The sequence below is a fragment of the Humulus lupulus genome, chromosome 8, assembly GCF_963169125.1.
Source record: "Humulus lupulus chromosome 8, drHumLupu1.1, whole genome shotgun sequence".
In the NCBI taxonomy this organism is placed as follows: domain Eukaryota; kingdom Viridiplantae; phylum Streptophyta; class Magnoliopsida; order Rosales; family Cannabaceae; genus Humulus; species Humulus lupulus.
The window spans coordinates 9937146-10007669 of NC_084800.1; the positions used below are offsets into that span (position 1 = coordinate 9937146).

A 70524-nucleotide genomic window follows, 5' to 3' on the forward strand; every position below is an offset into this window, starting at 1 on the left:
ATTAAACTGACAACCACATGATCTCTCTCTTTTTTTTTTTTTTAAAACTATACAAGGTATTTAGTTAACATTTATTAAAAGTATATTTATTAGATGGAATAATATTTGATATCGTTTGGAGGAGAATCTTTATAGAAATAGTATTTTACGAGACAAAAATCTAAATGTGCTAATAATTAAAGGAGAAAATGTAATTTACGCTAAATTTTTTTAGCGGCAATTGGGCAGCTGGCAAAAGGCGGTGACGTTTGGTTTCACTAAAGTATAAACACAAAAACGGAAGACAGCAATTCGTTAAAACTTAAAACCCTAAACCCTACACAAGAAAGTTGTAACAGCAGAACCCGCTCTAAACCAATGCTCAGACGAGAGCACTCAAAATTCAGAAGAAGAACCCCGAAAACCCTAGTTTCACAGCACTTTTCGCCCAAACTCGTCTCTTTATACTCTTTCCGATTTTGATCATCGGTAATATTTGGCGAGGACACCCACACTTGTGTGTGTGTTATCTCTGCATTCAGTTTATATTCAAAATTCTGGGCTTCACGAAGTGTTGCCTAATCCGTTTCCGTTGTATTATTTCTAGGTTGAAGCAGTCCGGTTAATGCAAATTGGCCCTGGATTGTAAAATTTTGTTTTTGTTTTTTATTTTATTTCGATCAAGATTATATTTATATACATTTGTTCTTATATTGGTACAGTTATTTAACAATATATTTTGAGTTATAGAATGGCTATGGATAAGAGTTTCAGTCTAGAGTCTGCATTGGGAAGGTTTCTTGCCCGCTGCCCAAAGCTTTTATCTGTTCAACGGTTTGCAAAGTATGCTAAAGAGGTACGCAGTTCCTTTTTTTTTTATTTTTTATTTATGTATGTCTAGTTTTGTTTAGCACAAAGGAAACTGACATTGAAGTTTAAATTTTTGGTTGAGAGGGCACAGTTGTTATGTAAATAACTTAAGTGGTTGGAAGAACTGCAAGAGCCCGTCCATTTATAATAGTTTATTTTTGCAGGGTTATACGGTGACAGAAGATGAGGTGGTGAGACTGTTGGCAGAGGTGTTCCTGCTGCCAACTTACACAATTCCGCTGATGGGTTGTTTCCGCCCAATAGTGAGAATAATTGTGGACAAAGCAGTATGGTTGATTCGGCTCGTCCCCAATTTAAGGTCTAATTCTAATGACGAGGTTGCAAATTTTGACAAAGACAGAATTTTAGAAGAGCATTCCGTTATTGAGTTCTATAATAGAATTGGGAAGGGTCTGGATCTCCACGAGCTTGCTTGTCTGGCCTTTTGTCGTGCTCTTGATTTGGATCCTTCTTTATCAGGGTAAGATATATAACACACATCCATACATTACATGTATGTGAAGTATGCATATAGATGCGTTCCGCATATGTATCTATACACATGTGGTCGTGTATTTTTCTTTGAATGTACGAGAAAGTAGATGCATGTCAGAGTGAAGAGAGGGAGAGAATTCTCTTGTAAGAATAGGTTTAAAACAAGTTTGCATTCTTTTTTGTAGGTCCGTATTAAGTTATTTTGAATTTGCTCCTCCCCCATTTCAACGCATTTTGGTGGGACAACCAATTTCTGAGCTCTGTGTTAAGGTATGTTATATACCTGAAAAATATTATATTGGTATACTTTCAGTTCAAATTGCATTGCAAGTTCATGTTCTCAAATGATATATGTGTTGTTTTATTTTCCTTAATAAGAGATGAAAATTTACGCTAGAGAAAAAAAGGATTAGACACCATTGAAACAAGACAGAAAAATAAAATTAATCTAAACATAGGAAATGCCATCTTAAACTAAAAGTTCATATTAACATATCTTAAACATGGAAACATCAAACTACCTTTTTAACTCTAAAAGCATCAATAGGCTTGCCCACAGAATTTTTTGCTGATGAGGCCTATGGAGAGGCTCAGAAGTCTTCTTTCAAGTGCATCAAGCACTGGTCTTATGCTCTTACAGAAAATCTGTCTGCCAGATCAGTAACTTTTATTCAAATTAGTTCTTTAGGAATCTTTAATTTGTATCCCTTATAATGTAAGATTGAAGATTTGACAGCTTATGTAGATGCCATCTTACAATTCATCTCTCAAAAGCTTAAAGCTGATTGGACGATATACTTAGCGATTGTCAGTATTACTACAACTGATGAGTCTTTTTATGGTGAAAACTTCACTAGTATGCACACCTATGCAATTATTTATTTTAAAGGAGACCATCGTTGTTTCTTTTGATTTGATTAAAAATGGCCAAATATTTTAAAAAATTATGCACCCATCTTAGGATTCGAACCTTTCCCCTCCCACACACATGTACATGCTCATGGAAAATTCTGTACTTGTTACTTTCCTTATAAATTTATAGTTAGTGAGTGCTTAAGTAGTTAAGTGATTAACGTGTTAGCTTGCATCTGTGTACGATACTTTCAAAATATACAATTTTGACTAAGATATATAGTTAGCTTCAATTCAATTCAGATAAGTGGTTGATTTTATTGACCCCTACTGGAGAAAAATGTAAGAAACTAAATCTATTTTTAAAAAAAAAATTAAGCTGATGCTGGGCATTGATTAATTGGCTCTTGATATTTTGTGTGTTATTTATAGTAAATTTTTAAATTTTGGTTTAATTTTGTATTCTGCTCTTTAATAGGCTGGATGTCATGTACTACTGGGTGTCAGGGCATCTTATCGACTCCTCTTAATGAAGTTCGATGATTTTAATAAACTATGGGATTGGTCCTGTTTTTTGGACCTTGTTAAACAATTAGCAAATCTTGAAATGAGTAGCTGTGCTGAAAGTGTAGAGATTATCACTGATCTGTGCAGCTGTACTGAAAATGTGGAAGTGGTCTGCGATCTTTGCAGTTGTACTGAACGAGTGGAGGTTGTAACAGATATAAAATGGTGTGCGATAAAGATACTGTCATTTGTTCTCAAATTAAGTGATAGAGCAATTGAAAAGCTAGGAATTGAAAAAGATGAATCATTTTTATGTTACTTGAGGTTTGTTTTCAATATCCAATATTAGAATTGTACTTTTTAAACTGCGACCAATTATTTGCTTCAGTTCTGTGATGTTATATCTTGTTTATGCCATAATTAGATGGGAGAAATTCTGCCAGGATGTCTCATTAGAGAAGGCTGGCTGGTACATTAGTGGATCATCTAGACCAAATACGTTGGAAAGCTCCGATTTTTGTCAGAAAAGATGTTTGAAGTTTTTTGGATTGGATTCTGAACCTATTTGTTCCTCACAAGTTTATTTTAAAGAGCCACCACTTAGGATTCAACGACTAGCTTGGTAGGTTGTACTATAGTAAAAGAAAACTTTTTCTCTCTATCTATGATCTATCTAGACACACTTTCCATACATCTGCAGCTTGAATGTGTATTTTGGTGTCTACTTAATTGGAAATGAGAGTGAGGGCAGCTCTTGACTGTACCCCCTCCATTTATTAACGTGTCTATGTGCTTGACAATGGTTTTGTCATTCAACTCACCATTTCAACATCTAATTTCTTCTCTTTGTATTTCTGTATTTTAAGGGATCATGCATCATCATCTGGAAACCCATTTGTTTTGACATCAGCGGTGCAGAAAACTTTTGAAACAGTATCATTGGCAGTAAGTCAAAAGTGGCCAGTGCTCTTATATGGTCCTAGTGGCAGTGGAAAAACCTCTCTTATTAGCAAGTTGGCCCAGCTGAATAGTGAGAGACAAGGTAGTTTTTGTTTGCTTAACTGTATATTTGACTACATCTTCGACTTCTTTTTTTTCTCCCTGTTAACTTATAGTAAACATGTCTCCTCAGAAATTTATGCTGACTTTTAGGAGCTTCTGAGTCACTTGTTTATTTTGCATTTTTCTTTAATTTACTTATTTTTAGAATGTTTTGGTGAAGGTAGGCCAAAATCTATACATCGTTTCCCCCCACCCCCACCCCCACCCCCTCCCTCTCCCTTAATCATTTGTATTCTAAATGTGGCAGCTAGCAATCTTCCTAGTTTGCTTTTGTAGATGTAGTTTTTTTGTTGCTAGAAGCCCCTGTGTGTGTTTATAGTGAATGTTTTGCTGAAATGAAAAAGTCGTGATTTTTTACCATGGAAAATGTGATATCTTTTATCTTTTTTTTTTGAACATGTCCATGTGTGTCCTCCACCCAAATTTATTAGGGGCCCTCACTTTCCTGTATCGAAAATAATTGAGGGTTTTATATCTTAGTTTGTACCTTTTCTATTTTTTGTTGTTGTTTTTATGTTTAAAGTTCCCTGTGATATCTCTTATCAGTATAATGCAGCACGCACACACACGTTTCATTACACAAGAAACACATTAATATATATTTACTGGTATGAGAAAACAATAAAAAAAGGACAAATCAAGTTTCATGCAGAACTTATAAGTATCAGAGGCAGTTCCCACTTTCCATGCTTTTAATTGTCATGCATATCTATTTTTCTTTACAACCTTCTTCCTCTGCTTTTCGCATCATGGTTAGATTTTCGACTGTGAGTAGTATTTATTTATTTATTTGTGCAGTTGTATCTATACCTATGGATGATCAGATTGATGGAAAAACATTACTTGGAAGTTATGTTTGCACGGAACGACCTGGCGAATTTAGATGGCAGCCCGGGACACTTAGCCAGGTTAGTTTTCTTTTGCCATTATATGCTGATGTATTCCAAGTATATGTCTTATTTATTTATTTTTCTTTTCACAGGCCGTTGTAAATGGATACTGGGTTGTTTTTGAGGATATTGATAAAGCACCCTCCGATGTACATGCTATCTTATTACCTCTATTGGAGGGCACAAACTCATATATAACTGGACATGGAGAGGTAATTCAAGAACTTTTTTATTCATCTTAAATATTATTTTGGCACTTGGGTCTGAATTTATCAGGACTTTTTATGTTTTTTTTTATTTTTCACAAGTTTTTACACTTAGTTTTATTCTTAAAGATTGTCTCCATTTGCTTACTGGTTTAGTACTAAATTGTTGAGAATATTTGCAGGAGATACGGGTTGCAGAAAATTTTCGATTATTTTCTACCATTTCAACATCAAAACTTGAAGTATCTAGTATTATTAAAGGTACAATCACTATCCACCCACCAACTTTTTTATTGGGTTCTAACTTCTATTCTTGGGGTGTTGTTGGTCTTTTCCTATCATATTCCAGAGTCCATAATTTATTACTGCTACTTAATACATCCAATGTTTTATGATATTTTAATGCTGTTGGTGATGGTTCGTGACCAAGAGTTACATTTCTTTTTTGTTGAATTAAATTAATTTGTAACTGCATTTTTAATTTTTTTTGGCTCTATTATTAATTTTCTAAAATTTTGTGTCCACTTGGATTGAGAAAACATAGTACAAGTAGTTTCTTTTAAGTTTGCATAGAATGACAAACATTTCTCTATACATCTCTTACTTAAATGTATATACATTGTCATTAAACGTGTGAAAGCATTTGGGGTAGGGGGGAATTCGGTTTCTGTTTTTTGGAGGACAGCGATGCTTGGACCACCAAAAGTTGAGGACCTGAAAAAAATAGTAAAGGAGAGTTACCCAAGTCTGGAACCTATTGCCGAGAAGCTTGTAGGTCAGTTACACTGTATCTTACAAACCTTTTCAGATTGATTCATTTGACCAACGCCTAACAGTATCATTGCTGCCAGAAACATTTGATAGGGTAAAATCTTCTCCGTATGATCAAGTAAATGGAGTTCAGTACGAGAATTTGGATTCTGCTGGTTACCTAAGCAGGTTCTCGTTAAGGTAAGTGGACATTTCACTGTTTATGATTTGCAATAGAGTTTTTATGCATTTTTTTATATTCAAATATCTGGATCTTGATGACAGGGATCTACTTAAATGGTGCAAGCGCATAGCAGGGCTGGGCTTTAGATTTGATATGAATTGTGTGTCACTGTCAGCTTATGAGTGTCACTGCATCTATCAAGAGGTCTGACTTAGTTTGCAGGCTTTTTTCTTTTGTTGTCCATTGTGTAAGGTGAATGATTTCTCTTTGCTGTCATAGTTTTTTATCCATTGTTTGTTGGTTTCAGGCTGTTGAAATATTTGCTGCCTCTTCAACTTCTGTTGAACATCGCTTGACTATAAGGAAGGATATTGCCCAGATGTGGCAAGTGCCACCAAGTACTGTTGGAGATACCTTGTATCCTGCTGATAAACCTATAATTCAGGTCTCTATAATTAAAATATATTGCCATTGCAATTTTCTTTTCCTTTTTTTTTATTTGGGTGGCACCATCAGTTTCTAATAGTTAAAAAAATGTTGCAGGATTCACTTACTGATATAAAAATTGGTCGAGTTTCTCTCCAACGCACTCAAACTTCGGTTAGTGGAGTTTTTTTCATTGCAGTGTCCTGCTATCTGTTACCTCTAATATTTTTTTTTTACATTTTGACACTTGCAAATACTTTTACAGTTACATGCAAAAAGAAAATCTTTTGTAGAGATCCGAAGTTCTCTTACTTTGCTTGAGAGACTAGCCGCTTCAGTTAAGTTTAACGAGCCTGTCCTCATGGTTGGTGAAACTGGCACTGGAAAGACTACACTAGTACAGGATCTTGCCCTGAGGCTTGGTCAGAAACTAACAGTTCTGGTAATGTTTCTTATGGATTCCATTCTATCGCTCTCTTGTTTTCACTTAATATTATTAATGATTGGATTTATATTTACAAAGCTTCCTAAACTTTAACTAATTTATTTGTTTGGTTCAGAATTTGAGTCAGCAGAGTGATGTTGCTGATTTATTAGGTGGATTTAAACCTATGGATGCTCAGTTTATATGTTTTCCCCTGTATAAGGAGTTTTTAGACCTTTTCGTGGAGAAAAAATCTATCAAGGTATTCTGTGTTCAACGTCAGTCTTGCATATATATATATATTTGTTTTACTGTTATGCTGATAATTTGTACCATTTCAGGCAAATCATGCATTTTTTGCCCTTTTGCAAAAGAATCTCACTAAGAAGAAATGGATATCGGTAATAAAAGGGCTTCGACATGGTGTTAAATTTCTCCAAGATGGAGACAGATCAACTAAAAGTGGAAGAAAGCGACAGAAGACAGAAGAGGATGAACTTCGGTTAGAGAATTTATCTGGAAAGCTTGAAATGGTCGAGGATCAATTAGATGGTTCATCTGGAATTATATTTTCATTTGTAGAGGGAGCTTTTGTGAATGCACTGAAAAGTGGTGAATGGATTTTGCTTGATGAGGTGAATTTGGCTCCTCCTGAGACTCTGCAGAGAGTTATTGGTGTTCTTGATGGTGACAGTGGTTCGCTCTGTTTAACTGAAAGAGGGGATATTAGCTGTGTACGTCGACATCCTAATTTTCGTTTGTTTGCTTGTATGAATCCTGCAACTGATGCTGGGAAGAGGGATCTTCCGTTCTCTTTACGAAGCAGATTTACAGAATATTTTGTTGATGACGTCTCAGATGATGAAGATCTAACTCTCTTTGTCAATAAATTTTTGGGTGATGGTATATCAAATCCAGAATTGGTGAAAAATATTGTGTCTTTTTATAAAGAAGCAAAGTTAGATGCTGAAGAAAGACTGCAGGATGGAGCTAATCAAAAGCCACAATATAGTTTAAGGTCACTATACCGGGCTCTAGAATATACAAGGAAGGCCAAAAAAACTTTTGGATTTCAGAAAGCTTTGTATGATGGATTTTGTATGTTTTTCCAGACTTTGTTGGATAGACCTAGTGCCATGTTGATGGATAAGAAGATATTGTCTAAATTGATGGCAGGAAAAAAAATTCCACATGTACCTTTTGATGATTATTTGACATCTAAAGTTGATAAAGCTGAAAGCTTTATAGAGAATTATATCTTAACTAAAAGTGTTAGGGAAAATTTAAGTATTGTGGCTCGTGCTATTTTGGTTAAAAGATATCCTGTACTCCTGCAGGGACCCACATCTAGTGGGAAGACTAGCCTTGTTCGGTATCTTGCTGCTATAACTGGTCATGAGTTTGTTCGAATTAATAATCATGAACACACTGATTTGCAGGAGTATCTGGGAACTTATATAACTGATGCTGGGGGAAAACTTGTATTTCATGAAGGTGTATTGGTTAGGGCTGTAAGAAATGGTTGTTGGATTGTTCTGGATGAACTAAACTTGGCTCCATCTGATGTGCTTGAGGCATTGAACCGATTGTTAGATGACAACAGAGAACTTTTTGTGCCTGAATTGCAAGAAACTGTTAGAGCACATCCAGATTTTATGCTTTTTGCCACTCAGAATCCACCTACTGTCTATGGTGGCCGAAAAATGCTTTCCCGAGCATTCAGGAATCGTTTTGTAGAGATCCATGTGGATGAAATTCCAGAAAATGAGTTGAGCACAATAATAACGGGAAGGTGTAAGATTCCAGAAAGTTATGCTAAGAAAATGGTTGATGTCATGAAGGAGTTGCAATTGAATAGGCAGAGAAGCAAGGTGTTTGCGGGAAAACATGGTTACATAACTCCACGTGACTTGTTTCGCTGGGCTGATCGTTTTAGAATAGGTCAGGGTTGCTCTTATGATGATCTGGCTAGGGATGGTTATTATCTTCTGGCAGAGAGGCTACGCGAAGAAGGAGAGAAGTCTGTTATCCGTGAAGTTTTGGAGAAACATCTACGTGTTAAACTATTTGAAACCGACTTGTACAAGGTATTCTTTTGGTATTTATTATCTCTCTTGGTCTGCAATACAGCTATCATTGCCCTACCCCCACCGCCAAAAGGAAAAGAAGAAAATTGCTTAAAGATGCCTTGTCTTTGTCATTTCTTTTGCTGAATAATAATAAGTTTTGTATTATAGTATAATCTTTAGTTTGCCCTCTCCATGACTGATCTGTGAATTGTTTTTGACATTTCATTTAATAGCTTGAGTTACATTGACTGTGACTGTAGAATGTTGTTATTTTTTTCATACCATGTGACTTTTTGTTGAGTTTATATTGAGAAGTGTGAATATCTGTTTTCTTATTCTTAAATGAAGTTTGTTATGGAGTTACTAAGAAAATAAAACTCCCAAGTTTTGGTGTATTTTTACTAAATACTATGATAATAAATGCACATGAAATAATATGTTGGATCACAAATATTTTGTTGAATTGATAATATTCTGAATTCAGGTTCCTGGTGTTTCTAATGGAGTTGGAGTCATGAACAATGTTCAAAGGTATAGGTTTAAACATTATTGCTTCAGAAATAATCTTTAACGCTGAATGATATTTGTTTTTCTAATTTGTTCCTCACTATTATGATACTATTCAAACCAGTGTTAGTTGGAGTAAAAGTATGGAGAGACTGTACTTTCTTGTGGAGCGGTGCTACAAAATGAAGGAGCCTGTACTTCTCATTGGTGAAACTGGGGGAGGGAAGACAACTGTCTGTCAATTGCTGAGTAATCGTTTGGGGTTAAAATTGCATATATTGAACTGCCATCAGTATACAGAAACCTCTGATTTTCTTGGGGTTGGTTTTGTTGTATTTTTCACTTTTTTTCTTTCTATTATTATCTGGTATTTGGATTTTTAATTTTACTCTTTTTCAGGGGTTTTACCCTATTCGAGAGAGATCAAAATTGATGTCTAAATATAAGAAGATAGTTGAAGAATTGGTCATTCCTGATGCTTTTAGCTGTTGCGACCAAGTTCCTGTATGCTTTTTGTTTCTTCTTCCCATTCTTTTGAACATTTTCTGTCCTAATTATATATTACTCAGATAATTAATTATTTCCTCTCTTTTGCAATAGATTATTTCTTCAGACATAGGGGAGGCCTCTGCAACTTTATCCCAGTTGCAAGATATGATAGAAAAGTACAAACAAGGTTCAATTTTATGTCCTGGTGTCACTGATCAACATGTTATGGAGACTCTGGAAGTAATGTTGATGGAACTCTCTGAGCTGCATCAGAAGTGGCAAACGATTTTCATGTGGCAAGATGGGCCTCTTGTTCATGCAATGAAAGGGGGTGATCTATTTCTAGTGGATGAGATTTGTTTGGCTGATGATAGTGTACTTGAAAGATTGAATAGTGTCTTGGAGCCAGAAAGAACATTGGTGAGTTTCTTTTTTTGATTCTGTGTCCGGTATATGTTACATATCTGGAATTTATTTATTCAAATAATTAGAAGGACTTGTCAAATTGCCTCCTCTTTTCATCTATATTGTAAAGAGTTTAATATTGCCTCTTCTTTTCATCTATATTGTAAAGAGTTTAGTATTAATTTTATGACATGTTTAGCATAGCTGTATACACTTGTTATCTAAGCACACACTCGGTTATTCCCTTATGCATTTTTTTTTACTTTTGTCGTGTTGCTCTGGAACCATATGAATATTTCATTTTTGAAAAACAATTATACAATGTGTTCGATTATTGATGTGTAGTTGGAGAAACTACTCTACTACCTGCGTAAAGTGGCTATGTCCTTGGTGTAATGTAATAATTTCATATGTTTGTCAACTGTTAGCATTCTCTCTGATGTTTTATCATTTTATTGCTATTTGCAGTCTTTGGCAGAAAAAGGGGGATCAGATCTGGAGAAGATAGTTGCTGATGAGAAATTCTTACTACTTGCAACTATGAATCCTGGTGGTGATTTTGGCAAGAAGGAACTGTCTCCAGCTCTTCGTAATCGTTTTACTGAGATATGGGTTCCACCTGTTTATGATATGAATGAGCTTAGATCTATTGCTCTGCAAAGGTATGTAATATTAGGTATTTTTTTTTGAGGTGTGAGATTGCTTGTCACTTTTTTTATTTATATATATATATATATATATTAGTTTTTATTTTTAATATTGGTTTGATCTTGCAGGGTGCTACCAAATTTCTCATGCATTGTGGATCCCATGTTGATCTTTTGGGAAGTATGTCTTGTTCTGAATCGTCATTTATGCTTCTTTGTTTCTAGAGTTCAAAGAATTTTTTTGAATAGCTTATTAGATTTTGCTGAGCAATGTGTACATTAGTTTTGCTTATTCTTATTATTGTTGTTGTACTAGGTATTCTCATGAACATGTAGTATGAAGCAATCATTACTCTTACTTGCACTATGCATTTGTACACAAGTTTTAATTGTTAAAATCTTAATTTTTTTCTTGTTAAATTGATTTGTGATTTTTAGCACTGATATACATATTTGTTTGGTAAGTAATTTTTGTCAAAAAAGCTTATGCAAGCATAATGTGTTTAATATAATATATATATTTTGCTTTCAACTGTTTAGAGAAATAATTTTCTGATAACATCTGTTTCTCTAAGGTGCCATGATTTTACTAGTATTTTCTGTTTATGCTCATATTGGTCTCACCGTCTCACTTGTATTAATGAATTTTGTGAAAAGTCAAAGATCATCTTTGAGAGAGTATTAAATTTTGGGTGGCTGTTTTGATCTTCAGAAATAAGTATTTCATTGTGTTCTCGTTTTCTGATTTACATAGAAATTAGATCTTGTGGATGTAATCTTCGATGATTATTTATTATTTTCCTTGTGCATTTGATATCTTATTATCTGTTGTAAATTTATTGATTTTTTTTCATTCTAACATATTCTCAATTTGTTAATAAAAAAAGAAAAAGAAAAGTGAATTGAAGATAATATTTATTATATTCATTTTGACAACTGTAAAAACTGATCAAGATTTCTTTTCCCTGTTCAATTTAATTGTGTGTTCATACTTTATGTTCTTCAGTTCTTCCAATGTAAGCTTGTCTTTGCCAGTTACTGTGTTTTTTGACCTTCAATGTTTTAATTGTAGTATTGTCTGCCACTCTAGGTCTACTGATTTTGCTGAGCTGTGGTTTGTTATTTTTTTTTTTGCTTTGCAGTGGTTCGGCCATTTACAGATAGGGAGAATGCTCACTATCAGAGATCTGCTTTCCTGGGTTGAATTTGTTAATGTGACAGGAAGCAGATTAGGAGCTGAGTATGCATGCATTCATGGAGTGTTCCTTGTTTTGCTTGACGGATTAAGCTTAGGTGCCTTCTTTGTTTACATTCACTCAATTCCATATTTATTGCAGTATTTCAGTACCTGGCTGTCATATGATTGTTCTTAGTTTGGGGTGTGCTCCACCCTTGTACTATATTCTAATTTTAAAGCTAATTCAATAAAAAAAAGGCTTGTATTTAAGTTTGAATTTTGCGACTGGGTAATAATTGCAGTTGATACCTTTTTTTTTATTTTAACATCACTTTTGTTGTTTATAATGTATTTATTTATTTTGGTCAGGGAGTGGAATATCCAAAACAGATGCTGGAGAGTTGAGGAAGCAATGCTTGTCTTTTCTTTTGGAACAAATGAAGGTTTTTCTAGATAATTAGTATTTGAATGTGCTATCTTTTCCTCGACTGTAGCATATGTTGTATGTACAATTATGACAATTTATACTTCTATCACATTGTCCTTTTTTCTTTTGTTTTAAAAATTATTATTTGTTTTCTGGTTCTTTTTTGTTTTTTAAAATCTTTGGGATGCTACTGGAAGGAAATTTGAAATCCTAGTTATTATACAAGAGAAAAATATGGGCATGCATAATGCTCTATACACTCAGCCTGCAATTACGAACTCTTGATTCATTAATGCGATTAACCTTATTGCTTTTGATGTCGCTAATAGGTGAACCATGCTAATTCAATGTACTCAAAACTTTCAAGAATGCAAAATTATGGCTGGGGAGAACTTAATACAACTGGTGATGTTTCTCTATGTGACGATATGTTTGGAGCTGATTCTTTCTATATTCAAGAAGGTAATTTGTTGCTCTGCATGATATTGTCTTGTTTTTTAGAGTAATCCTTTTCTTTCCAGCGAGTGTTCATTTGAATGCTATATAGTAGATGGAATAGACCTCACATTTTCTTATGATTAATCTTAAACTATTTTTGCGAGTCTTATGCATAGTCAACTAGCTGTAGTATCCTCTGACAGAAATGCTATGGCTATAGGTTCTGAATGCTGTCAAGATAATGAATTTAAGTTTTCGGCACCAACCACTTGCAGAAATGCATTGCGTGTGATGCGTGCTATGCAGCTCTCAAAACCTGGTATTCCTTCATTTTCAGTGCTTACCTTGTATGGTTGCCTTTGTCTGAATTATTATTTTGTCTTGGTGCATTAATAAATAGCAATATTGCTTGACATATGCATTCCAGTTCTCCTGGAAGGTAGTCCAGGTGTTGGGAAGACTAGTTTAATTGTTGCCTTGGGGAAATTTCATGGGCACAAAGTTGTACGTATAAACTTTTCTGAACAGGTCTGTAATCTCGAATCATCCTGTGGTCTTTTTCAATTATTTATAATTCTATGTTGATGCTTTTTTATATATGTTTTTTGTAATCCTCATCTGTGTAATTAAACAGTTTACTATGCTTATGTGTAGACTGATTTAATGGACTTGTTGGGGTCAGACTTACCTGTTGAGAGTGATGATGGAATGAAATTTGCCTGGTCAGACGGAATTTTGTTACAAGTAAAATGGCCTTATCTCTTGAAAGATCAATTGTTTTAATTTACTCTGGGCATGATATAATAGTCTTCTTTCTTACTTGCTAATCTTGCAGGCTTTAAAGGAAGGTTGCTGGGTATTGCTTGATGAGCTTAATCTTGCTCCGCAATCTGTATTAGAGGTACTACTGAAAACCTTTTGAGTTTTTTCTCTAATGTTTTTTTTTTCTTTTATGAGAAACACATTGCCCCAGATTTTTTTTTGGATTTACTAATCATATATTTATTAGGGTCTGAATGCTATTTTGGATCATCGAGCGGAGGTGTTTATCCCAGAGCTTGGTCTTACATTCAAGTGTCCATCATCCTTCAGAATCTTTGCTTGTCAAAATCCTTCTTATCAAGGGTGTGGCAGAAAAAGCCTTCCTAAATCTTTTCTCAACCGTTTTACTAAGGTACCTTTTATTAGCTTAGCCCTGAGTTCAAGTTGTCAACAAGCTTATGCTTGGTAATTCACTTGGTTATAAATGTTCTTTGGCTCTTGTTTCAGGTTTATGTGGATGAGTTGGTTGAGGAAGACTATGATTCAATCTGTAGTTTACGTTTTCCAAAAATACCAAGTTCACTACTTAAAAAATTGATTTTATTTAATAAACGGTTGTATGAGGACACCATGTTGCATCATAAATTTGCTCAGGAAGGTTCCCCTTGGGAGTTCAATTTACGAGATGTGTTTCGATCGTGTGAAATTATATATGGTTTGAAAGCGCTTCTCCCTTATTTTTTATTTTTTTTGGGGATAAGTTATTTAGTTCTAGATGATAATCTTGGTTCTAAGATGTGTTTTTTTTTTTTTTGAATTAGGTGCACCGGACAAGTCAAAAGAGTATTGCTTCCTTAACACAGTTTATCTTCAAAGAATGCGTACAGAAGATGACCGCAGACAAGTGCTACATCTGTATGAGGAGATTTTCAAAGTGAAGCCATATATAAATCCTTCGCCACGGGTCCAACTCAATTCACAATACTTGATAGTTGGTAATACTTCCATTAAAAGGGAGGGTGTTCAGTCATCTAAGGTTTCTAGTGATTCACTAAAAGTTTTGCCAGCAGTTCGTCAAAGTTTGGAAGCTGTGGCGCAATGTATGAAGCATCAATGGCTGTGTATTTTAGTTGGTCCAACATCATCTGGTAAGACTTCCTTGATTAGGTTACTAGCAGAGCTCACTGGAAATGTACTAAATGAATTACATCTATCATCTGGTACGGATATCTCTGAAATACTTGGATGTTTTGAGCAATATAATGCCATCCGGAATTTTCGCTTCGTGGTTGCTCTAGTAGAGTGCTATATTAATGAATATTGCGGTTCAAGCTTGGAGTCTTTGCAGAATACTTTAATAAGTGAAGGAGGGTTCATCTCCAAATGGTTTTTTTTCTTATCCACAATAAATCATGATGTTTTGTCATGCTTTTCCTCTAGTAGTGAGGAAGATAGGAAGAGACTTGCCAATTCTCTTACTCTGCTGGATGAGATTATACAACAACTCAAGTTGGTTATGGAAGAAAATTCTCTATCACTATCTTGGTCTAGTAGAGAACTTGACAGAGCCACAAGGATAGTTTCCAAGTTAAGAGAGTGTCTTCAGAAAAGGTCGTTTTCAGCAAAATTTGAATGGGTTTCTGGGCAACTGGTGAAGGCAATAGACCGTGGAGAGTGGATTGTACTCGAGAATGCAAATTGTTGTAATCCCACGGTACTTGTTTTTTCTTACATTCATCTTGTAATTTACATTGCATTTTATGAACTGCTTTTCTATATAAAACTTTAATAATATACTTACTAGGTCATCTAACTCTTTCCATGAAATATCCTGTATAGGTTCTTGATAGGATAAACTCTTTGGTTGAGCCACTGGGATCTATTACAATCAATGAGTGGGGTATTGTGGATGGAAAACCAGTTATTCTCCATCCCCACCCTAACTTTCGTATGTTCCTCACGGTTAATCCAAGTTATGGTGAAGTATCTCGAGCTATGCGAAACAGAGGAATTGAAATATTTTTGATGCAACCATGTTGGCTACATGATGAATCCATTGGTTTTAGTTGTGATGAATTTGAACTAAAAGATGTAAATAGATTCCTTTCCCTGTCTGGTATTCCTACTGATAGTTTGGTGCAAGCAATGGCCAAATCACACCTTTATGCTAGAAAGGAAGGCTTACGCTTCAATATTTCAATTACATATCTCGAGCTTTCCCGTTGGGTTCAGTTGTTTCAGCAACTTTTGATGGATGGTAATCAGCCTATCTGGAGCCTTCAATTGAGTTGGGAGTATGTTTATATATCATCACTTGGTGAGGCTAATGGAGGAAGTACTGTTCGTCATGCAAAAGATACTCACTTATCTATTGCTGCATTTTCTGACTCTTCCTTGTTGGATTCACCTCTGTGTTTGCCTGGAGGGTGGCCAATGCCTCTGAAGTTGAGAGATTTTGTTTTGTACTCAAGAGAAAGTACCGTAAAGCAAAACTGCATGTATCTTTCCCTCTTGGCAGCTCAGTATTTCTCGTGCAAAGTAAGAGAGAAAGGGTGTGCTATGTACCAGGATTCAACTGCTAGCAACTATGGAGAACCTTCCTTGGTGGATGTGAAGAAGCTACATCAAATTATGTTACCTTGTGATCCAAATTTGACAACTTCAAACTCTAGCAGTCTTGATGTTGAATTGGCCAAAAAGAAGTTGCTGTTTGCTGCCGAATGGGCAATAGAACAGGCCTCTGAGGGTGATCTAAGGTTGTATCTTCTATGGTTTAGAACGTTTAGTTCTAGGTGCCAGATTTTATCCGAGTTCTCTAATTTAGTTGAAAGGGTTATGAAGCATCCTATTTGGAAATATATGATCAACTGCTACCTTAAGCTTACTCCAAATCTAATAGATGATGTTGAAAAGTTTCCAACCCCGGTACTATCAATTGAGTTGGTTGATGAGGTCATGCCGAGTAGTGAAAAAACAAAGTTCCTGTGTAATGCTATTAACTGTGTGGGTCCTTTGAAGCTTACTTATAGACAGTCGGATGATGAGTGCAAAGTTTATGACAACAGGGTAATTCGTTATTTCAAGCCATTATTGGAATTTCTGCGGAGTTTTGAGGAGGACTTCCTCGAGAAGCTTGTTGATCCATCTTTCATGCTTGTTGAGTCTCCATCATTTGATATTCTTATTCAAATGTATGTAAATGTTCTGGAGGACCACATATGCTTTTGGAATAATATTGAAAAATATTCGAGTAACGGAGAAAGGTCAAAGAACACTGAAGAAGACATGGGGAAGTTGCTAATTTCTTGGCGCTTGTTGCTGAAGAATGCTGCAAAGCTGAAAGGAATTTGTTCAGAAGCGTTTAATCGGTTGCTGGTAAGTTGTGTTTCTCTTCTCTTTCCCTTCCTGTAATGGAATGTGAGCTTGATCAGTTTATTTTCTTTTCCATAGGAGGAGAGTAAGAAGCTGGAGAAGGTTTATTCTTGGAATTTTCATTCAGAGAAGTCCTTGTTGTGGGTTTATGGTGGTCATCCAATTTTGCCATCATCTGCTCTTTTATTTGCAAAGCAGCTGGAGCTTTTGAAATTTTGTGAGTCGTGCTGGCCAACAGAGACAAGGTCGTTGAAGGAAAGATCATTAAAACCGGGTAGGCTCTACTTTAAATTATGTTTATTTTTCTTACTGAAAAAAATAATAAACTGAATATGTTTTAACATTTTTTCGGTTGACAATTTATTTGACAGTTGAGAATCATTGGATTGAAACTGTTGCATCATCGAATTCCACTCTTCGTTTCCTTGTAATGGAAGGTAGTTTTGGTTTTTTTTTTTTTTTTGGGGGGGGGGGGGGGTGGGGGCGGGGGCGTTAGTTTGATTTTTTCCCTTTTTTTTAGACTTTATAGATGACTATTTCTTATTTTTGACAGAACATCATAATAATTATCATTATATTTTATTTGTAACATTTAATTTCTAGGTGTTTCCATGTTGTATTGTTATGAGGAGGAGCTCCATGTTGTCATGCATCTGGATGAAATGTCTGAGGTGAGTTCCCTTCATTTCTTAGTGATCAAAGCTGTGTAGCTTCTTTTGCTTTATGTTTTTGCTACAGGTTTCTCATTTTTTTCAAAAAAAGTTTTTTTCTTCTTTTAACTTACACATAGGTTCAATGTATACTTAGTTTATGCAGAAGCTTGAAAAATGGGTTCAACAAGCAAAATCAAACTTAGAGAAGAACTTGCAGCATAACAAGCTTGATGTTTCTGGAGCAAATTCATCTACTTTTTGTTCATTCTCCAATGAGATATTGTGCCAAAAGTCTGGTTTTGATAGTTGGCAGTGTACTCTTCCTTTTGTTGACACTACAAGCTTTTACTTAGATATGGAGTTGCTTCAGGAGCTATCATCCGCTCACTTGGCTGATTCAAGAGAGTTACAGCTGGTAAAGGTCATCTAAATGTTTATATTTTATTTTCTGTTACCTTGTTTATAATTTGGGTAGTAAGTTTCTCATATCAATGATACAAGTACTGTTGTTTTGATTTAGAAAAAAAAGATTACAATAGTTAAACTGAGGCAGAGTAGTGGATTCATGTGACCTTTAATCATTTGAAAGCTAGGTCACATCCTTGATATACCGTCCATATATTTTTTCTGATCCAATTATATACGTCTCTTGTACACATTTTTTTCCATCTTAATTTTATCATTTATAATCAGTGGTAGTATTGGCATTTCCAACTATTTATGCATGCCACCAATCTTGATTTGATTCCAAGTGACATGCTGACTTAATATCGGAATAGACTACATTACACTGCTGTTTGGAAATTTTTTGCATGTTGTTGAAAGATATGAATTAATCTTATTAAATCTATCTGTTATTTTATTAATCTAATAGTTATTAGATAGTACTCTGTTGGCGACCTTTTGGGCAATTGGGCTTGAAAGAAATAGTAGGATTTTTGAAGTTGTTTATTGTTCAGTAGAGGTCAGCCTTTTGACCTTTGTCTCTTTTTCAAAAAAAATTGTTCAGTGGAGAGATTATCTGGGATAAGATCAAGTTTTGGGTTGCTACTTGGGTGTATAGATCTAGGGGTTTTGAGGGATTTCTTTTTTGGATCTTTGTAGGGAGTGGGGTAATTTGTGGCTTTAACGGCTATTGGGGAGTGTGCGGTGTTTTTGGTGATTTTTGTTTGGACTTGTTTTGTTTTTGTTTGTTGTTACAACGGTTTTTCTCCGCAATAAGTGAGAGCTCTTAATTTTTTTGAGGGAGGTCAGTCTATAAGACAATGACCTCTGTCTGTTTTTCAAAAAAATTTCCTTAATTGTTAATATTTGGTCGATCTTGTTTTTTCTAACACCAAGTGTGGTAGTCGTGTAAAGTGGAAGATGAGAGGCCCATGCTGAGATCTTGCTTACATTAGCTCCTTATTTTTAAACACTTGTTGGGGCGTAGTTGGGGGATCATTTCGCAATCGATAGATGGCTGATGGGCAGGAGCTTTATGCTTGCATTTGTCCCCTGCTAACCAAAAACATAGTGTACTTATTTGATAATAAGATGAAGTATGTTTCACCATTTTTGCATCTTGTAATAGGTTGCTTGAAAGGTTAATTCCTGTAATGGTGATTTACATTTGTTGTTAACTGCTGCAGCTCTTTCAGCAATGGTGTTTGTATTTCATTTTTTAAATGTTGTTTTATTTATTGTCAGGATTGGACTAGTGTATCTAATCGCCTGAAGTCTGCATTGAATTTTTCGTTAGTCTTCTCATCAAGGCCTCTGCAAATGTTTTTGCCACATCAAAAAATTTTATCGATACTTGATACGTGGACCTCAGTTGATGCAGGTCAATACAGTTCTATTTTAAGTTTTCCTATGTCCATCTCTATGTTCTCACATCTTAAAATGATTTGCAGTTAATGGAAAGGTTGCAACCTTTGTGCTTGAGATGTGGTTTAGGTGGCATCAGTTTTTATGGATTTATTGCCCTATTTCTGTCAAGGTATGAGTAGCTAGCATGCATTCTGTGTCTCCTGTAGGACTTTTCTTTTCTCTATCTCTTTTGTGGGATGGGAGTGAGTTAATACATTGTGCATTATGGTTTGTTGTATTGCAGGAGTTTTCATCTCATGGAATTCCAGTACCTGATTCTTTCCAAACAGAAGATATTCCAGTACCTGATGCTTCCCAAAAGAAATGTATTTCGGTGCCTGATATGCTGTTTCAGCCTGTAATGATGAATACAGTTTTCCAAATACTGTAAGATATTTCTAAAGTTGTCTTAATAGAAAAATGCTATCTTTTCAAGTTTAGATGTTGGATGAAGAAAATATATTGTAGGGTTAGGCAGGGATCTAGTTTAAAAAAAAAGGTGAATGGAGAAAATAACCACTGTGCAAAGTCATTATGAGCACTGTCATGTTCCTGTGAGAAGTATAGCATATGTATGAACTTTATGCTGTTATTTACTATGGCTATATGTTCATATTTGGTATCTTAAATATAACTGTCTTGGTTCAGGCAAAATACCACAGCGATTAAAGATTATTTTTCGGGTTCTTTAAAGCTCAAAGTTGCATCATGTAATCTCTGGCGAAGCCTTTCACCTGGATCAGACTTGCCTACTTTTTTTTTATCTGCTGTGCGAGATCTTTTTGAGCAGGTTGTTATGCTTTTGTGTTTAAAATAGACTTGTTATACCTTACTATTGTTTTATTTATTTTTTTGTGTGTTTTTACTTATTTATTTTTTTTGTATAGATTATAATTGCACACCAGAAAGCTTTTGATGCTGATGATTTTGAACAAATAAAGTCTAATCTCTGCGATCTCCGAACAAGTATGACTAAGGTATGTCTTATTTTTTTTTTGAATTCGTTGAGGATTGAACCACTTGCATTTAATTTTTGTGCATAGCACCATGCACTTTCAAGTTGAATGTGCAAGGGAAGCCTTTTTTATTCTTTTTTATCTATTGTAAAAATGGCATGGCAGCTAATTTTGCTTAAATTGAGAGGGTATAAATACGTAACAATGGATGTAAAATTATACTAATAAATAGTCATGAGGGGTAGATATATGATTATCGTCAAAAGCTTTTAAAGTACTTTTTGAAACTAAAGATAGGCCAATAATACTTGGTATGCTTTTTATTTATTCTTTTTCTTTTGCTGTTTTTTTTGGGTGGAAAATAATCAAGTTCTGGGCTGCGTTTTGGCCAAAGAATGTAAAAAATTTCACTGTATTTTTCTGCTTCAATTTTAATAGATATATGGAAGTGTTTGATGTAATTTGGTCTGTTTTTAGTTTTGTACCTTTTTTTTCTTCAGTTTCATAGGTTAGTGTGAGAATAGGTTTTTAGATATTGGAAGTATTTGATGTAATTTTGTCTGTTTCTAGTTTTGTACTTTTTTTTCTTTTCATTTTAATAGGTTAGTGTGAGATTAGGTCTTGATGTTTCACTTTGGCTGGTCATTTTTGGTTGTAATTATTCTTTATTTACTTAATTAAATTAGTTATCGTTTTTTTATAAAAAAAATTCCTCTCTCTATCTTAGTCATCACTAGGAACTAGTATCATTCTCTTCCTCTATTAATTTATTTCTTATTTTTCCTTACATATGAAGTGGTTGCTTGCATGTCTGCAGTATAAAGTACCATATATCTTGGTTAATGATATATGCACTTCATTGTGCTCTGAAGAATTTACTGCCTCTTGATTTATTGACCTTTTAGCTGGTCAACATATTTACTTTTATACGTTGTACTTTTCTTTGGTGATAGAATGGAAGTCTCAAGCTTGAAAAGCTCCAGTCCCTCAGATCCCTTATTCTGTCTTCAAGCCATAACGGGCTGAAAATGTCATTGGAAAAGTTTATTGCGCCACTTCTCATGGAGCTATATCGTGATTGCTCATCCACTGGTGATTATATTTTTATTATCTTTTCAGCTTGAAATTGTGGCTTTATGGTTCTCATATATTTACTTTCTAATTGTCTTGTTGAAAAAGCAATGTTTATGTATGCATGTCCTTTTTTGTATTAATACATTGTATAAGTTCATATATGCATGAAGTAGCATCTTCTTTTAAATATAGGTATTTTTAGATAAGATTCATCTTCAATTTCTCCTCTTATTTTAATGTTTCATATTGGTTGTGCTTACATTTACAGGCTGCTTCTCTAATGTTGGTCGTGCTTGGTTGCGCCTTGGGGTTTTACGTTTGAATCTATTGCTTTGCTGTGATGATTTGGATCCAGCTATGAAATACCATTGTAAGGATTCACAGTTGTCTGACAAGATATCCTCGTGTAATCTTGAAATTCAGGTATCTTTTGTTATTCTCCTGTAAACTTGGAGTTTATTTTGGATGCAATTGTATTGTTTTTCATTCTGATTTATTGTTCTTTATCTGACTTTGCTTGTATAATTTCCTCAATAATACAAGTTCAGTTTCTCTTAAAATAATAATAATAATTTTAATTATAGATACAAAATAGTGTACATCATACACAGCTAATATCTCACAAATCTTGGTCCTAGTGACCAGATTCACCTAGATAATAACCATAATGATTTAAATGTTACAATGATTTCTCTTTTTTTTGTTGTTTAAAACAGGTGCGACGGGAATGCAACTCTTTAGCAGGGTGGCTTTCAACAAGAGAAGCTGATAAAAAACAAGTGCAAACTTTGGGAAACCTTGAAAAAGAAAAGAGAAGACTGCAAAGAAAGGTCCTATAACTAATCTTCTAATTTTGTTTTTTTATTAGATGGTTGCTTCTGTAACAATCATGATTTCCTTCTTTTGCATCCTACATGACCAGAGACTATCATATGATAGTTATTCCAAGTAGTATAGATGCTAGTAACTGTATAGTTTATTCCTTAATCCGTTCTTTGCTATGCTATGTTACAGTGATCTTATCTTTATTTTAAGAATCATATTATCTTTATTTCTTATGTCATGTTATATAAAAACTTTATTGCTCGTTGGCTTAATATTGTTTGGCATTCTTTCCACATCCATATTTGATGGAAGATAGATGTTGAAAAGTAGACTGTTTTTATGAATCTCATTTTTCGTTTTTTGTTCCATCTTTTTAAACTAATGATATATTAATATGATGCTTTTATTTGGGCTTAGATTGTGTTTCGCTCGGACTATAGAAAGTTTAAAAACTTAAAACATCGATGCAATGAATTTCTTGCACATGCCTTGTCTAAATCATCGGAGTTTTTATGGAGTGATATTGAAGCCATGAGCTTAGAGCAGATTCCTGACAAAGGGTATAATTGGCAGGTAATTTTCCTTGATTTTCTAGTTAACTGTATATGGGATATTGTTACGCTGTCAAACTTCATTAACTTAGGCTGCTTCTAAGATTTTTACATTGTTTCTTTATTCGGTTTGTCTTATCTTACCTTATTTTTTTTAATCCACATCGTCCAGAATACTGCCACTGCTTTCATTGAAAAGTTATCAGACGACTACCCAGAATACATTGATTTTGTACAACCAGTTCAGGTTGCAGTATATGAAATGAAGTTGGGTTTCTCCCTGGTTGTTTCAAGTCTCATGCAGAAAAGAGCTTTGAGTACCATAAAAGAAAAAAGTAGCTCAAGTAGAGTTGATCCATGCAAAATGAATGTGGTTACGGTATGTAACTGAATATTGTTGTTTTGCTAAGTTAATGCCTTCTTTCTTGTTATCTCAGTCACTGATTTTGGGAGTCTGGCAGGAATCAATTTATACATTTATGAGATTTCCTTTGGCTTCTTCTCCATATACTGTATCTATCAACCTGAATAATGAGCTGCCTGAGTTTCTACCTTACAAAGTAGAAACCTCAGCAGATTTCTGTGCTGCTGATATGGATGTACTAAAAGAGCTTGTTTCTTTTTCTTGTGATGCTGTTACTACTAGTGAATCGGTATGTTTTCTTTTAGGAATTCAGTTCAGTTAAGTACAGATCTCATGAATTACAAGTTTCATTGATTATATCTTATCTACATGTGACAGATCTCCCATACACACCTGGAGGCTTCTCTGTATCAGAATATTCTTTTCCGTACTGAGAACTTTGTATCTTGTACACATATGATGAACTCTGCATCGTTTACGGTATATTTTTTTCATCATTTAAATTAGTGTCCCTTGGCAAAATGACCTATTTTTTGAAGTCCCTTTGCACTATGGCCTAGTTTTATAATTTTTTGCAAAATGACCTCCAACACTCCAGACAGCTGGTCGAAATTTTAGACAGAAGTTATTTTGAACTTTTTTTTTTTTATCAAAACTAGGTTAAAGTGCTAAATGACTTCAAAAAGGAGGCCATTTCCACCAATTACTCTATAAATTACAGTTGTGCTAGTATCCGATGATTTGGTTGTGTTGATAATTTGGTTGCCTTGTGAATCAGATCTTGGATAGTTCATTTGGAAAGCTTGCAGATTTTTGGAAGTCCATGAAATTCCTTCAAGCAAAAACTAGAGAAGAAGAATCTCAGCAGTACAAATTCAGGACTCGTGCATTTAAGATTGCTAGTATTTTCGAACTGGATATATCAAATCTTGGTAAGTCTTTTGAAGGTGGAAGTTCTTCAGAGATGAAGGAATTTTTTTCGGAATGGAAGGAATTGGTGTCTGATGATCAACATGCTGGAAAGGTAATGATCATTCAGGATGTTTATGTAGTTGCTTACATCTTTCTTTCTTTTCTTCTATCTAGTTATGAAAATTCTCTCTTATATGCTAAATAAGATTTTATTTAGCAGGAGGATGCTTGTAATGAACAAGATAATTCAGACGAAGAATGTAATCCTTTGGAGGAATCCGTTTTGAACAATGTAGTCCGTATTCACGATCAGTTATTTGGGATAAATAGCCTTATTATAAATGTAAGCTCTTTCGGAAATTTAGCTGAATATGTATTTAAATTTTAGATGATAATGTGAGTTTTGTTTAATACCTTTTATTGAACTGTATTTGCTGATCTATAAATTGTTTCATCAATCTAATATTGAAATCACGTTTATATCTATTATAAAATTGAGGCTCATGTACTGAACTTGTTATAATAAATTTTAAATTGGAAATTTCCGTTTTTTTAGTTTAAAAGTTCTGTTTGTCTTATTATATGTAAACACATGATAATGTTAGTGATAGGAATTCTATTATATGGATACATAGATTTCTTTGATGTTTGATTTTGTATATCATGATCATGATGATTATGCGCAATTTACATATTTTTCTTCTTTCCAGCCGGGTGCTTACCAAATCTCTACCGAAGATCGATTTATTTCCTTCATTGACTCGTATACTATTGGTACAAGGATTGTTAGAGGTGAGATTTCTTCAATCCATCCCATATATGTTTTTTCTTGTGCCTGTTCACCATTTACTCATGAGTTTGAATTTTCAGGCTTAGAAGGTTCATTCTTGTCCAATTTGGATGCTCGTTTAGCTCCAGAGCACTTGCTACGTCTTTGTTTGGAGCACGAGCAGAAGTTTGTACCATCTCACGAGGCAGCCTGCAGATTTAACTTTTATAAGGTTTAGCAACTCTGCTAGTTTTTTATTTTTATATTTTATGAAATGCATTTGTTCTGTTTGAGTTGACTTTAATTTTTTCGTTTTTTGGAGCAGGATTCAAATGCTTTGGAGATGTCAAAAATGGTGAAATTACTTCAGCCTTTACAAGAGCGAGTTTATTCTCTTCTAAAAGAATGGGAAGATCATCATGGTCTTCGGAAGATCTTAAATGTGATTTTGATGCTCTTGAATATTCCAGTGACCACACCCCTGGCTAAGGTAGTTTTGCAGATTTTTATTGCATATTGGGAATTATAGTTTATAGGACATGGAGGTGTACCACTTATTTGGAAGCTTTTACAGCATGTTTCTATATGTGTCAGCCTACACAAGCACTTCCATATGAATACTTGATGCCAGAACTTTCCCATATCAAAATAAATTAATTTTCTATTTTTTCTTTTGTGAAGGTGCTGTCAGGATTGCAATTTCTAGTTAATAGTATTCAGTTACTTCAAGAAAATGGTTCAAAATTTCCAATCTCTGGTAAGAGTGTGACTAAATAGAACCATGATGTTCTTAACGGGAAAGTTGGTAGGATTTGGTGCCTATTTAATTATTTATTTATTTTTGGTCCCTATAGATCAACTGGAGGCTATAATTGATCTGGTGGAGTCATGGCATAAGTTGGAGTTTGGGTCGTGGCAAGTTTTGCTTGATGAGGTGTTGCATCAATATGATCTCAACGCTGGAAAGGTAAATCACTGTATTATTTGTGTGAGCTTGAGGATAACATTGATTTGAGAAGCTTAGATTTCTTGGAAGGCATAGTAGCTATGTTAACATGGTCTATTGTGTACTTTTCTAATAATAATAAGGTAGATTTCGGAAAGTCATGGTTGCCTACTCTCAAGGAATTTAGAAAAATTTCTCCTTAATTTTATTGGGGTGTGCCATTTTGATTTAGGCTTCACCCTCTTATTTTTTTTATGTCCTTAAGCCACATATTGATGATGTTTATCAAAGGCCCTCTATTTGAGATTTGGTCTATACATATTTTTTTCCTTAGAATTTTAGCTCAAACTTATGGTTAAAACTTCTGCCATGTATTGTTGAAAGAACTAGAATTTTAATATAGACTTCATTGTTTCTCTCATATGTATCTGGTGCTCAGCTTGGCAACTGTATTATGGATCGAACTTACTATAACACTATTTGAATCACTCATGATGACGTTCTATTTTTTATTCTCATTTTTTAACTTTAAGTCTGAAGATTCTAGAGATGCTGGGAAATTTCTTATACTTTATTCATCTGTTTCCTAATTTTTTTATTCTTAATTTCAGTTGTGGTTTCCTCTTTATCCAATTCTTTTAAAGCAGAGTAGTTCTGGTATGAACAATAATATCCTAAGGTATGTGCAGAACACATGACTGTGATTGTGAGGTAGCTGTCTTTCAAATGATTGTATTTAATTGCTTTCTTGAGTTGCTGTTCACCGCTACATGTTGTGCAGCTTGGAGGATTTTATCCAAACATCCAGCATTGGTGAATTTAGAAGACGCCTTCAGCTTCTCTTTGCTTTCCTTGGTCAAATACATATGGGTCTATGTGTAAAATATTATTCAAGGTGGGATCTCTGCTATATCTAATTGTTGTTGTGTTAAAGTAAAGAAAAGGATCATTCCAAAGTCATTTTTTCTATGGTTACTGATATGAATTTTCCTTGAGTTTTCTCACTTGGTAACAAATCTTGCAGCTCACTTGTGACGGAAAATCTGAAGATTCTATACAATGTTTTTGGTTTTTATGTGCAATTTTTACCACGGTGAGTCTTGTCTTTATTGTTCTTTATATTTCTGCATGACAGATTATATATAAATTGGTGATTTTATTTCTCACTTCAGAACTTTGGAGCACATAGAAGATACCAGAAAAGATATTGTGGAGGAACTGAAGGCTCTGAAGTTATGTTCATGGGAGAGTCGTGAGAGAATTCTGTGCATGAATAACTCAAAGAAGAAAAGGCAGAAATTGAAGAAGCTCATACAGAAGTATGATGTGAGTAGCACAATTTCAAATGTTGCTATCTCAATAAACATTTAAGTTTTATTGCAAATTCACAAAGAAGCAGATTATTAATTTTTCTAAGCTAGTAAGCTCTACATGAAGATGCTGCCTAACATTTTTTGTAAATATATTTTATAAGAAACTAAGAACGACACCAAAAACTAGGCTGAAGGACTGGGGGTCCTACCTAGCTACATTAAAATGAAGGGCAATCTCTAAACTCTTTGTTGAAGAAACCCAATGAAGAACCAGTTTTACATTTTTGTGCAGGCGTACCTGTAATTACCAGCTTAGTAAAAATTATTGCATGTAGAATTAGTAATCATGCTCTTCTTAATTTTGTTATTACAGGATTTTCTGCATCAGCCTGTGATGCTTTTTATTAACAAGGATGCAGAGCAGAAAGGAGGATTTCAAGCCGCACGTGGTGAAAAGTCGGTCAGTAGTTGTGCAAAAGCAAATAAAGGGTTAGATAATGCTGCTTCTGAACTGACCCTGTCCGATGATGATGACAGGTTTGCATTTCTGCTTTAGTGGTCTGTTATTTTCTAGTCTTTTAGTTGGGATCTGAATTCTTACACGATGAATATGCTATAAGGTTTATATGGTATGATGATTGGAGAAAGAAAGCAGATGGCGCTTCAAAAAGTTTAAAGCTTGAGTTACTATCTGAAGGTGAGAAAGCAGATGGTGCTTCAAAAAGTTCAAAGCCTGATTTACCACTTAAAGTTGATGGCACTTTCTAATTCTTTTTAGTAGCACACTTTCCTGTTTCTATTAGATTTTTTATTTGATACCATCATAAGTTTTTGTACCCTAAACTCTATTGAGATGGTTGCAGGTATCATTAGACGATGCTCGGCCTCCCTTTCTACTACTAGTCTTTCATACAGGGATGCTTGGAATGCTGTATTGGGCAAACTGAACAGAATTTCTAGAATTGCTGTTGATTGTGATGATCTCTGGAACGAAGAAAACAAGGGTCAACAGAAGAGAAGGGCTTTGTCTGAACTTCTGAAGCTTTTAGAAAGCACTGGACTGTCTAGACATAAACCTGTGTTTACAGAGGTAAATCTTCAATTTTGGTATTTTTAGTTGCTTTTTTCTGTTCATGAGACTGTTCTCTGTCTGCCTGCCTGTCTGTCTGTCTCTCTATCTCTCATGATTGGGTCTGTGTAGGATCAAGCTAAATCTTGGTGGTTCCTCGAGCCTTTACACGAGTTTCTGCATTTGTTGCCGGGACAAAATGGACTGATGCATGGAGCCTCTAATGCTGCTGCTTCTGCTTGCGTCGTTTCTGGAAGTTTGCCCAATAATAAGTTCGTAGCTGAATGGACTGCAACTACTGGAAGCTACTTTAAGAGTGTAGCATCTGTACTGCTACTGCAGCAGATTTGCCTCAACTGCCACAAAGATATTACTCGTGAACAGGTGCATTTGACATTTCAATTCCAAATTCACTATTTTTGGTGTTCAAGAGAAAATTAGCTGATTTGTGTTAAGTTCTAATTTTTGATGATAGGTTGACAGGTCAGGCTCTTTTCTTCACCAGCTTATTGAGATACAACAAAAGCAGCATACTGCTGGTGTTGTTTTTGCTAAGCATTTGAAGAGCTTTAAAGAATGCAATTCTATTCTGAAAAATTTGTATTCAAGTTGTACCACTTCTGATGGTGGAACTCGCACCATGTTTTGCATTGTCCAAAACCAAGATGCCATCTTCAGGTGCATGTGGCAGCAGAAAGTAAGTTCTTATCTTGATCCACTTGTTTCGTGTTTAATTGGTCTACTTTTCTTCTTGTGTAAGACAATAATGCTTTCTTAATATTGCAGAAAATATTTGATTGCTTGTGTTCTATATCACATGATGAGTTATTGTTGCTGAGAACATTTGACAAAACACATTTGGAAACTTGTGAAACGGTTAAAGCTGCGTCACATGGAATCCTTGCTTTGGTTGAGAATTTCTTTCCATTATTTAAGAAGTCAAAGGTGTACTTTTTTCATCCTTTATTTCATATCACTTTGAACACACATCCCTTGCTCTCTATTGATACATATATATATTTTTTTTGGGACAGGAATTGTTGGATAATACTCTTCTTGGCCAAGATAGAGATATTACTAAACTGCCTGCATCTCCTGATCTTTTAGTTATTTCAAAAGATATGGAAGAAGTGGTATCTAAAAACTTTCGTATACTTGTGGATTTTGAAAATCATCTTGCTATGCATAGGGAGGACGCTAATAGAAGCTCTGTTAAAAAGACTTTGCTTGGGCATTTTGAGGATGTGCTAAAGAAGGTATTTTGCGTATTTCTCATGCTTGGACATCCTTGCCACTGCTTCGGTTTTAGAGTTCACAATCACTTGCAGATATGATTTATGCTCTATAGAGATTTATATTTGACTTTTGAATTATGAATTATGAAATTTTGGCAGGGAAGAATAGTGGAAGAGGAGTTTATTTTAGCAATGAAAGGAAAACATGCTGCTCTTGATACACACGAAGAGAACACATCCAACAGGATCTTTTCCGAACTTGAAGCTGAATTTCTTCTGGCTATTAAAAGTACATATGATCATATTAAGGAGGCAATGGAAAATTATAGTGTAGCAGATGAGTCACTTGGGAGTATCACCTCTTGGAAATTTCTATTTGAGTCATTAGCTATGAATTTCAGATTCGAACATTTAAGTAACAAGCTTCTAAGAGTTATATCTTGTGGTGTAAGTTTTCACTGGCTTATTCTCTGCTATATATATATTTTAATTATTTCTGTAAATATCTGATGATGATCTGATGTTCTTTGCTCAGAAGAAATTGCTGAATCAATTTGGGGATAAGTGTTACAATGTTTATGTTCAACTTGAGCACCTGCATTTGTTTTTGGATCTTATGTCAAATTTCGGTGATGGTCTCTTGCAAGAACATCTTGACATGCATAAAACAGTAAGTTCGTTCGTGTTATCCTACTCCTGAACATTATTTATGTGACCATTGAAGTTTGTACTTTGTTACAAGTTTTTAACATCAACCTGTACTTGTGATGTAGGTCTCTGCCGTGATTTGTGTGCTTGCAGATGTTCTGGCTTCTTTGTATTCAAAAGGCTTTGGCATCTGCAGTGAAGATCAAGTTGGTGATGCTTCATGTGATTCATTTCAAGATGCGAGTGGAACAGGAATGGGAGAGGGTGAAGGGAAGAATGATGTCAGTGATCAGATAACTGATGAAGATCAGCTTCTTGGGGCATCTGATAAGGTATGACCAAGGAGATAATATTCAGTCTTTAAATATTTTATGTTTTACTTCTTTATCTAACATGGTGCCAAAATGACTTTCCTTTTGTGTTTCTGTAGCAAAATGAAGAACAAAATGCTTCTGGTGAAGTCCCCAATAAGAATGATAAAGGTATTGAGATGGAGCAAGATTTCGATGCTAAATTATCTGATGTTAGTGAAGATTCTGAAGAAGATATGGATGACGATGGAGAGGAGCAACTAGAATCTGCAATGGGAGAAACTGGAGTCGATAGTGAAGTAGTTGATGAGAAATTGTGGAATAAGGAAGAGGATGAAAATCCAAATAATTCAACCGAGAAATATGAATCAGGGCCTTCGGTTAAAGATACTGATAAAAGCTCCCGTGAGCTTAGAGCCAAGGAAGATTCTTCTACAGCTGATGAACCTGGGGAGCTCAATCCTGAAGAAGTTGATAAACTAGATGGTGAGACTGGAAAACAGGATGAACTTTGTGATGATGATGGGGATGACATAGATGATGCCAACTTGGACAAAGAAGAAGCATTTGCAGATTCTACAGGTCTGAAGCCTGATGACTTGGAGCAAAGTTTGGAAGAAGATATGGACTTAGACAAAGAGGATGGTGTAGATTCTGTAGAAGAAGCAGGTCCTGAAGCGCAGGATGAACTTGCTGATACCGGAAACTCTGAGGAAGAGAATCCTTGTCCAGGCGATGAAACAATGGAAGATGCAGAAACTGGAGACCTGGATATGAGTTCTGAAATGGAGGAACTGGGTAAGGATCATGAACCGAATGCTGAGACAAATACATCGGGCTCCAAGAGTGAAATGTCTGGACTGGGAATTTCTGACAATCTTGGTAATAATGTGCCAAACTCAGAATCCCCATCTCAACCGAATAGTGATTTGCAAGAGTCAGATTCAAGTAATATGGTGCCAGAATTGAATTGGTCAAACAACAATGACACTCATAGCGGACTTGCTCCTTTGAGAGGTTTACCATCTGGCAATACCTCTGAGCTTGACAGAATGGAATCTGAGTTGTCAAATAGTAAGAGAGAGACTGGAGATCAATCACAAACTCAATTACCTCCCAATGAGTCGTCATCGGTGCAGAAAAACCAACCAAATCCTAATCGCAGCCATGGTGATCCGTACAAGGAGTGGAAAGAAAGAGTCAAAGTATTTGTTGATCTTGCGGCCGATGAAACTGAAGCACTGGATGAGATCCATGATGAAATGGCAGATGAGTTTGGATATGTGCCTGAGTCTGAAATGGGAACATCCCAAGCATTAGGACTTGCAACATCTGAGCAGATAGACAGTAATGTCAATAGCAACAAAACCAATGAAAATGAACCAACTGCAAATAAAGATGACACAACAGAAATGGAAATTGAGAAGGAAAATTCTGAACCATACCCTGTAAAGAATGGTTCTTCACTTCCCAAAAGTAAGATTGAGGATAAAATGACTCGCTCAGAATTGGAGGAAACTCCTATGGTAGAATCTGAAGATGTTCAAGCTTATGATGATGATGCCTTAACAGGCTTATCTGATGGTTTGGTGTCTGTCAGAAAGGCTTACTTTAATGAACGGGTAGATCAGCTCAATAAGCTCTCAATAAATGACGATGAGTTGGGCAAAGCCCGTGATCCTGAGGATACTTCTATTGATCCTAACTCAACTGCTCTGTGGAGAAGATATGAGTTGCTCACAACAAGGTTGTCTCAGGAGCTAGCTGAGCAGTTGCGACTTGTTATGGAGCCAACATTGGCTAGTAAGCTCCAAGGTGATTACAAGACTGGCAAACGGATAAACATGAAGAAGGTGAATGAACTGAACTTTACAGGCTTTTGTACCTTTTCTTTTTCTATGCCTAGTTATTAAATATTTAACGCTTTTGATGAGCAGGTTATTCCATATATAGCAAGTCATTTTCGGAGGGATAAAATATGGCTCAGAAGGACTCGGCCAAACAAGCGTGACTATCAAGTTGTCATTGCAGTAGATGATTCCCGCAGCATGTCTGAGAATTGTTGTGGGAATGTTGCTCTTGAAGCTTTGGTTACAGTATGCCGTGCCATGTCTCAACTGGAAATGGGGGATCTAGCTGTAGCAAGTTTCGGAAAGAAGGGTAATATCAGGCTACTTCATGATTTCGGTCAGCCCTTTACTGGAGAGGCAGGGGTCAAGGTGAGAGCCCAAATTGTTATAAACTCAAAATTTCTATTTTGTTGATATATCGAATATTACTGGTGTATATGTAATTTTATCATCGTCTTTGTTGTACATGTCAGATTGTCTCCAATTTCACATTCAAGCAAGAAAATACAATTGCTGATCAACCAGTGCTTGATCTGTTGACGTATCTACATAACAAGCTGGATTCAGCTGTTGTCAAAGCAAGGCTCCCATCTGGACAGAATCCACTACAGCAGCTTGTTTTGATCATTGCAGATGGACGGTTAACTGAGAAGGTATTTTGTTTTACTGATGCTTTTCCTGTACGACTGTTCAAATCTTTTTATTCATTGCTTTGTTTGATTGTTAATCAAATTAAAATCTGCAGGAGAAACTGAGGCGTCAGGTCAGGCATTTTTTGAGTAGGAAGCGTATGGTTGCATTTTTAATACTTGACAGTCCACAAGACTCTATTATGGATATCCCGGTAATTACGTTTGCTACTAGTTATCCATTAGCAAAGACTTCAAAATTATATTAGGCATGAAGAGGCTGGATAAAAATATTCTTCAAATACATATGTTTGTAAAGCAATTCCCTGTATATATATATATATATATTTTTAATGATGTTTATGCAAAACTGGTTCTATTTTTTAAGTTTCTTTTTTGGGATTTCAGGAAATAATATCTTGGAAAGATGGGCCGCCTTATCCTAAGTACATGGATTCTTTTCCTTTCCCGTACTATATTGTTCTAAGAAATATTGAGGCACTCCCCAGAACCCTTGCTGATTTATTAAGACAGGTAACCTATATCTAAGTTTAGTTACCTTTGATTTTGTTCCAAGTTTGGGCTATAGTCTGAAATGTTTTTGTGCTCGTTGGTTGCAGTGGTTTGAGTTAATGCAGTCTTCGAAGGAGTAACTCGGTTTGGCTAAATATATTTATTGATTGGTGCGTGCGTGGTGAGATTGCATCTCTCTTACCCTATATCTATGGTAAGAGTCGGCCTCTCATGATAAATTATCTACAAAAGTTGTAGGTTCTTAATTTTTGACAAACCTGATTAAATATTGTTCGTTTCAAGTTATCATGTATCTTTATTGTATATATCTTCCCTAATTTGGTTGAAATCGTACATTATTTAATTCTTTTAGGCAGTTGGCATTCTCATAATAACGAATCCAGAATTTTGATGTATATTATATAAATATATATTAAATGCACCATTTTACATTTTATTATTTCATTAATAATATTTGCAATGTCATGTAGGTAGGGACAGGTTCTATGGACACACATTTTAACATTAGTTTTACACAATTAGATAAAAAAGATTTAATGATCAAGATTGAAATACATTAATGACAGTTAAAAATTCTATTTATATAGATGTATATTTAAATGAAAAATGTCCCGATAGAACTTCATTTAAATTTTAGAATTAATATGTTGTAATTATAATTAAATTTGTTTGGATTATGCATATTTGCTTAAATAATAATATTGACCAATCAAAAAATATATTACACGATTGAAAAAATCAAGCTTGCAGAAGTGCGAATAATTAGAATAAATAGTTACTCATACGAAATATTTTCCATTAAACTATATTGATCCATGGTATTTATATAGTATTTTATCAATTTTTTTTTTTTGCTCAAGGAAAATTCCAAGTCAAAACATCATAAAATTATGTAAGAACAAAATATGAATAATAAGGAACATGGCTCACTATCTTACGTATATTGCTAACGCGCTATTAATTACTTAATCCATTATTTTTCTATCGATATATATAAATATATACATATATTTTTTTGCCAAGGGAATTTAAACTTAGACCTTCTCTTTGTGAGAAGTGTAGCCTATGATCAACCAGGTTATGCTTATGAACGCCCGTTAAAATGTTTTTTGTCCTAAATGTTTAAGAGTATTGTTACTTAAAAAAAAAAAAAAAAAACCAAAGGGTGCAGGAAAAAACTATTTCCTTTTCTATTAAATAAAAGTATAATATTAATTAAATCCACACCAAATTTATTCCTTATTTAATTTTCGTTTAATGATTTGTTTTGCTGCTGTCCTAGTTTTTGTTTTTAGGGTATTTTAGTTATGGGTTTTTTTCCATTACGGTTCCATTCTTTATACTTTAGAATACTTACGTCCCAATAGTTGATTATGTATCAGTTAGGGCCTCAATTTTTTAAATAATATAATTTATGTCCCTAAATGCTATTTTTGTTTCTTTTTTATTTGAAAATACATAAAAAATACAAAAATAAATGGTGAATCAATCTTAAAATATTTGGACATTTAATTTATGACAATAACAAACATAACATAAAAAAATATTTTCATGGCATTTTTTAAAATAATTAATATTTTTTTAAATTAAACTAATATCTTATTAAAAAAAATTCTTACCTACATTGTTGTTTTATAATTAATATGAATAACTATATTATCTTGATTATCTTAATATTATCAATTTTTATTATGTTTATGTTTTTTTTATTCCATACATTTTTTTAAACTTAATAATAGTGTATATAAAATTATTTATGTGCATATATGTGCATATATGAATATATGATTAGTTATAAGTTGCATTATATAAAAAATTTACAAAATAAAAAATACATATGTATATTATAATATTGATAATTTCGTGATAGTTCATTTATTAATATTAAAAATTTATAGGTATGATTTTTTTTGAATGAAAAATGAATTTAATTTATAAAACTATTAAATATTTTTTAAAATGTCATGAAAATTGTCATGTTTGGTATTGTCATAAATTAAGTGGTCCAATTTTTTTTAAGATTGATTCACCATTTTTTATATTTTATTTATGTATTTTGAAAGAAAAAATAAATAAAAATAGTATTTAGGGACCTATATTGTAATGCCCCAAATTTCCTAATAAGGTTTAGGACCTTGATTAGGAGGCCGGGAGGGCCATAATTGATTTATTATAGTATTTAATGATTATATGCATGTTTACGTAAATTATATTATTATATGATGGTGAATGCATGCATTTGGGCTCATATGTTAATTATGAGGGTAATTTGGTAATTTGGCCACTGTGGGCGTAATTGTATATTTTGGGTGCATGATTGTGATTAATTAATATAGCCACATTATAATGTGGATTGGTTCGAGCTAATCGACATGAGACGATCATGGGATGTAAGTGTTCGGTCTAGTCATGACGGGTTTAAGTTCGGGGCTCGGGGTGAGTCTCGGGGTGAATTTAATGATTAGAGCGTTACCGGGGATTTTAGGGTAACGGGATATGATTTATTGGTATTTGAGGATGTTGAGATTAGCGGGAATTGGAGAGCGTTAATTATAATTAACGGTATAGGTTGGAAATGACGAATTTACCCTTGGGAGTGTTTAGAAGCTTTTAAATTGGTCTAGGGGCATTATGGTCTTTTGACCTTAAGGATTTATATTAGTTTTTGGGGGTTTGGAAGGCTGTAGAAACAGAGCAAAACAGAGCCTAACCTCATCCTTTCATCCTTTCTCTCCCGTGCAAACTTTCCTTCATCCTTTTCTTTGAATTTTGAGAGCCACCTTGAGGAGTTAAGCTTGGAGATGTTTAGATGGGTTTTTGGAAGGTTTTAGAAGTGGAAAAACGAAGAAAAATGGCTGGTGCGAAGTTGGGCCGCGGCCCTAGCTTGAAGAAGGTGGTGGAGGCTCTGTCAGGGGGGCGCGCCGCGGAATGGTCCATGTAGGGCCGCGACCCTTAAGGGAAAAATTGCCCAAAAGTGTGTTTTTGTGATGGAAACTTAACTCTAAGGGCCTAGGATCGAACCTACTACCTAGTTGAGTGGGATTTGATATTCCGAAGGCTTGGGTTGGGTTTGGAAGTATTTAATTACTCATTTTGATGAGGTTTTATATTTGGTTATGACTAGGTGACCGCTAATGGACTAGAAGTTGATCGTTCTCAAGGGTCGCTCTTTTAATCGTTTTAGCTCGACTTTGAGGTAAGAAAACTGCACCCTGTGTAAACGTGACATGCATGGTTATTATTGATGCATGTCGGTTGTTTATTATGTATGACATGCATGGTTATTATTGATGTATGTCGGTTGTTTATTATGTATGACATGCATGGCTATTCTTGATGCATGCTGGTTGACTATTAAACGTGACATGCATGGCTGTTATTGGTGCATGTAGAATTGCTGGATTTACTGTATATGATGCATGAGAAACATGTGATTGGGACATGCTTTATATACTGGGTATGATATTGTTCAGAGCTTGAGCCTCTGTGGTTGTGCATGGTCCTAATTGTACTGGTATCTGTTTAGTAAGCATGCTAAATACCTTGTTTATGGATATTGAACATGTGGTATACGTTTGGTGGCATGACTTGCTTGTGTATGGCACTGACTAGTCAGGGACCGACTCTAAAGTCGAGAATCACCCATTGAATGGCTCTATGGCATTAATGCTAGACCGACCCTAGGGTCGAAGAACTTATAAGCGCTTGCCTGGTCTACGACCAGATGACTATAGCCAAGGTATATGACCCCGGTGACCGTTTGTCACATGGCTAAGGGACGTTGTCCATAGTTTCGACTCTAGAGTCGTGAGGAAGGTTATGTTGGTGACTAATCACCATGCACCTATCCTAATCAAACTTATGAAAGGATCACTTATCAGTAAAGCCCTGGTGACCCTATCGTCACATGGCTAGAGGGAGCGATGCTCATTATTGTGACTTTTGGCTACTGTCACCTATTTGTATGGACCGTTGGTCCTGAATGGCTGTTACAATTACTGTTGATATTATATCATGTTATCTGTTGGTATTATACCATGTTATCTGTTGATATTATATCATGTTGGATTGTGTTTTCTTACTGGGCTTCGGCTCACGGGTGCTACGTGGTGCAGGTAAAGACAAGAGGAAGCTGGACCATCCTTGAGTTGGAGAGCTTAGGTGATGACGTGTACATATGCAGCTGCTCGTCCGCTACGGCCGATGTTTAAAGTGGAACTAGGGTTGAACCCTGTTTTGCCGCTTAGAACGGCCTGTTGTAAATGTTTTCTGTAATAAACTTTGAAATTATATTTTCGAGATCCCAATGTATATATTAAACGTTCTAGTGAAACGTTACATCTTTACCAAAGTTTTTTTTTAATCCCTAAACCGCTAATCATACTTAGTTCACGATTTTGGCCAAATGACTCGGTTAGCGAGTTTAGCACTGTTTACAAGGCACACCGTAACGGTCCCTGGAGTTTGGGGCGTTACATATATGATATGCTTTTAAAAGACTAAGAACCTAACTGATACAAAATCAACTTTTGAGACCTAAGTGTTATAAAATATAAAAAATGAGGATTGCAGCTGAAAAAAACTCTTTAGTTATAAATTGAAATTTAAATGGATTTTTTTTCCTTTTTCATTTGGAATATTTTTTGTAATAAGGGTTTATACTTTTTTAGATCTCGTGTTTTGTCTCATTATCTGTTTGGACCCTGTGTTTTGACAAATAACTTTTTGGACCCTATGTTTTGTAAAATAGTTAAAATAAAATCATAAACCCGATTTTGGTTAAGGATTTCTCAACTAAAATCACAAATAATTTACCAAACTAACAATTCAGAACAAAAATAAAATCATTCTGCTTAAAAGCTGTGTTGTTATATTCAATTTTTTCTTCATCAATATTGAATTTAGGGTTCTATTTTAACAATTTTACGAAACATAGGGTCCAAAAAGTAATTTGTCAAAACACATGGTTTAAACAGGTAATGAGACAAAACACAGGATCCAAAAATGTGTAAACCCTTGTAATAATATTTTTTATGTATTCAATTTTCGTGATAGCAATTTGTTTTTAGTCTATATTTATTTGCATTAATTGGTACTTCTTTGTTAACTATTGATGTGAATCACATAAATATTGGAAAGTAGGGATAAAAGATGGTGAATTCTTCCATCCAAATAAAGCTTACTTACCTTAAGAATATGCAAATACTGTATATGTAAAAATTTTTTCCCTTCGGTTACTTAAAGATAATTTTAAATATATATATTTTTTGTTGTTTTTTTTTTTTGACTTTTTTACCATGTCTGGTTTTTAAAAAATAATATTACTTTTTAAAAATACGATTTTCAAAAAATTTTATTTATAAAAATATGGTATTAAAAAAGTAATTAAAAAACAATAATTGGACAACAACAAGACATCAATCAATCCACTGCACTAAAAAATAACAATTGTACAACAACTAGAAGTTAACCCATTGCATGCTAATATATTTTTTTTAATTCAAAATATATCTGAAAACATCTAAACACCAATTAGACATCAACGTAGCAATAGAACAACTATATATAAACCTAACACAACTAAAAAAATAACACAAAAGACAAAAAAACAAGCAAAACTGTAAAAATGCAAAAGATTCCTTAAAATCGTAAAATTGAAAAAAAAAATTTGTTAGTCGGTAAATTTTTTTTAGCAAAATTAAGTTTATTTTGTAAATTTTCCTAAAGATAATACAAAACTAATAAATAATTAAAGAAGCCTAAATCATAAATAATTATACTCAAAATTATAAAATAAAAATAAAAAAGATTCTGGGTTAGTCTTGAGTACACCCCCTTTACCTCTAAGTTTTACATTATATCATACATCAACTTCTTTATATATTTCTCTACACCATTTAAATATTATATCTTTAAACATATTTTATTAATTAAAGTAAAATATAATAAATAAAAAAAGAAATAATAAATATATACTAAATGAGAGAGAGAAAGCTTATAAAGAAAAATAATAATATTAAAATATTATATTAAGGATATGTAAATATGAATATGAATTAATTGGAGTTTGTGCATAGCTATTATAAATATATGTATAAATTAATGAACTGATGAAATATATTTTTGTGAGTTTTAGCTATATATTATAGAGAAAGTGTATTACAAAATACATCACAAAAATATATACTTTTTATAATTTACCTCAAACTTTTATATTATACCATATACCAACTTCTCTATTTTTTCTCTACATCATTTAAATATGAGTTTATACATTTTTAGACTCCGTGTTTTGTCTCATTACTTGTTTGGACCCTGTATTTTGATAAATTACTTTTTGGACCCTATGTTTTGTAAAATGGTTAAAATAGAACCCTAAACCCGATTTGGTCAATGTTTTCTCAACTAAAATCACAAATAATTTACCAAACTAACAATCTAGAACAAAAATAAAATCATTTTGCTTAAAAACTGTGTTGTTATATTCAATTTTTTCTTCATCAAAATTGAGTTTAGGGTTCTATTTTAACTATTTTACAAAACATAGGGTCCAAAAAATAATTTGTCAAAACACAGGGTCCAAACAGGTAATGAGACAAAACACATGGTCCAAAAAGGTATAAACCCTTTAAATATTAAATTTTGTTAAAAATATTTTATTCATTTTAAGAAACAAAATAATTAAATATAATAGTATCACACTCATATATATACAAAAGTTTATAAAAAAATAGTTTATACCTTTTTAGACCTTGTGTTTTGCCTCATTACCTATTTGGACCCTATATTTTGACAAATTATTTTTTGGACCCTATGTTTTGTAAAATAGTTCAAATAGGCCTCTAAACCTGATTTTGATGAACAAAAAATTGAATATAACAACACAATTCTTAGGTAAAATGACTATATTTTTGTTCTGAGTTGTTAGTTTGATGAACTATTTGTGATTTTAGTAGAATTTTTTTTTATCAAAATCAGGTTTAAGGGTCTATTTGAACTATTTTAGAAAACACAAGGTCTAAAAAGTAATTTTTTAAAACACATGGTCCAAACAGGTAATGAGCCAAAACACAAGATCTAAAAAAGCATAAACCCATAAAAAATAATAAAATATTTATAGCTTGATGAATATTGTTTCACTACATATAGATAAATACTATTCATTTAGGTAAAAAAAATATAAATTTACATCACCTATTGGAAGACTATTTAATCATTTTTTCTTTATATTATAAAGAATTAGATATTTTAACTCCTCTATTGAGAGTGCTCTTACCCTGGATCTTACCCTGGATGGAAAAAATTGCCATATTCTGTGCATCTATTAGAGACCTGCGATGAGCAACATGTATCATATATAAAGTTTTGAGTAGAAAAGAGTTACAAAAATTGAATATGAGTCATTTAAAGTTAAGTTATAGGTTGGTAAACATTAATGAGTTATATATATTGACTGATATATTATATATATATATGGAATGACTATAATGTATCCATTTTTTTTTGCAACACCGGTGCATTATTTTTCTATTTTCGACACCTGGATAGATATAATCAATTTTTTTTCATATGACTATGTACATTGTAGGTATTTAGAATATCATGCAAATTTTCAAGAAATTCTGAATAGTTTATGAAGCCGAAAATAGAGTTCAAACTGTCAAATTTTACATGCGTACAAAAAAAAAGAGGCACGGGTTCAACAAACAGTTTAGATCCTGTTTTGGTACCATAATTTATTCAGAATTTCTTGAAAATTTGTAGGATGTTCTAGATAGCTATAATGTACACCATCATATAAAAAAATTGATTATAACTATTCAGGTGCCGAAATAGAAAAAAATGCACCGGTATTGCAAAAAAATGAGATGTGTTGTAGTCACTCCCCATATATATATATATAACATAATTTGGAAATTTACACAAATACCTTAAAAAAATAATTTTATTCTAAAAAATTACCTTAAAACAATTTATTTACACATATTGTGCCACATTAGCATAACATACCAAATTTTGAAAAATTGAGAAATCCAACAATCTGATTTATTTTTTATTTTTTCTGGGTTGTAAAAAATTACATTTTAGTTAATTACGATACTAATAAGATACCAATTTGTCACTTTTTTTTTTATATAATTTTTTTTTATTTTTAGATCATATTATTTTAGATAACTTTTGGTTACCCCAAAACTTATTTGTAAATATCTTAATATACCAATTAGTTATTTTTATGTTATAATATGATATTTTATTATTTAAGATATATTTTGGTAACTTTCAAGCTTTTTCATAAACTAATGAGTTGCCATATAGAATAACAAGTTACCATATAATTTATTAATACAAATTAATTTAGTATACTACGCAGTAACTTTTAATAGATTTTTTTAGTTATTCATATAATTTATATGTCTTATTATTTAAGATACTTTTACATTACCTTCAAATCTATTTTAGAAACTAATTAGTTATTATATATTATAAATTTACTCATATTATTCCAAGTTACTATGAATAACTTATTAGAAAATGATACTATTTAGTATACTGCATAGTTACTTTTAAAAATTATATTTTCGCTGCTTTTAAAATTATTTAAGATACCAATTGGTTACCTTATGATATATGACTAAATTTTTGGGTATGCCACAAAACTAAAGCAATCAAAGAACGTAGTGACTTACCAAAAAGAATCTTCTTATGTTTTATTTAAAAGTTATCAAATAATATTCTAAAGAAAATTTTAAAAAGGTTACTTGAAATATTTTTAAAATAGCTTTAAAGTTGTTTAGAATACTATGTTATCTTTTAAATGTAAAAGAGAATACACTTCTTGTTATATTAAATTTTGTTTAAGTTTAAAGTTTAATTATCTTTTGGTTAACAAAAATATAAAAAAGAAACTAAAAAATGTTGATTTTTATTTTGGTCATTTTCTTCGGCGATGGTGAAAAAACATATGATTCTCACATATTAAAATCATCATATTAAAGAATAGATCACGATGGTACCACTCTTAAGCCTATTCAACTAGTAGTGTGACCGAAAAATATTTTTGAAGTTAAGAAAGAGAAAAAAAACTTTAGAAAAGAAGAATTAAAAGCAAGCAGAGAGAAAAGAGACGAGAGAAGACCAATTATGTTAATAATGGTATAATTATAAATAAAACAACTGAAATAATTATTGGAATTAATATGATAAAAAGGGTTTGAAATAATGTAAATTATTCCGAGACAATATATGTCTTTTCCTCCCTGTTGTAGGTTAGTGTTTCATATTAAGTTTGTAATATTAAGATTAAAATTTATTCACAACAATAAGATGTGCCGCGGTGTCATATCAGTAATCTGACGACTGTAAATATATAATGGTCAATGGTGTAATCATGGCCATTAAAAAAATGATCAATGGTATATGCATTTGACACCGAGATGGCAATAACAATCTACACATGACCATATATAGGGGTCTAAACTTTGAAAAGCTCCATTATTTCGAAACAAAATCTTCATTTCTTGGTGAAGATTTTAGTCGACTGCATGCGGTTTAAACTCTGGTGGTGGTGGACCAACACCGATTGAGTGCGGTCTTTGGGCAACGGACGGAAGCAAACCCATTACGACAGGGAATAAGTAGAGCAAGAGCCATTGTTAATGGAATTACATAAAATAATGTTTAAATCGTTTCTGACATATTATAAGAAATATAAAATAGAGGAATTATTTTGTTGAAAATATTACAATAAAAAACAGATTTAAAATTTTTAAATCGTTTAATAAAATAATTTATTTAGATATGACATGACCTTTTAAAAAAAAATAAACATTGAATATTTCTACTACTATATAATGATAGGGGACTTCTGCCGACCCCCAGACAGCTACGGCTTTTTTCGTTTTTTATAATAAACCTGTCATGACAGCATTTTTATATATATATTTGATAAAAATAATATAAATAATATGTAATAGGTATGTTTGTTTAATTTTATTTATAGAATTTATTAATTATTTTTATTAAATTTATATTAATATATATAAATTTTAAATAAATATTTTATTTTAATTAAATAATTTATTTATTTTTATTTAAGTTTATGTTTGTTTTAATTTTTGAATTTAGAAGGGACAACAATATATCATATATTATATGTTTAATGTAATATTAAATATTATACGTGGATTTTAACTTTAAGTTTCTTGTTAGTTTTAAAAAAAAAATAATTTGTTGCTAATTCACAATAAACTATATTATATGTTTAATATTATATTATTCTAATAAATGAGTTTAAGTTTAATTAAATTATATTTAAGTTATAAAACATATGATTTTATTATTTTTAAATAATTATTATTATCAAATATCTCAAAAATATCATATTTTAATTTGTTTAATTATTTATTATTTTTAAATAATTATTATTGTAAAATATCTCAAAAATATATATTTTTTAATTATTTATTTTATTTTATTTAACTTTAAGTGTTTACAAACTTCTATTAAATATAACAATATTCTGTTAAATATAAGAATATTCTGTTAAATTTAAGAATATTCCATTAAAATTAACCTTAAAAAAATAAAAAACAATTAAAACCAAATATTTATGCTTTCTACATACTTATTATATATAGAAGATATATAATTTTTGTTTTATTTTAATTTCTGGTACCGCAGTGGACTGTGTAATTTTTTTGACAAAAAAAAAGTAATAAATTTACCAATTATTTATAGCACATATAAAATTAGATTTATATATATATAATTTTTTTTTAGAGCTGTGCAAATATTTTTTTATAAAAAAATAATACATTTCCCAATTATTTATAGCACATATAAAATTAGAATTTTTTTATATATATATTTTTTGTTTTTTTTTTAAATTCTGGTACCGTGGGCTGTGCAGATTTTTTTTAATATTTAATTTTTTTTGACAAAAAAAAAAAGTAATACATTTCCCAATTATTTATAGCACATGTAAAATTAGAATTTTTTATTTTGGTTGTTTAATTTTGGCAAAATATATGTTCATGCTAAAAGTTTATATATTTTTGGGAAATTTGCGGCATTAATCCCTATGTAGTTCATTTTGTTGCACTTAAATACCTATGTAAATTTTTTGGCGGCGAAAATCCCTACTGTTACACATTTGGTGCAGACGTTGGTCCCTCAACCGTTAAGTGTGTCAAGTAGTACACGTGGCAGCACCCGATTGGTGGTAAAATTTGATTTTGAGAAATTTGCGGCAATAATACCTATGTAGCTCATTTTGTTGGACTTTAATGCCTAAGTAAATTTTTTGTTGCCAGAAATTGAATAAAATAATTTATTCACTTCAAAAAATTACTAAAATCTAATTAACAAATTATTGATTTTGAAAAAAATTAAATTCATCTTAAAAATTGATTAAATTCTTAGTTTTTTAAGATGGTATTTTTATTGTTTTTGTTTAACTAACATTTCAATAAGTTGTTAATTAAAATATAACAATTAAAAAGTTACTGAAATTTAATTTTCAAATTATTAAAATTTTAAGTAAAACAAAAACAATAAAAAAATCATCTTAAAAATTTATTAAATTCTTAATTTTGTTTAGATTAATTGTTTATTGTTTTTGTTTTAAAATATAATTAGCAGATTATTGAAATGTTATTTAAAACAAAAACAATAAACAAATTATTACAATTATTAAATAATTGTAATTATTTAAATATAATTAACAGATTATTGAAATGTTATTTAAAACAAAAACAATAAATAATTAATCTAAACAAAACTAAGAATTTAATAAATTTTTAAGATGATTTTTTTATTGTTTTTGTTTTACTTAACATTTCAATAATTTGAAAATTAGATTTTAGTAATTTTTTAATTGTTATATTTTAATTAACAACTTATTGAAATGTTAGTTAAACAATTTTTAAGATGAATTTAATTTTTTTAAATCAATAATTTGTTAATTAGATTTTAGTAATTTTTTGAAGTGAATAAATTATTTTATTCAATTTTTGGCAACAAAAAATTTACTTAGGCATTAAAGTGTAACAAAATAAGCTACATAGGTATTATTGCCGCAAATTTCCACGTGTACTACCTGGTACACTTAATGGTTGAGGGACCAACGTCCGCACCAAATGTGTAACGGTAGGGATTTTCGCTGCCAAAAAATTTACATAGGGATTTAAGTGCAACAAAATGAACTACATAGGGATTAATGCCGCAAATTTCCCTATATTTTTTAATATAATGTGTAAATTATGTAAAATAGTTATGTTGAGTTTTATTACCTACAGTTAATATTTTTTTTATGGTGAGTTATAGTAGTTTACTTTTTTTGGCTCAATTTATAATATAATCTTTTATCATATTATTAAGAAGTAATTAGGTGATATTTTAACATATATTTTAATAATTCCAATCTCTACATAATTCATCATGTTCTTAATTCATTATTTTTTAGGATGATATTTACATGACAATAATATATATATATATATGGGGGCACTCTTAATGGTTATTACCCATGAATGGTTACTTTAATATTAATCATTGGATTAAAATCAATGGTCCATATTTATAATTGTTAATTAATATTTCTAAAAATAAATTTTGATTTTTTCAAACTTTTGGAAGGACTATCTGATGACATGGCGGTCACATATTTATTGATTAATTTTTTTAAAAAAAAATCTTAATTAATACTCATTCTCCATTCATTCTTCATTTTTGATTCATTCCTTTTATCCATTCCATAAGAAAAAAAAAATCATTTTGGAATTAATGAGAATAATTATTGAGACCATTATCTTTTCAACTAATGTTTATTGTCTAATTAATCTAAAAAATTTGAAATTATTGATTTTATTTATTTTCATCAACATTATAATCATTTCTCATCAAAAACTTGTTTAGTGATTTATGGTAACCATCCATGTGTAATAATCATTGAGAAGTCTTCCATATATATATATACCCCACTTATTAAAAATAAATTAATTTAGCTTTTTTAAAATAAATTGTTAACACTCTTTTTAAAAAATTTTATACTTTTTAATTTCCTTTTTGTGTTATTTTCAACCATTTCATTTTATCTTATTTAAGTTCATTATTTTTTTTTTGCTTTTTGTAAATATTTAAAATATATATTACTTATTTATCTTTTCTACAATATGAAAAAAAAAGAAATATATAAAAAAAGAACATAATTTAAAAAATATATAATTCACTAAAAAAATTTGAGGTATCTTAATAAAGTTTTGGAGCGTTACATAATGCCCCATTTAAAAAAAAATTATAATCATGCCCTTTGTTATAAAAAGTGAAAAAAAAATAATAGAAAAAAAAAACTAACAGCAGAATGTAACATTTAACAGTATTGGGTTACAAACGAGAAGAAAATAAAAGTTTGGGAACCAACTTGCCAAAACATGTATAGTTTAAAGACCTTTAACACAGATAGTTTAAAGTTTGTGTTATTTTCAACCATTTCATTTTTTCCATGTTAGGCTTGAACATAGAACACTCAATTTTTGTTAGAGAACAAAAAGTAAATTCTATAATTAAATTTATATAATAATGTTCATTAGAGAAATCAATGAAGCTAATTGATAAAAACATAATTAGAGAGGTTAAGAGACATTAAGCCTAGCTTTAATTATGAGCAACTAGCAGAGGGTCATAACTCATGCAATGACTAAATCAATAGATGACTTTATAGTTATAGCTTCTAATAATATGAGACTGTAGTTTTGAGAGTTCAACTACGAATTTCTAGTGGAATAAATCTTACTTAATGAATTAATTAATGGAACTAAGAGTTAGTGAAATTAATTAAATTATTGGAGCTTAGAACTATGGGTCCATACTGTTCCGTACTAGCTTGATAACACAGAGTTAGGATTTTGGTATTAAAAAGAAATAATTAAAAAAAATAAAGTATTGTTTTTAATCTCAAAAATTAATATTATTTGTGAAAATATATTTAAAATATTATTTATGAAGCAAATAAAATTATATTGATAATTTTGTGAAATTAATATTTTATTGAAAATTAATTTAATCATATTTCATTTTGTGGTATAATTGTATATTGCATAACATAGTTTGAGAAAAGCCCAACAAATAGCATTTTATAGAGATAAAATACGACAATGACCCATAGCCCTGTAGTTGATGCCCTATAGTTGATGCCAACCACAATCCAAATGGATTGTGGCCCACTGATAACTCTATGGTATAGAGTTATTTTTATTAACTTTGAACTTGATTTTTAGTGAAAAGAGTAATGAATGTGATGTTGTTTGTAAGTTTGATTAGTTTTTATCTTTCTTTTCTAGTTAGTGTACTAATTTAGGAGTCTTTTAAGTTGTTAGTATTAAATGTAATTAATTAATTAATTCTGTTTGTTTTGTTGTTTAGGAAAGGAATTTTTGAATCGCTAAGGGAAAGAAAGGAATCCGAGGCTAAAGAGAACACTAAGCTGGAAATGTTGCTGAATTGCTGGAGAAATGCTATAGCATTTCTGGGTACTGGGAAATGACGTGGACAAAATACCAGCAGGCTTTTCTTCATCTAACTCAGCGCTTATGTGGCAGTCACTTAAAAGTTAGGTTAGCTGGCTGATGTGGATTGGACTAGTGGACCAAAGAGAAGAAAGTGGGCTTTTTAATTAGGGTAAAATGAAAATTGTACCCTAGAGAGGAGGCAACTAAGTACCAGCCACCATCACATTGATTACAAAGAAGAGGAGCTGCCATTAACGTGGGAGAAAAGTTGCAGAAAAAAAGAGCATGAAGAAGAAGAAGAAGAAAAAGAAGGAAACACAAGGAATTGAATGAGGAAGATAAGGACAAGAAGATCCAACCTACAATACCATCAATCTAGGCTTTATTCTCATTTCTTCCTTTCTTCTCTATTTTGTATTTTCTTATTTTGCATAGCTATTCTAGCACTCATGGATATTAATTTTCTGTTTTGGTTTATGTTTGCTACTTTAGTTATGAGCTAAACTTTTGAGACTTGAATGGTTAAAAACCCCTTTTGTCATGTATTTTAAATTTGAATGCATTACTTAAGCTAAATTGTCATTGTTCATTCAAGTGAGCTTCATGTTTATTTACTGTTGTTGTTTGGAAATTAATGGCAGGTTATTAAGCTGGATTTAATACTGGAAATGTTAAATCTAGTAGTTGGTACTTGAATGATGCAAGAGAACACCCATTTTCTAGGTTGTTCTTAGTAAGTAGAATAGGAATATTTTACTACCTTGCATAACTTTGAGAATTGATGCTTAAATTATGTTCTTGAATCTAATTTAATATAGGAATATATTGGGTTAGATGATAGAACTTATTTCATGAGTTTTGGAAAAATCTCATGGGCTTGTAAAGAATTCTAGTTAACTCTGTGCGTTTTGCTGAAGTAATGCTGTAACAACTGGGCAGATAAAACATAGGGGGATTTAGCTATTTAAGTCTATCATTCCATAGATACTTTTTCTTGCAGTTAATTTTCCAACGTTTGTAGCAATATTTTAATCTTGATTCCAGTTTAATCATTTTATTTTAGTTCACAACATCCAATCAATTTATTTTCTTAAAATCCAAATTGTTAAATAATTGATTTTGCATTAAATTTCACTTGCAATCCCTGTGGAGACGATCTTACTTATCACTTTATTACTTGTTTGACGATTGCGTATACTTGCGTATATTAATTTTCACAACACCCACGCATAGGCCCAATGAGATTAGGGCTTGGTCATCTTTCTATTAATATATTAATAGAACATAACATCAAGTGGGAAGACATAAGACATCAGATGCATTTCACTTTATTTTGCCAACAGAGAAAAATAGAGAACTTTGTTCGCTCTAAATTGTGAGAAGAACACTCTCTCACGTGTTGAGATTTAAAAGTGTGTTATTGAGTATCCTACCAAATAGCATAGACATCCACCTGTCTCCTTCTCTTTGTGCGAGCTATATTATGAAAGATGGTGGGTTAGGAGGCTAAGACGCATTGAAATATTATCTCATACTTCCGCTGCAAGTACTGTCAATCACATGATCAAAAACCAACAAAGGCTTTCCTTCCGGGCAGCTCTAGGCGAGTTCCACAGAGGCTTAATCATCTTCCATAAAGCTATAATTACTCACTAATGATTGCCATGTGTCCCTTGGAGAAAACACCATCAAAGCAAGTGAATAAAAGGAAGTCATAATTTGACATTCATGAGCGCTCTATGTTCAAGCCTGACATGGAAAAAATGAAATGGTTGAAAATAATTGTAATGCCCTGAAATCCCTAATGCAGTTTAATGGCTGGATTAGTAGGCCGGGAGGTCCATAACTGTTTAATTATGCCATTAACTGATAATATGCATGTTTATGTGAATTATATTATAATATGATGTTAAATGCATGCATGTGGGTCCACATTTCATTACAGGGGTATTTTGGTAATTTGGCCCGTTGAGGGCGTAATTGTATATTTGTATGCATGTCGGTGACCTATTGTTGGGACCACATTATAATGTGGGTTTGTTCGAGCTATTCGGCATGAGACGATCTTGGAATATTAATTAGCGGTTTAGTCATAACAGGTTTGAGTTCGGGGCTCGGGGTGAGTCTCGGGATGATTTTAATGATTAGAGCGTTACCGGGAATTAAAGGGTAACGGGATATGAATTATTGGTGTTTGAGAATATCGAGAATAGCGGGAATTGGAGAGCGTTAATTATGATTAACGAAATAGGTGGGAAATGTCAATTTTGCCCTTGGGAGTCTTTAGAAACCCTTATTTGACCTAGGGGTATTTTGGTCTTTTCACCCCTAGGATAGATATAAGCCATTGAAGGCTGTAGAAAGAAGAGAAAACAGAGCATAAGTTCAAGCTTCCTCCCGTACTTGTTTTCTTCGCTTTTTCTTTGTGATTTTTGAACCTAACTTGAGGATTCAAGCTTGGGAAGTAAGTCTTGAGAGCTTGGGAGTGTGTTCCACCATTGAAGAGCATCATAACCTGATTTTGAGGTAAGTTTCTAGCCATTAAATTCCCTGGTTTGCTATGTTTTAGTTTTGGTTTTCAGTTGAGATTTCTAGGTTGGATGATTGGTTTTGTTGGGAGTTTTGGCTAGGGTTCTTGTGGTTGTGATGCTTAGGGTATGTGAGGATGGTTTTTGGGTTCATTTGGAACCAAAAATGAGGTTTGGAAGCATTGGAATCGAGTTGGAATTGAAGGAGTCGAAGGAAGAAGTTTCATGGGAGTTTCTGGCTGGGTGTAGCGTTACAACGCCTATTAGAGGGCGCTATAGCGCTACACAGGGTTTTGTTGGGCGGTTTGGGGTTCTGAGTATAGCGCTGGGGTGCTATTGAGCAGTGCTGTAGCACTTCTCTGTTTCTCCAGAATCCCGTTTTGAGTGTTTTTAAGGGTTTTTGGCTCGGGGTTTCAATCCTTAAGGCCCGGGATCGAATCTACTCACAGTGTGGGCATGCTTCGAGGTCCCGAGAGTGGGGTTTAGGTCAAGACCCTTTCATTGTTGACTTTCATTAATGGAGGTTATAATTGGTTATGATTAGGTAACCGCTAAGGAATCAAAAGGTCGATCGTTCTCAGGAGTCGTTCTTGTTTTATTTCTCCCTCGAACCAGAGGTAAGAAAACTGCACCCCATATGTAACATGCATGGTTATTCATGAAGCATGTTGAATGTGTACATGTGGACATGGGTTGAATATTGAATGCTTAGCAAATCCTGCTCATTTGTGTATGGCACTGACTCATTAGTCAGATTTGGCAAAGGTGTCAGTATCAACTGTGAAGCTATGACTCATTAGTCAAGTTTGGCAGAGGTACTGGGCACTAGTCACACAGTGCTGACTCATAAGTCAGAAAAAGCCTTAGCGTGTTCAACGCAAGCCAGTAAAGATTAGATATAATCGACATCTGCATTAAATGACTCAGAAGAGCATTAATGCCGGACCGACCTCAAGTTCGATGAAAACTAAAAGCGCTTGTGTGACTTACCCATCAGTCTCTCATCTGTTAAGTTAGAGACTTACCCATCAGTCTCTCATTTGTTAAGTTAGAGACTTACCCATCAGTCTCTCATTTGTTTAAACTAGTGACTTGCTCGTCAGTCACTCAGTATGGTTTACCAGAACCTTAAGTGTTAAATCACTCATCTGATTAGAGCTATAAGCTCATTCTTGGTTATTGTAAACCCAAAGTGATATTCACTCATCCGTTCAGAGCTATAAATTTTGTATGATTGTTTTGATCATCATTTGATATTATATGTTTGCTATATTGTGTTTTCTTGCTGGGCTTTGGCTCATGGGTGCTATGTGGTGCAGGTAAAGGGAAGGAAAAGCTCACCCATCCTTGAGTGGAGAGCTTAGGTGATGCTGTGTACATATGTGGCCGCTTGACCACCACGGCCAAGGAGTTCTCAGAGGAACTAGGGGCTTTACCCTATTTTTGCCGCTTAGGTCGGCGGGGTTGTAAATTTGAAACAGTAATGGCCATTTTGAGTTGTAAATAACTTGTAAATGTTTTTATGGGCCCATGAACCGTTTTATGTATTTAATAAAATATATCCTTTCCTTTTCCTTTTCATTGGTTTTCAACCTTAGCTTGTTAATAACACTTAGAAGCACATTTTTAACCAAAGGACTCGGGTAGCGAGTTAAATTTCTGGTTCACCGTTCATCGTAACTGTTATGGGTAAGAGCGACAGAGCTCATAATATGGAAGCTTCGACATGAGTCAGAGTGAGAGTTAATCTATTAAGATACAACCATGGATTGTAGGGGATATCACTCAGAGAGTATTAATTTGACTGAATGGAAACTAAGCCGACTAGTAGGAATTCAGATGGATACAAGGAAGGATTGGGTACGCTTCAGGACTGGGCTACTGACAGGTTTGGTATTAGGGACATTATGGAAGATGGTAATAGTTTGACAGGAAGAATTACTGAAGCAGTCGAAGGAATTTGACCTCGAGTTAGACAGAGCATCATATTGTGGGAATTTCCGGCATTGCCTGTTAAGGATGAAGAATTTTAAATACCCGGTTACAAGGCATGACAATGTCTTCAGGAATAGATCTACGATCTGGTTATTACCAACTAGAGATCAAGGGAAGAGACATTTCAGGAGTTACTACTTGTACCAAGTAGGGTGTGATGAATTGGTAACAAAGGTTCTCAATTGACTCAAACTCCAACAACACAGGCAAGTTCTACAAGCAGAGAATATAAGAGCAGTGTGAACAAGTCACCTTCAGGTTTATTGGCAGTACTTTGGACTACACTCCTATCAGAAGTAGAAAACGAGCGACTATTACTCTGACAATGTTTGTACTAAGGAAGCAGGGTCACAGGTAAGGCTCCATGAAGTGTCAGTTTGGTCTCGCCAGGGGTATTCAGAATAATGCTACAAGAAGCAAAGGGGTTAGGTATGAAGAAATTCGATCTGAAGCCACAAAGAAGCCACTGAAGAACGTCTGAGGGACAGGAAGCACAACAAGACTGGCAAGCGTGTCATCTACCACATAAGTATCTTCGCAAATAGCTACACCAGAGATTAGAGGAACAGTAAAACTTGAAGTTAGACTGAATGGATAGTGTCAGACCAGAAGTTCAGAAGACATGGTAAGAATTGATTAACACTTGGTGATGCAAGAATACACGTGTTATGGTTAGATATAGAAGGGTAGCATAAAGGACTTAACTTCTGATAAAGATACGAAACTGTGAGGGTGCATCACAGGTTGGGACATGCCCAGATAGTGGCTGACGTGAGGATGGATCAAGTCTAGCGGAAGGTAAAATGGGAACATGGTCGATACACCTGAAGTGATAGGTAGGCAGTGTATGCATAGAGTAAGGTGATGAGCGTTTAGTCACTTGTAATAAAGATAACGTTGAGACCAAGATTTAGTGAAATGTATTGGATGGAAGGTTGGCGTTGGAAATCCTCGACTGTACGAGGGGAAAGTTTGATTGGAGGTGGATCTCTTACTTGGGAGGTGTGTGTCAGTTAAAAAGAACGTCATGGATTATAATAGACTGGACAAGGTAACGATTGAGTTGATATAGCCTCAGTGTGTGGTGATGAACAAATATGTATTCCTTTGGACAAGGGAATCCAAAGTGATGGTTTGGATGGAGACAAGGAAGAACCCAGTCAAGGTAATACGAGTTAGGGTACAAGGATCAGATGAGTGTTCCGATGGGAATTTGGCGTGGAGATGAGAATTCCAAATGGATGTCGTTTCACCTCCTAGGGTATGTTGTATTGGGAGGTTTAAGTGGTTGACAGAATTTAATATGCTTGAATATTGAAAGGTAAGTGATATGATGGTGAATTATAGGAATGGATCATATTAGACGATAAGTAAGGTAATTGGACAGGAAAAGTTATAACTTCACTAAATGAATTAGCGTAACTTGGGTTCATATGAACTAGTAATGGGACAGGGCATTGATAATGCTGAGTTGAGAGCCTATAAGTCTTCCAAGTTTTGGAAAGGAATTAGAGAACGAAGAGAACAGAGTGGGAATGTGGAATTACTAATTGATTGCATATGGAATAGCGATCCGAAGGCTTAACATTTATTTTAAGGAATTAAGCGTTAAGGGTGCGAATATTTGAGACATTAAGGAAGGTGTAATCTTTCGATGGAATAATCATGGTGATGATTGCTGGAGTACAACTAAGGTGACATGGCATAGGACATGGTAAGATAAAAGCAAGGAGTACTATGCGAAGTAAAGAATTGAAAGGTAGTGGATACTGCGGTTTAGTGTTGATTCAGAGGAAAACCAAAGAGATTGTTGGAATTCTTAAGGCAGGAATGTCTGCCTATTTGAAAGGACACAAGAACTTGTAAATTGTTAATTTTGGAATAAGAAGCTCCAGGATGAGAGATTTGTATCTCTCCAAGTTATGTAGCAAGGAAGAGTATGATATTCTGGGAAAGAAAGGGGAGTTCTGACTCCCGATTCGACATGAATTCTGAGGTCGTACCAAGGGTTAGGCCGAGGGCCTATAAGCTGATCTCACCCTAGTAAGAATGATGACTCAAAATTATTTCTGGCATCAAGAATAAGTCAATAAAGCGATCGTTGTGAACTAAATAGACTCTGGAGTTTCAGCAGGGTTGTGGTACAAGCAGAGGTTAATGAAAGTATAGTTATCAGACGAGATCTTGTGGAACAAGATTGTTGCTCATGTTTGAGTGTTATCAAAGATTAAGAGTAAAGGCGGTGGACCTTGGGAATTATAGTCAGAGGTATGAGGTTTACTATCTGACGTGTTCAAGTAAATTTCGAGGACGAAATTATTATAAGGAGGGGATAGTTGTAACGACCCAAAATTACTAATAAGGCTAAAGGGCCTGGATTAGTGTGCTGGGAGGGCATAATTGGAGGTTATGAGAATTAATGGTAAGAAAGCATGTTTATGGGTATTGGATAAGCATGCGGGCCCTGCTTGGCTAGTAAGGGCATAATTGTAATTTTGGCCCGTTAGAGCATAAACATGATTATTTGTGATAAATTGTTGAGACCACATTATTATGTGGATATATGTGTTTGTAGCCTTTGACACGAGGCGATCCTAGGGAGCAAGTAGTGGGGAAAGTCACAACGGGACCCGATACTTGACTCGGGGTGAGTCAAGGGGTATTTGGGATATTAGACGGTTATTTGGGGTTATCGGGTTATGGAAATAAATAGTTGGAGATATATTCGAGGTTAGGAAGCCTAGGTGGGAATACCGGGGAGTTTTACCATTTTGCCCTCGGGGATGTTTTCGGTACCCCGAGTCTTGGGATTGACTTAAGTAACTAAGGATAGATAAAACAGAGGAAGGAAAACAATAGAAGATATCCTAAACCGACCTTCTTCCTCTCTCTCTTTTACTCTCAAGGGAACCACAGAAACAACAGATTCTTGGGGCTGGAAACTCATGAGTTGGAGCTGGGATTGTGGGGAGAATTTCTGTGGCAATTTGAAGGTTCAACCAGGAATTTAGGTAAGTGCTGATTTGTGGTTTAACTAATTAAATCCTACAGTTTTGAGCTGGGTTCTAAGTGCTTTGAGTTCTTAACTTTTGAAGATTAGATTGAGGCAAGGATTTGGGAATTAGCTCAGCAATTGCTTGGTGGATTGGTTCTTCAGTGAAGGTAAGCTCTAATCTATGGTTTAGTGTTGAATTCTGAGTTCTCTTGAATGGTTTTAGTGTTCTTAAGCTTGTGGGTTTCAAAGATCAAAATATTACTTTGATGAGTTTCTAGACTAGGTTTCTGCTGGGTTAAGCTGCTGAAATCATGTTAGAATGTTTGTGATAATTGGATTGTATCATTAGGATGAATTTGGATGGGTTTGAGTGAGGTTTGAGTGTTGAAAATGGTGATTTTTTCTGGGTTCGAAGGGGTCGGGCCGCATCATAGTTCTTGGTGCGCCGTGGCCCTTTGAAGCAGTTGAATGCTAGGGAAGGAGGGCGGGCCGCGGCCCGTGTCTATTTCTGGGTGAGGTTGAGCCTCTGTTTGGGGCCATGCTGCGGCATGGGGAGGCTTGAGCCGTGACCCTTAAGGATATTTGTGTTTTTTTTTTTGGGTTTTAAAGCATGGGAACTTAACCTAGGGTGCTCGGGATCGATCTCACTACCGTGTTTGGTGGAATTCGATGTCCTGGAGGCTAGAACTCTATCCGGAAATCCTTACACAATTATTGATGGAATCCTTTATCATGGTTGTGACTAGGTGTACACTTGGGCTCGGGGCAGGATCGTGCTCGGGTGTCGTCTTTCCTAATTAAAGCACTTGGAATTAAAGGTAAGAAAACTGCACCCGGTTGTAAGTTAATAACGGGACTAAGGGCTCCCTACTCTTGTATGCATTATGAAAGTTGGTATTATGCCATGTGAAAGTTGGTATTATGCCATGAGAATAGTAAACCAACAGCCTGAGGGTGCTGGGGTTTACATTGGCGCACAGGGCGCGGCTCAGCCACTGGTAGCTAAGGACAGCTTAATATTCACTTAGCTTGGTTTAAGCGGGCCAGAGTCAGTGGGATAAATAGAGGGTGCGACCTAAGAGTCGACCCTGATTATTATGTAATTTGGTTATGGTTTTTAATTGTTGAACATGACATGCCGAATAGTTTGTTATTAGTTTGTGGATTTTCTAGTTATGTCTATGGACTATGTGATTAATGTGGTTTGCTAAGTGTATGAACATGCTTAAGGAATTATTTGACTGTTGTCATTGTTTGTGCTGTGATATTATGTTTTCTTGCTGGGCCTTGGCTCACGGGTGCTACGTGGTGCAGATAAAGGCAAGGGTAAGCTTGTTCAACCCTGATTGGAGAGCTCTAGGGGCGGAATGTACATGTTTAGCTGCTCGGCCGTCACGGTTGAGGGAGGAACAGGAACAGGAGGACCACAAATGTCTATTTTGCCTTTAGAGTGGCTAGCGGTTGTTTATACCTAGCAATTTTGTAAATTTTCCTTCAAACATTATTTCTTTTGGGATCCCATGTACTAAATATTAATTTATATGAAATGTACCTTTTATGACCAAAACCTTTTATCCCTAGCTCATTAATGGTTTTAATGACACATTTTCAACTAAATGACTTGATTAGCAAGTCTTGCACCTTTATAAATACACATTGTAACAGTCTTGGCTACCCAGGGCGTTACACCTTTGGTACGTGACTCCAACATTTTTAAGCCTGAAAGGCATGACATTGTAACAGTACAACCCTATATCTGTCACAAAACTCGTGTGATCTTGGTCCGGGGCATGCATGGCAATCTGATTATATCCAGAATAAGCGTCCATGAATGACATAAGACCGTGCCTAGCTCCATGAGTTGATCGATCCGAGGTAGGGGAAAGCAATCCTTAGGGCATGCCTTGTTGAGATCGAAATAGTCGATGCAAGTCCGCCATGTTCCATTAGGCTTCGGAACCAAGACTGGGTTTGTGACCCAATCAGGGTAGAAGGCGTCTCGTATAAACCTGTTCGCCTTTAATCTGTCGACTTCTTCCTTCAAGGCTTTCTTCCTATCATTGTCCAAGAGCCTTCGCTTTTGCTGTTTCGGGGGGAAGCTCTTGTCAATGTTAAGTGCATGGCTTATTACATTAGGACTTATCCCTACCATGTTCGAATGCGACCATGTGAAAACATCTTGGTTCTTCCTTAAAAGCCAATTAATTGCTATTTTGTTTCTTCTGAAAGGTTTTTCCCCACCTTCACAGTTTTTGAGGCATCAACTTCTTTGATCTTGACTTCTTCGAGCTCCTCTAGAGGCTCAAGGTCAGCCCTTTCTTCTATTCTTGGATCGATTTCTTCGTCTATTTTGAAGACTGTCCCATCCTTATCCTTAATTACAACAAGTGTTTGTGCACTTGTTTGCTTCTTCCCTTTAACGGAAATGCTGTAGCATTCCCTTCCCGCGAGTTGGTCCCCTTTCAGAGTCTCGATGCCACTAGAAGTCGGGAACTTGATGGCTAGATGCCTAACGGACGAAACTGCCCCCATCCCTACTAGGGCGGGTCTCCCGAGCAGAACGTTATAGGATGATGGGAGATCCACCACTACAAAGTCCATCCTCTTGGTTACCGAGACTGGGTAGTCTCCCATGCAGGAAATCCCTTATCTTGAAAAGCCGTACAACGTAGTTGCACAGGCTTTTAGGTCGCGAAACGCGAGTCCCATATTTTCTAAAGTGGCTTTGAAAAGGATATTTACTGAGCTCCCGTTATCAATCAGGACTCGGTGTACCCTCTTGTTCGCAAGCTGAAGGGTGATGACCAGCGTGTCATTATGAGGGAACTATACATGGGACACGTCATCTTCAGTAAAATTTATGGGTTGAGATTCAACCCTTTGTTGTTTCAGAGCTCTGGGTTCAGGTTCGTAGGGAGACCCGTCACCAGTTTTCAGCTCATTCACGTATCTTTTCTGGGCATTCCTGCCCGCTCTTGCAATATGGGGTCCCCCAGAGATGGTTATGACATATTCTCCATCAATCGGAGGGGGTCGTTCATCTTCCCGTGCTTGGGAGTTGCTGTTCTGGGCAGGTGGTGCAGCTGCTGTCCTCTGGCTGGTGGAGGCCTGATTGGGGTTCTGATTTCTTACGTACTGCCTGAAATATCCCCTCGAGATCAGTCCTTCGATCTCGTCTTTTAATTGCCTGCATTCATTGATTGTATGTCTGATATCTCTGTTGAATCTGTAGTACTTATTGGAGTTTCTTTTTGCCTTTTGGTTTCTCATGGGGTCAGGTCGTCTGAAAGGGACCTGGTTCTCATTAGCCAGGTAGATATTCTCCCGAGACTCTGAGCTCGGTATACACCTTGTATACGGAGAAGTATCTTTCCCCCCTTTTTTTTCTCCCATCCGCCTCGGGATTATTCCCTTCATTTTTCTTTCTCTTAGAAGGGTTGTCCCCAAGGGTTTTTGATGTCGTAGGATCTGCCAAGGTCGAGGCAGAGTTTGTGTTTGTTGTTGTAGTTATGGGCTGAGAGGTCATATTCAATGTTGACCTCGCTTCTTCTACATTAACAAACCTCCGGGCTCGTCGAATGAACTCGGTTAAGGAGCTTACAGGCTTCCTTTGCATATCTTCCCAGAGAAAACTTCCAGGCATTACTCCAGCTCAGACAGCCATTAAATGGCCACTATCATCAACGTCACGAGCTCGAGCGACTTCCAAATTAAACCTTGTGAGATAACTTTTCAGTGTTTCATTTGGCTGCTGTCGGACATTGGTCAAGGTAGGTGCCTCGGGCCTAATGCTGACCATGGCCTTGAATTGCTTCTTGAAATCTCTTGATAATTGATCCCAAGAAGCAATCATTGTCTCTTATATTTTTTAAACCAGTTCTTCGCTGGTCCCATGAGAGAGGTTGGGAACAGCATGCACCTGAGCTCGTAGCCCACATTACTGGCTTGCATGATTGTGTTGAATGTACTTAAATGACTGTATGGATCTGAATTACCATCAAATGGCAGGACATGAGGAATTCTGAATCCTTTAGGAAACGGGGAGCTAGAGATGTGCGGGGCAAAGGGCTCGAGTTCTTCATCGAACTCTTTGTCCCTTTCCCGCCTTCGTTCGTTTTGTAAGAGCCTGAATGCTCTTTCCAATTGCTCAATCCTTTCTTGGACTGGATCTACGGGGGGTCTGACTTGAATCAGTGGGGACTGGTTATCGTTGATTACAACTCTAGTTCCGCGCCTCGGCGCAAGGTGCTTACGCCCATTGAGATGATCTCTCAGATCTGGATTCGATGGATTATCACGCCCCCGATTATGGTTCAGATGCTCCTGTAAATCTGGGTGATCTCTTCGATTTTCAGTGTTCCTATTTCCTGGTCGTATATACTCACAGACCTAGTGTCACCCTAGCCTTCCCTGACATGACTCGTTGCACGATTATTATGGGATGAGTTTCTTGCTTGTCGCCTTGTCTCAACAGTTTGAGATCGAGACATTCGGCTTCTCGTGGGATTGGGACCCCTATGCTCTTTAGTAGTTTCCCCATTTCCACGCCTTCGCCCAGCTCGCCTTTCCTTATCACCATGGGTCGGTTGTGCATCCCTCCGAATTGGCGAGGGGTGCCTTATTGGTGATAGTGGGTGTCTAATTGGTGATGGTGGCTGCCATCCATTACGGGGCCTAAAAGGCCCTGATTTTGCTTGATCAGGTTCTACCACGTTCTGCGCGGTACCAGGATTTTGGGTCCGAGCCTCCGAGGGAGCTCGATTATTCCCTACCCCGGCCGGTGCCTCTGCAGTTGGGTTGGCAGGACCTTTATCCCGGTTACTTCTCCGGGGTCTCGGCGGAGTAGGTTACTCTGCTGGTGGCGGAGGTTGCTCCGTCCTCGAGGCCTACACGGTGGAACTTGAACGTACCATGGAGGTAGAGCCTGGGCATCTTGCGGAGGTGGGGCCTGAGTTGCCTGCGTTTGAGTAGCTAGTCTGGCTAGCTCTTCGTTGCGTTTCTTAGCTTCTGCCAACTACTTTTGCAGTTGACGATTTTCGAGTTCCATTATTGGGACGTATCGTTCAGGATTGTAGTACATGTCCTCGTCGTCCCTGGGGGCAGATGGTCCCCGAGAGTTGGATGAACCACTCCTCTCATCGGGATCATAATTCAACATAGGCTGCTTTCCAGGGCGTCGGGTGTACTCAGCTTCATCTAAAATTTCCTCCTCAGGAATATTGGGATCATTTGCTTCCATTGCTAATCCGAGAGCCTTTATGACTGAACAGACTCACACACGTACTGTTTAATGGCTCTCAATGAAAGCACCAAACTGTTGACGACGTTTTTCGTTAACTTAAATAAGAGAGCAATTAAACAAGAAAATATTGTAGGAAATAAGCAAAAATGAACACAAGAGGTTTTTTACGTGGTTCAGTAGTTAAATCTGCCTAGTCCACGAGTCTATGTTATTAGAACTTGGGAGTTTTCTGGAAACTTTTCAGAGAATAGTCGCCCAGAGTTTTCTCTCCAGAAATCAGAAATCAGTCCTCACGAATGGAGCTTCCTTCTCTATTTATAGAGAAGGTTTGCAGAATTCATTCCCACATATCTCGGGAAGATATTCTGTGAATCAATTAATATAATGCTATTTAATGCATTATTTCCTATATATATGGAAACGTCCCACAAAATGTGGTATCGGATAACAGATTAAATGATATCCCTTAAACATTGGGATTGTAAACCAATAAATATATTCATATGTAACTGATTAACTTGGATACGGGATTCATCAAATCTTCGAGACTAGTAGTTGACATTGAGCTTGCCGAGACTCATAAACTCGTCGCCTAACTTTGCTTATGCTCGGAGCAAATAGACATTGACGATGTCGCCACAGGCGAGCTCACCCATTCGAGCTCGAACCAGTCTGGAAAGCAAGGAGATGGTTTAGGAATATATACAAGTGTCACACCATGCCATTTACGAGCTCGGAGCATTTTCGAGGCTACATATCCCTTGTGCCTTCGAGGTCGCTGTTTACAAATATGGTTTAACTAAAAGCACCTACGACGACTATGTCTATTTCGAGCGTACACATAACGAGCCTAGATTTCGGGATCACAATCTTATGCTCGAAATCTGGGTGTAACACACCCAAATTTGATGGGTTTTACAAATATTTAGGTTTGGTCGGGTTTGCGGGTTTTTCGGGTCAAATGTTCACCCCTACTTTAAACTATACATGTTTTGGCAAGTTGGTTGATAAGTTCAATTTTGATCATATATTTTTAATTTCTTTAGGCTTAGAAATTGTTAGTTTTTAGTTATTTTAATGATTTTAATTTGTTTTTGATATTTTGTGAGTTTTGGTTTAAAAAGAATTTTAAGAGTAAAAATACACATTTATTAATATAAAAATAAATTAAGTTTGAATCAATATTTCTGAATTTAATTAAATATATATATTTTTATATGGAAATATTTAATTTTGATTTATTTATTTGATTTTATAGGAAATTGTGTATTTTTATGAAGAAAATAAAGTATTGGAATCTGAACTAGAGTCTGAGACAAAGTTGAAGCTGAAACTTCACAAGCGATTTTAAGACTGTTCCAGCCATATTTTGAAAATTCATTGAGAAATAGAAGTTATAGATATTTTTCTAAGCATTCCAAAACGTATTGAATCGTCCAAATTGGAGTTATATCGAGCGAGATATGCCCAAAATACGATTAGTTCGTGAGAAAATTCAGTTTCTTGAGGAATAAGAAATATCAGATTCAAACTTCAATTTTGCAACCAACAAGAAGATATTTTTACTCCAAATTTGAAAATTGGAGATATCACAATAATATTAAAAGAAAATTAATATCTATTAGTTTTATTTTAAGTTTTAAGTTTTAAATTTTATTTTGATTAATTTTAGTTAGTATGAGACTATTATAAATAGAAGTGTCTTTATTTGAAAACAACCTCTCTATTCTCTATTTTAGAGATACATTATCTTCTACTCTTTTTCTTTTAGTAATTATAGTTTTTTCTTTATTGTTGTGCTTATTGTTAAGAGTGTTTTGAAAGCCCTAAATATGATTTCTTGGTTTTAATGTTATGAATTTTGTGAGATCTTGTTAGGTGGTCAACTAATTAATATTTTTTACTGTTCTACTATTATCTTAGGATTGCTGTTCACCTAATAGTTTAGGATTCTAGGTAGAGTGATAAATTGCAATTAAGGTATTGTGACAGGTATTTTAATTGTGATGAAAAATAGAATCTAAGTTAAATGAATTGCATGCTTAATGAATTTGTTTCCACAGAGTGTAATGCTTTTCCTAGGTTAAATAGATTGCATGCTTACTGAGTTTATTGCTTGGTAAAAATGGTTAATTATGAGCGCTTAACTTTAATTAATTATAATAGAGAAACTGAGATAATTGACTGCTTAAGTGTTATCTGCAGGGTTAATAGTTTAATTGCGAATATAGATCATTATTATAATTAAAATGCTTGAATGAGTATTTAGTGGTGGAGAATGACCTCTTAACTATTTTAACTATTAAATTTATTTTTAATTATTTTTATTTTTATTTTTATTTTCAAAAGCCCCTTCTTTATTAACTTTTTGTCATTTGAATAATAAATTGAATAATAGTTCTCGTGGGTTCAACCCTTATTTACCGCTATAAGGAATTAATAAAATCAATAATTAAATTTGGTACGATTAACGACACCCATCATAGGTTCCCAACTTTTTTTTATTTTCTTGGTAAATTGGTTCTCAAACTTTTATTTTCTTCTCGTTTGTAACCCAATACTGTTAAATGTTACATTCTGTTGTTAGGCTTTTTTTTCTATTATTTTTTTTCACTTTTTATAACAAAGGGCATGATTATATTATTTTTTAAATGGGCATTATGTAACGCTCCAAAACTTTATTAAGATACCTCAATTTTTTTAGTGAATTATATATTTTTTAAATTATGCTCAATTATTTTTTCTATATATATATTTTCATATTGTAGAAAAGATAAATAAGTAATATATATTTTAAATATTTACACAAAAAAAAAAGCTTGTCAAAGCTTTTTTAAAAAAAGAAAAATTATGAACTTAAATAAGATAAAATGAAATAGTTGAAAATAACACAAAAATGAAATTAAAAAGTATAAAAAAAATTGAAAAAGAATATACCCAGATTTTGAGATAAGGAGTCTTGATCCCGAAAGCTGGGCTCGACGGGTGTGAGCTCGAAGTATGCATGGTCATCATTTGATCCTTCAGTCAGAGTTGGGTGGACCAGGATAGTAGGAGGCACGGGAGGGGCATCTGTGGTGGAAGCTTCGACCTGGGAAGCAGGGTCCACAACCGAGCTCATAACAGTGGGAGCTGGAGGAGGAGGAGTTTTCTCAGTCCGCTTAAGGACTTTGGCAGGCCGATCTGACCTTCGCGAGCCCCTTGGGCGCTTACTACTTTGAGCCCCTTCGCCACTGGCGAGCACGGTATCGAGATCAGAGTCCATAACACCTGCATAATTACACCACGTTATAAGAAAATCCAGACACAAAAAAGTCAGCACAATGCAGACAAGCACGGAATAAAAGACAAGTAAAAAAGAGGAACCTAATTGGAACTCTCCCTCGAGCTCGTGCTCGGTGACCACGTAATTCCCCCATCTTCAGAAGAGGCAGGGGGAGTCCCTTCCCTATATGTGGAAGTCAACCTCGAAAGGTCCCTATAATCATTTGTCCCGTATTGAGCGGCTATTCCGTCCCATACCTCGTTCAGGCTATACATGGTATCGTATTTCCCTAGCCAACTATCGAACCTATGTACTCTCTCATCTACCCAGGACCATACATAAAAGTGGTCCCTATCATCTTCACACAAGACTAATCTGTCTGGCTTATGCTTAAGTAGTGAGGGAGACCATAAGTCCGAGCTAAAGACGACTGTACCTCTGTTGCTCGAGGCCTTGTCATTGGCCTCGTTCCCTGATTGAGGACTCCTGGGATGTCGAGCTGGGGGTTGTGGCTTAAAACTGCACCTCGGAGGGAGGCTGCCAGTTGGGAGAGGCACAAACTCCCACTTGGTATATTTCTTGTTGGACCAGTTATTTGTAGACTGATCATTTTCTAAGAGGCCACCTGCTCGAAGCATATCTTCATGAAGAAGATAGGAAAGGGAGTGTAATGCCCCAAATTTCCTAATAAGGTTTAGGACCTTGATTAGGAGGTTGGGAGAGCCATAATTGATTTATCATGTTATTAGATGATTATATGCATGTTTGTGTGAATTATATTATTATATGATGATAAATACATGCATATGGGTCCACATTTAATTATAAGGGAATTTTGGTAATTTGGCCCGTTGAGGGCGTGATTGTGTATTTTCATGCATGTGGGTGAATTACAAATAATACCACATGATATGTGGATTTGTTCGAGCCATTCGACATGAGACGATCATGGAATGCAAGTTATCAGTCTAGTCATAATGGGGTTAGTTTCGGGGCTCGGGGTGAGTCTCGGGGTAATTTGGTGATTAGAGCGTTGCCGAGAATTAAAGGGTAACAAAATATGAATTATTGGTATTTGAGAATATTGAGAATAACGGGAATTGGAGGGTGTTAATTATAATTAACAAAATAAGCGGGAAATGACGATTTTACCCTTGAGAGTCTTTAGAAGCCTTTTTTTGACCTAGGGGAAAAATGGTTTTTTCACCCCTAAGATATATATATATCAACTCATGGACTGTAGAATGTTAGAGAAAAAAAACAGAGCATCATCATCCTCATCTCTTTCTCTCCCGTACCTATTCTTCTCTCCTTCTTCTTTTCAATTTTTGAGAGCCAATTTGAGGATCCAAGCTAGGAGAGCAAGGCTTAAGGGCTTAGGACCTTGGTTCAACCATTGAAGGGGATCTAAATCAAGCTTGAGGTAAGATTACATTCATGAATTTAAGCTATACTCTGTTTTTCAAGTAAGTTTTCAGTCAAAGGAATTTGAGGTGTTATTTATGAGAATTCATGGAAGTTTTGTGTAAGATTGCTTGGGTTTTGATGAGGGTGTGATGTAGATGAAGTTTAGGGATTGAATTTGATGTTTGGGTGAAGTTTGGGATTGGTTTAGAGGTTTGGTTTTCAAGGGAAATCGCAGGGGAGAAGACCAGAATTTTCTCTGGTCTGCTGATGGCGCCCCAGCGCTAGTGCATTTTCCAGCAACCTATCATTAGGGCTCAGGATGACTTTTAAGGCTCGGGGAGTTGGTTCCTTTACCCCCTTTGGGTAGATTAAGAGTCCAGAGAGTGCGGGATGGATCCCGGGAGTGAGGTTTTAGATTATAAACCTTCTTATGATTTATTTTATTGATGGGATTCCATATTTGGTTATGACTTGGTGACCGCTAAAGGATCAAAGGATTGATCGTTCTCAATGGTCGTTCTTTTATTAATTCTTGCTCGAACCTGAGGTAAGAAAATTGCACCCTATGTATATGACATGCACGGTTATTCTTGATGCATGTTGGATGCCTAAATGTGACATGCATGGTTATTGTTGAGGCATGTCAAGTGATTAAATGTGATGCATGTGTTGCACGAGAAACATGTGATTAGGGCATGCTATGAATATTGAATATGAGATTGTTCAGAGTGTGAGCCTTTGTGTTTATGCATGGTCCTAATTATGCTAGCAATGGTTAAGTAAGCATGCTGAGTGCCCTATACTCGGATATTTGACATATGATATATGTTTGGTAGCATTGCTTACTTGTGTATGGCACTGACTAATCAGGGACGACACTGGTCGCGCATCACTGACCTAAGAGCCGAAAACGACATAAGCGTCATGAATGCAGGGCCGATAAAAGATTAGATCTAATCGATATCAGCATTGAATGACTCTGGAAGCATTAAGGTCGATGAAAATTATAAGCGCTTGACTAGTCTAGGACTAGTTACTTAGAGCCAGGGCCAAAGGCCTAGGTGACTGTTTGTCACGTGGCTAGGGAGCGGAATCCCATGGTTGTGACTCTATGGTCACGCGGTAGGTTATATTGGTGACTAGTTCATCGAAGACCTATCTTGATAAGCTAGTGAAAGGATCACTTATTTGTAAAGCCTCAGTGACCCTATCATCACATGGCTGATGGGAACGGAACCCACCTTAGTGACTTTTGCAACTGTCACTCTTTTATTCAGAGCTATAAGCCCGGTATGGTTACCGGAACCACTAGTGTTAAATCACTTATCTGATTCAGATTGACTTGATGGTCATCCGCTCAGGAGGGCAAGATTCTTTATCCTGGATACCCATCATTACATGAACTTATTTGCCTGCTTGAATAGGGCTATGTTGGCTAGGGATGTGCCTTATGATTTGATGACATGTTATTACTGTTCATGAGCATATTGAGTTTTCTTGTTAGGTTTCGGCTCACGGGTGCTATGTGGTGCAGGTAAAGGCAAAAGAAAGATGGACCTTCCTTGAGTTGGAGAGCTTAGGTGGCGATGTGTACATATGCAGTTGCTCGACCACCACGGCCGAGGTTTGAAAGAGGAACTAAGGTTAAACCCTATTTTGCCACTTAGATCGACTGGTTGTAAATATTTTCTTGTAATAGACCTTTAAATTATATTTTTGGGATCCCAATGTATACAGTAAACGTTCTAATGAAACGTTATATCTTAACCAAAATTTTTAATCCCTAAACCGCTAATCATACTTAGTTACACGATTTTGGCCAAATGATTCGATTAGCGAGTTTAGCACTGTTTACAAGGCACACTGTAACGGTCCCTGGAGTTTAGGGCGTTACAGGGAGCGCCTACTGTAAGGTAATTGGAGAAAGGTCTCCTTGTGCTCTTTCATCTTATCGGAGGGAGAAGGCCGATGATAATTGGCTGAAGAAATAAACATATCATGAGTGAGTTGGAACATGAGCAGCATCTGAGGTTAGTTCTGCAGAGACTGAGAGAACACAGATTGTTCGCTAAGTTTAAGAAGTGTGAGTTCTGGTTGTCTTAGGTATCCTTTCTTGGACACATTGTCAGTAAGGAGGGGATTAAGGTAGATCCAGCAAAGATCGAAGCGGTCAGAGATTGGCCAAGGCCAAAGAATGCTTCTGAGGTTAGAAGTTTCCTTGGATTGGCAGGTTATTACAGGCGGTTCGTGGAAGGGTTCTCAAAGATTGCAAGTGCTTTGACTGAGCTGACACGCAAGAGCCAGAAGTTTGTGTGGTCAGATAAGTCTGAGAACAGCTTCCAGGAATTGAAGCAGAGGTTGATTACAGCTCCGATTCTGAGTCTTCCTTCAGACCAGGAGAAGTTTGTGATTTACTGTGACGCTTCTCTTCAGGGTTTGGGCTGTGTTTTGATGCAATCAGAGAGGGTTATTGCCTATGCTTCTCGTCAGTTGAAGGAGTATGAAAGGAGGTATCCTACTCATGATCTGGAGTTGGCGGCTGTGGTTTTTGCTTTGAAGATATGGAGGCATTATCTCTATGGAGAGAAGTGTGAGATCTATACAGACCACAAGAGCCTGAAATACTTCTTCACCCAGAAAGACTTGAATATGAGGCAAAGGCGTTGGCTGGAGTTAGTGAAAGACTACGATTGTGAGATCTTGTATCATCCAGGGAAAGCCAACGTAGTAGCTGATGCTTTGAGCCGGAAGGGTCCGGGGCAGATTCATGGTATGAGGCTGTTAGCCAGAGAGTTAGCAGATGATATGACCAGGGCTGGTATAGAGTTACTAGTGGGCCAGTTGGCTAACATTACGCTACAGTCTACATTGTTAGAGAGGATCAAAGAAGGTCAGTTGAGTGATCCACAGCTGATCAAGATTAGAGAGGATGTTCTGGCTGGAGCATCCAGAGATTATACAGTGTCTGAGGTAGGTTTGTTGAGATACAAGGGGCGGTTATGTGTGCCGTTAGACACTACATTGAGGCGAAAGATTTTGGATGAATCTCATACTACACCTTACTCTTTGCATCCAGGCACCACGAAGATGTACCAGGATGTGAGATCGTTATATTGGTGGCCGGGGATGAAGAGGGATGTAGTAGAATATGTGGCTAAGTGCTTGACATGTCAACAGGTCAAGGCTGAGCATCAGAGGCCAGCAGGGTCACTACAACCTCTGGATATTCCTGAGTGGAAGTGGGAAGACATCACGATGGATTTTGTGGTGGGCTTGCCCAGGACTACTGGTCAGCATGATTCTGTTTGGGTGATAGTGGATCGCTATACCAAGTCAGCTCACTTCTTGCCAGTGAGGACTACATATACAGTTGATCAGTATGCAGATCTCTATGTGAGAGAGATCGTGCGGCTCCATGGTGCACCTAGGTCGATTGTGTCAGATCGGGACCCCACTTTTACTTCCAAGTTTTGGGGGAGTTTGCAGAAAGCCATGGGGACGAAGTTGAAGTTCAGTACAGCTTATCATCCTCAGACAGATGGGCAATCTGAGAGGACGATTCAGATTTTAGAGGACATGCTGAGAGCATGTGTATTGGATTTCGGTGGTTCTTGGAGTAAGTATCTGCCTTTGATAGAATTCTCCTACAACAACAGTTACCAGTCTACCATTGGAGTAGCACCTTATGAGATGCTATATGGTAGGAAGTGCAGATCTCCCATCCATTGGGATGAGACAGGAGAAAGGAGATATTTAGGTCCTGACGCAGTTCAGAGGACCAGTGAGGCTATAGAGAAGATTAGAGCTAGAATGCTTGCTTCTCAAAGTAGACAGAAGAGCTATGCAGATCCCAAGCGCAGGAACGTGGAGTTCCAGGTAGGAGACTATGTTTTCCTCAGAGTCTCACCATGGAAAGGGGTGAGAAGGTTTGGGAAGAAAGGCAAGCTGAGTCCTAGATTTGTAGGTCCATTTGAGATCCTGGAGAGGATTGGTCAGGTGGCTTACAGATTGGCTTTGCCTCCGGCGTTGTCTGCCGTGCATAATGTGTTCCATGTATCAGCTCTTCGGAGGTATGTATCTGATGTGGGCCATATTCTGAGTTATGAAGATCTGGAGCTTGAGCCAGATCTCTCCTTTGAGGAGCAGCCAGTTCAGATACTTGATAGGAAGGACAAGGTCCTCAGGAATAAGACAATACCTTTGGTTAAGGTATTGTGGAGGAACAGCAAGGTCGAGGAAGCGACCTGGGAGCTGGAGTCGGATATGCAGAGTCAGTATCCCGAGCTGTTCAGGTAAATTTCGGGGACGAAATTTCAATAAGGAGGGGATAGTTGTAATGCCCCGAATTCTCCGATGAGTTTAGCGGCATGAATAGTAGGCCGGGAGGGCCATACTTGCTTAATTATGTTATTAATCGATTAAATGCATGTATATGTTGATTATATTATGATATGATGTGAGATGCATGCATATGAGTCCATATTTACAATTACAGGGGTATGATGATAATTTGGCCCGTTGAGGGTAATTTGTGTATTTGGGTGCATAACTTGATTTGTGAATGAGATTCCATTATTATGGAGATATATTCGAGCTAAGCAACATGAGACGGTTATTTTTAGTGGATTAGCGGTTTTATCATAATGGGGTCAATTTTGGGGTAATAAAAATGTTCATTTGATGATAAATTGGGAATATTTGAGATCAGGGTGAAATTTTGGAGGTTTTGACTATAATGTCCTCGGGGGTGTTTTCGGGACCCCGAGCATTAGGTTTTATTTGAGGTTACTTAAGGTTGAAGTAGCTTATCAGATAGAACATACGATAGAAAACCTTCCGTTCTCCCTTTTCAAAGTTCGTTTTACCGTTTGAGCCTTTTTGACGAAATCTTGAGTTCTAGGAGTCGGAATCGAGTGAGGATCGAGGCTTAGCGATCCTAGGGAAGATTAGAAGCTTCTTAACCTAAGGATTCGACGGAAAACAACCCAATTGAAGGTAATCGAAGTTTAAGTTTTGAGTTTTTCCGAGTTTCTAAGCTTTGAATTGATTTTGTGAATTGTCGAGTTTTCGGTTCGTTCGAGCCTTGGGTTTTGAGGGTTTTGATGCATGGGGAAGCTTGGGAACTTTGTCTTGATGATTGGGGAATGTTTAGGGATG

General features: G+C 35.1%; 1 protein-coding gene across 5 annotated transcripts; it reads left to right on the forward strand.

Moving 5' to 3' along the window:
* Positions 1-311: 311 nt before the first annotated feature.
* LOC133794513 (midasin) lies at positions 312-33859 on the forward strand. Of its 5 annotated transcripts, XM_062231770.1 has the most exons (78): positions 314-468; positions 587-835; positions 1014-1330; positions 1530-1614; positions 2675-3027; positions 3128-3325; positions 3570-3745; positions 4564-4673; positions 4748-4867; positions 5044-5122; positions 5514-5636; positions 5713-5812; positions 5897-5999; positions 6103-6240; positions 6339-6395; positions 6487-6663; positions 6782-6907; positions 6987-8732; positions 9199-9245; positions 9346-9541; positions 9621-9725; positions 9822-10130; positions 10584-10777; positions 10892-10943; positions 11905-12055; positions 12309-12382; positions 12696-12828; positions 13025-13123; positions 13232-13332; positions 13459-13548; positions 13640-13705; positions 13814-13978; positions 14074-14281; positions 14388-15280; positions 15406-16941; positions 17017-17212; positions 17310-17375; positions 17542-17609; positions 17746-18012; positions 19281-19416; positions 19487-19572; positions 19687-19829; positions 20091-20232; positions 20330-20419; positions 21352-21490; positions 21741-21895; positions 22189-22302; positions 22715-22870; positions 23021-23227; positions 23310-23501; positions 23591-23692; positions 23991-24236; positions 24342-24467; positions 24835-24916; positions 24995-25125; positions 25219-25383; positions 25575-25650; positions 25748-25860; positions 26451-26518; positions 26621-26734; positions 26864-26932; positions 27012-27165; positions 27526-27689; positions 27773-27901; positions 28014-28242; positions 28354-28605; positions 28697-28918; positions 29008-29166; positions 29256-29477; positions 29616-29903; positions 29992-30126; positions 30230-30436; positions 30535-32268; positions 32353-32634; positions 32739-32918; positions 33011-33109; positions 33303-33428; positions 33515-33859. In XM_062231770.1, exons 2-78 carry the CDS (start codon positions 731-733, stop codon positions 33545-33547), a joined length of 16596 nt encoding a protein of 5531 aa, XP_062087754.1. In that variant the 5' UTR covers positions 314-468; positions 587-730; the 3' UTR covers positions 33548-33859. The 5 variants fall into 5 exon arrangements, with proteins under 5 accessions (XP_062087753.1, XP_062087757.1, XP_062087755.1 ...); XM_062231769.1 differs by having other exon boundaries at positions 312-835; XM_062231773.1 differs by having other exon boundaries at positions 312-835; positions 27773-27849; positions 28016-28242.
* The last annotated feature ends 36665 nt before the right edge of the window (positions 33860-70524 follow it).

Bases quoted from the DNA above. Each gene is read 5' to 3' on its own strand.
- LOC133794513 (XM_062231769.1), top strand. From the start codon at position 731: ATGGCTATGGATAAGAGTTTCAGTCTAGAGTCTGCATTGGGAAGGTTT. The intron at 4,868-5,043 runs GTAATTCAAGAA...GAATATTTGCAG, and splicing joins ATATAACTGGACATGGAGAG to GAGATACGGGTTGCAGAAAA. The intron at 30,437-30,534 runs GTATGACCAAGG...GTGTTTCTGTAG, and splicing joins TTCTTGGGGCATCTGATAAG to CAAAATGAAGAACAAAATGC.